The following is a 65,987-nucleotide window of genomic DNA, read 5'->3' on the forward strand; positions in this document are numbered from 1 at the left end:
TGCTTTGCACAAGATAGGTGCTCAAGAAATGTAGTGTAAATTGATTTATAAGAGCACACTAATTACAAGATGGATGTGATCATGCAAGGACCATCAGGGGAAATGAAGAAATAAGAGTCCAGGTGCTGTGGAGCCTTAAAACTTCTGGTAAATATCTGAAAACTGAAAAGCTGACAGGAGAGCCAAAGGTCCAAGAAGTCAAGCAGTATTTTGGGGCTTCGGGTGTTTTAAAATAGCACCTAGGAAGTCAGTTGAGTCAATGGCACTGACAGCCAAGACAGCAAAGGCACCACTGAATCTGCTTTCAAATTTCTTTTAAGCAGGTCGTCTTTAGAGCAAGGGTGTCTTGTGGTTGACTGAAAACAATTTGACCACAGAAATTTAGTCAACTAGGAAATTTAGTCCAACGTAGAAGATTTATTCATTCATTCACCTAGTCCCACAATAGAATGTCTTTTAAAATATCATTTATTGGGGTTTTTTCAAATTTCAAAATCAATGCATTCTCATTAAACTAACAAGGATATCAAATTCAAAATGTCCAAAACTGAGGTCCAGGTCTTGCCTCCCAAACTCCATCTTCCTGCAGATCTCCCCATCTCATTAATGCAGTTCTACTCTAGCTGCCCAGGCCAAAAAATTGGATTCACTCATGGCTATTCCCTCACCCCACCACCCACACTCCGACACTCAAGTCCTGATCCCCAGGCAGGCCTTTTGAGTTCACTGCTCCTTCTGCTATCATGTGTTTGCCCCAGATAGATTTCTGGTTCACACCCTCATCTCCTTGAGCTCTTTACTCAAAAGCTACTTTGACAGTAAAACTTTCCCTGATACCTTATTTAAAATTGAAATCCTCCCCAACACTCTGTCCCCCTTCCTGGCTTCATTTTTTTCCCATGGTACTTTTCACTATCAACCCTATGATATATATATTTGACTTAATTCTTTTGTCTTGAAAGCAAAATTTTTTTGCTTTTCTTCTTTATTGCATTAGCCCCAACATAGAGAGTATGGCTGACATTTAGAAGAGCTTAATAAAAATTTTGTTGAATGGATTAATAGAATACAAGTAAGCAAAACAATTCCACTCACACAAACATTACTCTGACTCTGATATACAGTTGTCCAAATACTTATCTATACATTATTGTTATCTTATGAATATAATATAAGATCACATATAATATTGAACCTGTATGTTTATTTTATCAGACTTAGAATTATTGGATATTTTGGATGTTTCATCTAAATCCCAAATTTCCACCTTAAGACCAAAGAATAGGAATAATAAGCTGGAAACAAATTTGAAATATAATGATAAATATATAGAGAAATACTGAAAGTTAAATTTTAGATGGGCAAAAGTCTTTAAAGATAAATAAAGGATACAAAGCAATCACAATCATGGACCAAAATTACAAGGAATAGTGTCTGAAGAACATTCATTTTATCTTGTTTTCTTTTACCAAATAGTTATACTGATAACTTATTTTTGACTAAATTATTTTCAGTAGAATAACCTGAAGCTTGTGTTGGCAAAAGTCAACAGAGACATGAGAAGAGCTAAAAGCTCTCAGGAGCATCCAGATTCTGTCAGACATGGGATCAGAGGGCCTAGAATCATGAGAAGATAGTCATTAATATTTTCTTTGAAAGACTTGAGGGCCTCAGACCATGGAAATTACCCTACACTTCAATTTAACCATCTATCACATCAACACAGAAACACCCCTCACCTCTTACTCCTCAAGAATGGACAAATGAAGATAAGCCAGACATCTCTGAAATTTCAAACAGAAGTCTTGGCACAGCTCAGTGGGCTTTTCCAGAATGAAAAGCCAATGGGATTGGTTTTTGGAGTCCAGTGACCCTCATATCTTTTTCCATGGAGATTCTTATGGAGAAACTGAGAGGATCATTGTATTTGTTCCACATCCATCATCTTTGCTGACCAGTTTGGTTCCTTGACTATTATGTATCCCTTTGAAAACCATTCAGTTAGTGGAAATTTTGAGTTTAGGCTGACTTCCAATTATCTGAATAAAGTGGATGACATGATTTTTCGGTTGTTTCTTTTCTAAGAAAATGGGAATCAGACCCTCTGTTTTGTATCATCAGCTCAACTACTGAATTGAGGTGTCACCAGCAGCAGTACTGGGCTTTAACCACATATAAAATGGGACTGCTGAGAGGGTTAGCATCGACAAAAGACTCAGTTTTAACATAAAGAGAGGAGAGAGACCAGTCATCCTTCAGCAGTTCAAATCAGGGCCCATCTTGAAGAGAAATAAAAAGATGAAGAAAATAATATTCTGAACCTACTATGTGACATACCCTGTGCTGGTGCTTTCACATACATCATCTTAATAAATCCTCAAAACCACCACATTAATAATAACTATTTGTGATATGGCTGTCATTATGCCAATTATACAGATGAAGAAAATGTGGCTCAAAGAAATTACATAATTTCTAAGAATCAATGTCAAATTTTGGACTGTTCTGTAAACTTCCAATTTCTAGTTCATTGCCCCAGTCTAGACCCTCCACCACCCTGTATTTTTGGTCTTCAAATTTAAATGAAATAGTGATATCTAGAGTTAGGGAAGATAGAAGAATAAGAGGTGACTGCTGATGAATATAAAACTTCTTTTTGGGGTGAGGAAAATGTTCTAAAATTAGTTGTGGTAATATTTGCTCAACTCTGTGAATATACTTAAATCTATTGAATTATACACTTTAAGTGGGTGAGTTTTAGGATATGTGAATTATATCAAAATAAAGCTGTTAACAAAAAATAATTTTTAATGGAAGGCTTTCCCTGCTGTACCAATGAAGTCACAAATTTTTAATAATCAATATATTCTGAGGTTCAAAGGCTGTGCTTTATATCTCTTCATAAATTTATATGGTAGGCAGTAAATCAGTGGTTCTTGATAGACATGATAAAAAAGATCTGATCTTCTCCACTTCAGTTGGTGAGGGAAATGCCCAGTTAAATGCAGATGAATGGAGGTCAAAACCATAATCACAAGTAGAAAGAAGACAGTAGAATTTTCTCTAGCGTAGTGTCTCTCCCATTTCAACAACCTGTCCCTACTTTTCTCACATTTCCTCCTCTTTCATCATAATCTTGTGGTTGAGTCAAAATTAGAAATTAAAGAAGCTATTGTATTCTCCTGATTCTAAGATGTTATCCTTTTAAGATGTATCATCAATCTAATAAAAACTTCCCAAGAAATAAAAATGTAATATCACATGACACTCAGTTATTGTATACTAACTGAGCATTTCAGAAGTGTTCAAATGTGGGAGAAAATGTACCTTAGAATCAAAGAAATGAAGTCATTCCCACAAAAGTGGTAATCCAGTTAAGGTATGAGTTCTCCATATTTGAAGAAAAACAAGATTCCTTTTTAGAATCAGAGTGATGATGTATTTTTAACGATAGAAATATAGACCTGAGGGGGCACCTGGGTTGATTCACTTCATTGAACATCCAAATATTGATTTCAGCTCAGGTCATGATACCAGGGTCGTGAGATTAAGCCCCAAGTCAGGTTCTGTGCTGAGCATGGAAACTGCTTAAGATTCTCTCTCTCTCCCTCTGCCCCCTTCCCCACTCTCACTCTCTCTCTATATATATACATAAAAGAGAAAAAGGAAAAGAAAAGAAATATGGGCCTGAGACTACAGAAAAAAAAAAAACAGTCATTTATTTATTGCTGGGTTAAGTGGGCAGCTTCCCAGAATCCATCAAATGCTCAAAAGCCTTGCCCTACTCATTCATTTTGGCTGGGACCAGCCTTCATCCTCATTTTGCAAGGGTAATAGAGGAAGTGGAAGTGTGTGTGGCTTTGGGCATGCACATTGAAATCTACATGTTCTCAGAAGCCTGGCGAAGTATGCGTACTTGCTGAGACTTCGTGGCCACTGCCAGCATACTGCAGAACTTTTAACAAAGAATTAGTAATTGGACCACCCAAGCTCTGAAGAACTATAAAGCCTGGTTTCTCATTATCCACAAAAATAAATAAATAAAATTTTAACATATTAAAAATTTTCAAAATTAAGGAAGACTACTTAAGAGAGAGGAGAGGGAACGAAATCCTGCCCATAAATGAATGCTTTGGCTCTATAGTATTGGTTAACCCCTTGCAAGGATGACTTGAGTTGGATCTCTGCCACGGGCTGAATCATGGGAAAGATTTTTCCAGCCTAGCACCCCTTGATTCCCTTCTGCCTGCAGAAATAAGGCCTGAGACATCACCCACCACCTTAGTGAAAGGAATTAGGAAGTGCAGAGTATAAATCTCTGTTGTGTTGCTCTTGCCAACAACTTGGATTTCTTGAATTCTCAACTACCTATACTCCCTGCTTACTTCGTCCCCTAATGAATTTGAGCCTGCTAACACCTCAGGTATTTGCTTGGTTGGAAACCCAGGAAAACTCCCAAACCATCCATATATCCACATGATGAAATTTCCTCATGACTTCAAAGGCAATGCAAAACTCCATCCACCTAGTGTTAATATAAGACAAGATTTTCAATAGTGGGTTCCATAAAATCAGAAACTATCATACCTGCTAGAAGAGAGGTTGCATATATATTTTGCATAGAGATTTTCTAAGGGAAACAATTTAATCATATTATTACATATGAATTAAAAGTAAGTCTAAACTGTAATTGCAAAAGATAAAATTACTTTGTTTTATAAATAGAGCATATTATATACTGGAATTCAGTAGGAAGGTATATATTCTGGATTTCCAGTAATATGCTGTTTGCTTTGAGAAAACTATAATTCAAATGACTAGAAAATTGATATCAGTAAATATAGGCACACAGCAGAACTATGGTAAAGAGGTCCTCACAGTCATATGATTAAGACTGGTAGCTGACCAAACAATTTTTTAAGTAAATTAGTAGTAAATTATTACACATAACAGTACTTACATAATAATTTTTTTGTTTATTTTGAGAGAGAGAGAGAGAGAGAGAGCATGAGAAGGGGAGAGCAGAAAGAGAAGGAGACATAGAATCTGAAGCAGGGTCCAGGCTCTAAGCTATCAGCACAGAGCCTGACGACAAGGGGCTCGAACCCATGAACAAGATCATGGCCAGAGCCAAAGTTGGATGCTCAAACGACTGAGCCACTCAGGCACCGATTTTGTTTTAACTTTGGACATATAAATGTGCATTTGTTCCCTGATTCATAAATTCTTATTCATTGAGGATAGGTATGGTGATTGAAATTGAGTCATTTTCTTTTTTGCATACACTAAACTCATAATGCTATGTCTATAATGTTCAGCTTAGGTTTCCTTAAAGAGTGATGAAGTTTTAAAGACACTTATGAAGAAATCAAATGGATACAGAATCATCCATGGTTTTTACATTTTTATGCCAATCCTTTGTATTCAAATGTATACTTACATGTACACTAACTTTATTTTTATACATTTATCTTATTGGATTTCTCACTAGCAAACATGGATAATTTTCTGCATTCCAGGAAACAGTGCATTATAGTAGGAAAAGAAAGGGCATTTATGTGTCAATTATGTCTCAATAAAAATGGTAAAGACAAACAAACAGGCAAACATACAAACAGTACCTTTGTAGTCCTTCCTTATAATGGGAGGGAAGTATAATTAAACTGATATGTGTGGTTTCCCAAAAACAAACAGGAAAGCATGTATGGATTTATTTGTTAAAATAGACATAACAGGTGGAACAAAACAAAAGAGCAGAGTGCCCAGAAATATAAGACCTACTTCGATTCTGTTCATCCTCTTTCTAGTAGTGTGACCTTGAATAAGTCACGGCAGCTTTCTGGAACTTGGGTTCTTTCTCAATAAAATGATAGGGTGGCCCAAAATTTAGAATTTTCAAACTACAAATCTAAGAGCTTTGTATATCCATTACCAGACTGATAGATATTCTGTCCTAACAGAGGAAGGTGAGGCAAACATGCGCCCACATTCACACACACTCTTTCATACTTGTACCCACATGTACGCATCTTCCATACCTAGTGGCTCAAGGCTCGCTGCTTTACATATCAGGCTTCTGGGTAATAACTTACTTGTTTCTGGCCTTAAAAAAATCAGAAACCATTGGGGTAGATGACATCAGAGTCCATGCCATCTCTAACTTTCTCTGATTCTTTCCATACTGCCATTTGTGTGGAAGCACTCAAACAAATAAGAGTTACTGATGGCGTCGTGAGTATTGCAAAACTGAACACCGACTGTCAGAGGGGCTGGAATTAAGCTTCTCTCTACATGCAAGATCCCTCACAACTCTGCACATGTTTAAGATTTAAAATGTGCCGCCTAATTAGCAGGGAGAGAAAAAAAGTTAAAAACCTAGCTGGTTAATTCTGGCATGGCCTTCAAATTATATTCACATTTACAAATTTTACCATTGGATTTTTTTCACATGTATTTGATATTTTATTTCCTTGTTAAGGCTAAATTCAAGGGGGAAGAAAGGGAGGAGGAGGAAAAGAAAAAGAAACAACCAAACAAACAGTCATGGAGGAGGCTAGAAGAGAACAGCTTGATAAAGATCACCGGAAGATTGCTGCCTCTAGAAAGTTCAAGAGTCTTGTAATAAATAACCCTGTGTAATTCTAAAGAGGTCTGAAATGTTTAACTAGTTTTTAAATGGGAACAAATACACCTACACCCAGCATTCTAATATGCTTTAGCTTCATGTCCTAAACACTGTAAAATAGTCCTATTATTGGCATTCACAACACTTTAACAGCTTGGATGATTATGTTCCTTAGGGAAGAAGGTGGCTACAAGGTAATGTTCAAATTCCTAATGTTCAGATAGTTTTAGGACATTAAAAAAAACTTTCCATAGGAAGAATTAATTTCTCTCAAGCAAAAAGCAAGGAATGGGAATTTTTTCAATTAATCCCATGTTTTGGACAAAGCCAGTGGAAATTATCAGTCTCATAGGTGACTTTTGCAGAAAAGCTTAAACCAGCATTCTTCCAGGAGGCTACATCCAGCTCTGTTAGAAGTATATAAGCATGAAAATATGGAGGAGATTTGCATATTCATTGCACAAAGTTTACATAAACTGACAAAGTTTGAACAATAGATTCTCAGACACTTTTCAAGTTCACATTTTATTGCTGCTATGTCTAAGTCAGTTGGAAAGTTCACTCATCTATATTTCCTCTCACTCAGCTAATATTACTGTCTTGAGTCTCATGAAGGGAGGTACATTACTTAATTCATAAAATTGGAGGTAGGATTATGAGATTTGACCGTTGAAAGGGTTTTGCTCCCCAACTCTCTGATATACAGAATTAGGGAAATAAGGTAAAGTCATCTGAAATTTTCCTATGGCCCTCAAAGTTGATGAACCACAGTTTGGAAAGCATTGAGCAAAAGGGGGAAAAAACAGAGAAACCCGCCCAAGAGTGAGCATGGACTATGGACTTCAGAGTCAAATAATAACGGGTCTTTATCCCAGCACACTTTTCACTAACTGAAATTTGGCAAGTTATTAAACCTTTCAGAGGCTTTATTTTCTCATCTATAAAATGGGATTTATATTAAAAACTGTTTCATAGGGTTGTGCAAACTTACAAAGATGCCTGTATTTACTATAATGCCTAGACTTAATTCATTATTGTTTTTAAAATTATTGACTCTGGCCTTTGTTGCATAACTTTGATGTTTAATAGCATCAAAAGGGCCCTCCAGATAGAGAAGTTCTCTTGAGTAAACTTCTATAACTAAACCTTTTATATTCCACATTAGCACAAGAGCTAAGCTTATTCATGGAATAGAATTCATATATCCTAAAAAAAAAAAACTTTTTTTAGTAAACTAAGATTATAGGTCATTAATCCAGTTGCCACATCACCAGCTCCACCACTCATAATTCTTCAACAGGGAACTAAGGTCACCTTGCCCTTCTGTACCACTTCAAAGCCCCCTAATACTTTTCATGGTCATTACCCTTGTTTGTATCCACTTTTTAAAAACAGCCATGTCTGAACCATTTTAGGAACAAGGGTACAATTAAACATTGATTGTTTTGCCCCCTTTCAGTTCTTCCATGTTAAAAAGAGGGGATAAAGAAACAAAACTCAGCAACTCATAGGAAAGAGGATGTTAGACCCAGCCCTTGACTGAATTTAATTTGAGACATTTCAGTATGGCTATTTCTCAGAGTCATTGAGGGCTAATGGTGCAATCCGATTTTGCCCAGATGAATTTCCCATGACAAACGATATTGGCTCATCATTTGTGGTCGTGACTGAATGCCAGTATTTTTCTTCCTCCAAAGCTTGGGTAGGACAGCATGGAGCTCTTATGTTCCTTGGGACATTTGTTTCCAATTTTGCAAACACTATGAATGTGGTTATTTTTGTAGCTCTGTTAGAAAAGTGCATGGCATTTGGTTTTTCTTGTTGGAGTTAATTATAAATCATTTGGGCTCCAGTGCCCACAACAAAGTCCTTGGACCTTGAAGCTCAATCACTGGTGATTGCAATAGTCCTGCCCACAGCCCCCTACCTCTTGCTAAATTCTCCATTTCTCATTATAGAGAAGAAGGGAGGAGGGGGCGTTATTTTAAGATGTTTTTATTGGCTTCTAAATGTGAAGCTTTGGTTTCCAAGGTCTTCTTTTTTCCCAGAGCAAGATAAACTTTTTTGGGTTGTAAATCATGGGACTTTTGCATCACTTGACAGGGTCCATGTTTAAAAGCCATTCCAATTGCCTTGCTGATGACTTAAGAAGCAGAGAGAGTTGCCCACGCATCATGAAAAGGACCCTTTCAGTAGCACTGGGCCTACACCCAAAGCTGTTGCTTTAGGATGATAAATCATTCTATTTTCACCCACTCCCCGTCCCCATCTCCCATTTATAAAAAAAAAAAAAAAAAAAAAAAAAGCCATTGTGACCTGACCAATAGTTTTAGTACAAGCCACTAGCTAAATTGTGAGGTTCCGAGATGGAAAAGCTCAAGATTAGGCTCCTCTTCGACCTCTGGACTGACCGCTTTTCCTGTCCACAGCAAGGCACCCACATCACTGGGCTCTCCCAAGCTCCCTATAATTACGACCAGGATAGCACCCATAGTCCCAAATTTTTTCCATTAAAACATCCCTGCTCCAAATGTCATTTCCCCATAAGACTTTGTTTCCTGGTAGAGAGTAAATGGGTAAACTAATTTAAAAAAAAAAGCTGCATTCATGTATCAATAGGTGCCAAATAGATGATGAAAAGAGAAGACTTGTTTTCTTTTTTTTTTAAGCTCCAAATTCTTCATTCAAGGCCTTCTTTGATTGAATCAGAGGGGGCAGTTAACACTCTCTTGTTTACCTCTACTTCCAACATCTGGAAGAGTACCTGGCACCCAGTAAGCTTATAGAAACACTTGATAAATGAATGAGGGCCCATCCTATCTCTCCTTACTTTCTACACCCCTGGCAGACCCTGGGCTTTGAGCAGAGCCTACACACCATGGAATTAATGAAATATATCCAAAGAGCACACCAGGTGGCCCTGAAGACCACTAATCCTACCTTGCCACTTCATAGATGAGGAAACCAAGGCCCAAAGAGACGAAGTTTCCCTCCCAAGGTCATATAGTGATTAATTGTAACAAAATCTGATTCAGATCCCTTGCTCCCAGATCAGGGCTCATCCCCCACCATGATCTGCTTCCATGTTCTTTACTTTTTAATATAAGCCTTCTGGAGAAGAATAACTTGAGACAGATGTTTTCAACAGTTTCCTAATGAGGATTTACTTTTAATCTCTCTCTCTCTCCCTCTCTCTCTCTCTCTCTCTCTCTCTCTCTCTCTCTCTCACACACACACACACACACACACACACACACCAAGCTTCTGATTATGAAAGGAGCAGAAGCTTCTGATCCAAAATGTCCTCGTCTTCCTTTCCACCTGCAGGAATCCCTACAAACCATAAATACAATCATGACAATCAACTTGAAAGCAAAGATGAAGAGCTTGGAGATCATCTTAGTGTGGCTTCCCCTCAAAAGCAGACCCCAAGATAGAAATCCTAGGAAGCATTGTGAGGAAATGAGGGAGGAGGTAGGCAGAGAAAAAAGAAAAGCCCATTAAGGACTCCTTTTAAAAAAATTTTTTTAATATTTATTTTTGAGAGAGCAAAAGACAGAGTGTGAGCAGGGGAGGGTCAGAGAGAAAAGAAGACACAGACTCTGAAGCAGGTTCCAGGCTCTGAGTCGTCAGCACAGGGCCCCAGTGCAGGGCTCAAACCCACAAGCTGTGAGATTGTGACCTGGGCCAAAGTCAGCCACTTAACTGACTGAGCCACTGGGCACCCTTATTAAGAACTTCTTGAGGCGCAGATCACACATAGCCACTGACGGCTACTGGGGCCTCTGTCTTATCCAGAATCCTCTTAAAGGCTGTGTAAATACACCTCAGAATAGTCCACTAAAGGGTGAGAAAGCTTTAACTCCCTGTCCCATATTAGTAGAAAACCAGTAAGAAGCATTAAATCTCTGGTGCTGCTGGCTTCCTCCACAAGACCCCCACAGTCTCTGCAGCCAGACAGTCCATGCAGGTGAGGGCAGGACCTCAGCCTGCAAGGCAGCTGTCTACACATGTCCCCTGTGCAGGCACCAAGAGCATCTACTGCAAAGAACAAACAGGTGATCAAAAACTACCACTATTTCCACCCCCCCCCAAAAAAATTGACCTACTCTTGAGAAAGCCCTGTACAGGATTACAGGTGGAGTTTTAGCAGCAGAAAGAAATTATATGGCACCCAGTGGGAGGCTGACCTCTTCTGCAAATAATATCCTTATCTCTAAAAGGCTTTTCCTCTTGCTCATTCTTCAGGTATCAGCTTCAAAATAATAAAGTTCACTGGAGAGGCTTTCCCTGCCTTGTTCTCATGCCCTTCCCTTTGGTATTTATACTCTGTCTTATAAATATGTATTCAGTATCCATCTTCCCCCATAAATTCTATGTACTGAATGAAGGAAAAAAATCTTTCTTACTTACTTCTATGCTGCCAGGACCTAACACAAAGCCTGAACACAGAAGGGGTTGAATAAACATGTAATGTGTGTCATTTGCAGCTTCTATTTAATGCAGCTTTGTTGTGGGTCATATTTCCTTAGCATGGATGGATTGAATTAAGCATCCTGACTTGTTTTTGCCTCTTTGTACTTAGTTAACTGAGCTTCTTCTGTGGATGGTAGGTGAAGCTATTTCCTCAAAGAAGCTTAGGTCAGTAAAAATTCAGGTGAGAGGATCTCATTAAGTTTCATTAAAGGAAACATGCTAAAACTTCCTCTAACCTCTTTACTGTCAGGACCCATTTATAAAGCAAAGGGTTACAACTATAAGGGATTTAATCAGACTTACTCTCTTCTTGAGAAGATGAAAATTTAACTTCCTTATAGAGTAAGCAGTATGATGTTCTCACTACCTGTTTTGGGAAAGACAACTCTACTGCAATTAATGACTAGCATTTTCTTCAGATTTTATATTCTTGGAGACTTTCACAGCAGTGGGCAACTGTGAATTGGCAAAATAACTGTCCTCAGAGAGTGGAAGGGGAAATGCATGAATCATTCTTAAGGGATCATCCTTCAGTTTTCTGCCAATATGTTTTTGGTCAAGACAAATAACAGTAACTCACTCATAGAACTCAGGTAAAAGGTGGAGGTAGTTATTGTAAGACTCAGGAAAGAAAAGAAACAAGGCATCTTTGGAGTTAGGCCTCTAACTCTCTTTCTTTCTCTCTCTTCCCCCCACCCTTTCATCCTCCATATTTCTCTCTCTAACAACCAACTTTCATGATTTCTGCTTGAAAGTAGCTATCATGTCCTTTTTTTCATACATTAATATTTTAATTCTAGCTCCTACCACTAACCGGCAACTGTTTCTCAATTCCATATTCCCAAAGGAGGAATGTGACCTGCCCTACTATTTTGAATGGAAACAAACTCCAGTAGCAAGTCACAGGCTATTGACAATCCCATAGCACTGCTAACTTTGAGAAAAGTTTGGGTCCTGGTCCAACCAGTGCAGTAGGAAGGAGAGTGGGAAGAGAGAGTTCCAACGTAAAGAATGAAGACATGCCCAGTCAAAGTGAAGGTAAAATTTCCTAAGAAAGGAGCATAGATGGGGCACCTGGGTGGCTCAGTCAGTTGAGCCTCCGACTTCGGCTCAGGTCAGATCTCACGTTCTTGGGTTCGAGCCCCGCGTCGGGCTCTGTGCTGACAGCTAGCTCAGGGCCTGGAGCCTGGTTCTGGTTCTGTGTCTCCTTCTCTCTCTGCCTCTCATGCTCTGTCTCTCTCTGTAAAAAAAAAAAAAAAAAAAAAAAAAAAAAGAAAGGAGCATAGATGGTACAAACCATCCAAAGTATTAACTACTCTAATCCTGTTTCAACATGGGTGGGTATCTGGTGGCTAAGGCTGCAGAAAGTAAAACATTTAAAGACAGTTGTATCAGAGCCTCTCCTCCACTGGTCCTCTGCAGGCTAACCACTTCTAACTACAAGCATCTTTGACTCCGCCTGGGACTTCTCTTAGTCATAGGTGCACATTCAAAGAAGATAGAGGTGCCTGAGTTGATGGCACCAGAAGCAGCATTTACTCAATGACAAATGGAACTTGGTAAATACCCCCAGACACTTCAACTCTTGTGTGGGACATCTCTGAGGCATATTCTGCATTTTCTCCCAGAGGTCCAGACTATACATGAGCCCACAATGATAAGCTGCTCAATACCTTGGAATTTTCCAAATTAAGAGTTGAATCAACAGTTTCTCCAGATCTGTCTTCCAGATCTTCTCCTCCCCCTGTGTCATGGTCTCCTTGCTCCTATTCTATGAAGCAATCGCCAAAAAACACTTAGAGACAGCAAGGCAATGATAAAATCCACAAATGTATCATTTACTACAGTAAGGTATGTTTGCTCTGTGTGTTTGTTCATTATAACACATATCTTCTCAATTTGTGGAACAGGTTATGTCTCAGGAATTAAAAACAATAATTAACATACCAGCTTAAGAAATGAACCCAGTGGCCCAGTCTCAGAAAGATTTTCACGGTCAGAAAAATTCAGTCAACAATAAAAAGTAATTTAAAAACAACATAAGTTCTTCAAATGGAAAGGTATATTATGCCCATGCCTAAGAATTCAACATCAACTTGATAAAGATATAAATCTCACCATGTTAATACATAAATTTATAAATGCAATGCAAATAAAAATTATCAGCAGTATTTTTGAACTATTTTCAAGTGGAAAAATAAACAAGTAAAACTAGCCAAAAAAATCCTATTAAAAAAAAGTAATAAGGTCAAAGTCACCCTGCCAGATATTAAAATATGATATTCAGCTATATTAATTAAAGCAGCATAATAGTGACCCATAAATAGACATGTCAGTGGGATATTCCAGTAATAGACCCAAAAACAAAAGAAATTAATATATGATAAAACTGTATTATTAAAGAAATGGTACTCACACAATGGGTAGCCATTTAGAAAACAGAAAATCGAATCCATTCCTCTAACCTCAAAACAAAATAAATTACAGATGGAGCAAACATTCAAATGTAAAAACTGAAAACCACAAAATTATTAGAAAAAAAGGCAGAAATTGTTGTGCAATCTCAGAGTAGGGTAGGCTTTCTAAGCATGACATGTAAATCAGAAGTCTTGGAAGAGAAAACTGATAAATTTGGCTACACAAAAATTTTAAAAATTTATACAGCTAAAACCTCCATATGTAAAGTCAAAAGAATGTCTTTTAGAAATGAGATAGGTTTGTGCAATTCATATCATACAGAGCTCAGTTCCCTAGCATATAAAAAGGTCCTAAAAATTACTATGCAAAATCAACAACTCAATATTTGCTGACTGATGTGCCAAGATTGCCAGCAGACGGTCCATAGAATAAGTACAAATACTCTAAAAACATGGCGAGTTTCAGTTGCAATAAATCTAAAAGAAAAATACACTCTTCTATGTCTCTCCTTTACTGTCATACTCCTTCACTTCTAAAACCAAAGGCGTGGATCTTCCACACATCAAGCAACCCCAGCTGGGTGTCCAATGATTTAACTCAATCCTGCCACTATCTACCTGAAGATAGCATCAGATCCCACAGGTTAAGGGCTCAGTCCTACAAGACAGCCCTCACTTCAGAGGTGAATCATGAGTCCAGATTGTTATCTGTGCTTCTGATCCACTGGCTCTAAATGGGAGGTTCCCAAGATCCCCTCCTACAGATCATTTCATTTGCTAGAGCAGCTTACAGAACTCAGAAAAGCAGTTTACTTGTTAGATAACCAGTTTATTATAAAAGGATATAACTCATGAACAACATGATGGAAGAGAAGCATAGAGCAAGCTATGGGGAAAGGGGCACAAAGCTTCCGTGCTTTCTCCAAGTGGGCGCTCTCCCAACCCCTCCACATGTTCCCCAACCAAGAAGCTCTCCAAACCCGGATCTTTTGGGGGATTTGTTGAGGCTTCATTATTTCATTATGTAGGCATGATTGATTGATCCAACCTCCACCTCCCCTCCCCTCCAAGATGGAGGGGAGGAGGATGGTAAATTCCAACCTAATAATCCTGGTTGGTTCCCCTAGCAACCAGACCCATCCACTGGGGCTTTCCCAAAGCCAACTCACTAACATAAACTCAGGTGTGGCTGAAAGGGGTTTGTTATTAATAACAAACAATATTCTTATCATTTAGCAAATTCCAAGGATCTTTACAAGATTTGTATCAGGAATCAGGGACAAAGACCAAATATGTTTCTTATTATAACTAATACCTAAAACTAAATGTTACTAGTAATAAGTGCAATTAAAACAATAGTGAAATACTATTTTTCACACTTCAAATTGGCCCCAGGGAAGCTTGATTTCACTCGGTGCTGGTGAGGATGCTGGGGAATAGGCAATCTTGTACATTGCTAGTGCAAGGATATAGGGCAAAATCTACCGAAATTTATTTTTTTAATTTTTTTAATGTTTATTTTATATTTGAGAGAGACACACAGAGACAGACAGAAAGCGAGCAAGGGAGGGGCAGAGGAGGGAGGGGCAGAGAAGGGAGGGGCAGAGAGCCTGAGACAGAATCTGAAGCAGACTCCAGGCTGTGAGCTGTTAGTACAGAGCCCGATGCAGGGCTCAAACCTGCAGGCAGTGAGATCATGACCTGAGCTGAAGTCAGAGGCTTAACCGGCTGAACCACCCAGGTGCCCCTACCAAAATGTAAACACACATATACTTTGATTCAGCAGTTGGATTTCTGTGGCCAATTCAGAACCCTGTCTAAAACAGTGCAGAAGGCACTTTTAGGCAACAGGTTTGAGCAATGGAAACTTGAGCAAAGCAAAAGGGCCCACAATGACCAATAGGCTGACATAAATAGGCTCATTAAGCGACCCACCTCAAAGTAGCCACAGACCCTGACTGACCAATTTCAGTCAGGCTCAGTTTCTACCAAAAAAGAGGAAATTCCATATGTCCCCATACTTTCACAGCACCCTGTAACTATGGCCCCTCACTACCACTTCATGGCAGACAGTTTCTCCTTTGCTGCCCTGCCCACTGCTTCCTTGCAATGTATTCAATAAACTTACGTTTATTTATTGTTTTTGAGAGAGTGAGCACATGTGCAAGCTAATATGTTCATGAGCAAGGGAGGAGCAGAGAGAGAAGCTGAGAGAGAGAATCCCAAGCAGGCTCTATGCTGTCAGTGCAGAGTGCCAGTGTGGGGCTCAATCCCACAAACCATGAGATCATGATCCGAGTGGAAATCAAGAGTTGGACACTTAACCAACTGAGCCACCCAGGTACCTTCAATACGCTTTTATCTGACTTTTCTGCCTTCAGTGAATTCTTTCACAACCATCTAGCCGGCCCCCACACAATCAGGACTCCCCACTTACAGTCAGCAAACTTTTTTCTATTTTGGGCCAATTAATAAATACATTAGGTTTTGGGCCATGTAGTCCCTGTCTCAACTCTTCAACTCTGTTGTTGTAGTATGAAATCAGCCATAAATGAATGAATGAGCATGGCTGTGTTCCAATAAAGCTTTATTTACAAAGTAACTGTGGATGGGATTTGGTCTCTGGGCCATCCATAGTTTGCCAACCCTTGCTCCAAAACACAGTAGAATCTGAAAGGCGAGGCACACCCTCACTGTGGCTGAGACCACTGCTGTCCCCAAACTCCATTTCTTCCCATAGTAAAAGATCTGCAGCTAGGACCTGAATGGCCTGTCAGGGACTGCATTTCTCAGCCCCCTTTGCAAGTTGATGACTATAAAACTAAGTTCTCAGTGATATATAAGCAGAAGTTCTATGTCCAACCTCTGGTTCATTCACTTAAGACAAAATCTCCGCTCTGACATGGACCAAAATGACATTAAATAGCAGAGCTGTCATCATCCTGGGTTCCTTAATGACTGGATGGGACAGAGTGGCCCACAGTCCCACATAAGAAAAATTGTTTCAAACCTGGTCGGAGGACAGAAGCATTTTGCCCCACAATCTCTTTTTGAGAAGTTAGCATTCCTGATAAAATGCTTAAACAATTTCCTGTGAATTTGAATGGGATTAAGGTTTGCTCTGGGAAACCAATTACCCACATGCCCAATTACCTACACACTCAGTTGCCAACTGTCAATCAAAGATCTAGTGACCTTTAACCAGACTTTGTTTTCTTTCTGTGTCTATTTTAACAGTGATTATCTAACTAAACCCTTTTCCTACCAAGGTTCTCTGCCAAAAGTGAATTTGGGAAGCAGCCTTCTGGGGTGAATTTCTTTCATGTGCATGATCATAATAAAACTCTGATACATGCTTACAGTTAAATTGCCTAAAAAGTTTTCTTTAACAGTTGGAACAGTCACCTGGTACTGTAACAAAAGTGAGAAATAATTTTTTTTCTTTGAGCCATTAAATTTTGTTCTCTATTACAGCCACATAATATACCTTAATACAGTCACACTTTACAAGTTAAATTTACTAAATGCTTACTATATGTCAGAGACTACACTAAACCATTGACATGCATTATGTGTTACCAAACTCCATTTCTTCCCCCATTGCAAATATCTGCAGCTAGGATTGGATATCCACTAGCTGTGCCCTGGGATGTAGCTGTGCCCATGAACATAGGCAAGGGCTCAGACTTGCAGTCTTGAGCCAGAGCTCTGTACACCCACTCACCCTGGCCCTGAAAAAGTGGAAGGTTCTTCTTAGAGAGCCCCTATGGGTCCTTCAGATGAACCAGCCTCTTGGGACTGTGAAGAATTCAGCTTCACCAGCAGTCTGGCACAAAGAAAGAAACAGAGGACTAGCTGCCCCACTCATCATTTGAGACTAAGAAAAAATCCTGCAATTCATTGAAATATTCAGGTCATGGAAGCCTCAGGAGAGATATTTGGAGTTCTTGTATATGAGGAAGAGTTTAAACAATCTATTGCAAAATCAGCCATCTATTTATCCATTCCTTCATTACACAAATTAAACACTTACTATGTGCCAGGACACAAAACAATGGACAGGGGTGGGAAAGGGTGTTAAACAGGGAGTTGTTGGTCAAGAATACAAAATTTCAGTTATGCGAGATTAGTAAGTCCTAGAGATCTATTACATCTGTAGTTAACAAACTGTATACTTAAAATTTTGGAAAAAGAGTAGATCTAAAGTTGAGTGTTCTTATCACTAAATAAGTAGGATGGGAAGAAACTCTTAGAGGTGGCAGATACATTTATGGCATTGATTTATGGTGATAGTTTCATGGGTGTATACCCATTTCCAAACTCATTAAGTGGTATATATTAAATATATGCAGCTTTTTATATGTTGACAATACCTCAATAAAGAGATTTTCAGGGGCATCCACGTGGCCCAGTTGGTTAAGCATCCAACTCTTGATTTTGGCTCAGGTCGTGATCTCACAGTTCATGAGTTCGAGCCCTACATTAGGCTCTGCACTGAGCTGACAGCAGAGAGCATGCTTGGGATTCTCTCTGTGTGTCTCCCTCTGCCCATCTCTGCTTATGTGCACTCTCTTTCTCTCTCTCTCAAAATAAGTAAAGAGAAAAAAGAGATTTTAAAAAAACACTAGCAATTACAACAGTGAACAAGTCAATCAAAGATACATCACTACATTTGTACCCTGTAATTGTGGGGCAGTTCAAATAAGCCATCAAATATAGAATTATTTTGTAATGTTAAATGTGTTCTTTTCGGTTGATACTTGCATTCCCCCACCCATCTCATGCAGTGCATCTAGTCCTCACCCAGTGGTAGGGGCATCCATGTATAATGATGGTTATATACAGCCAAATGCTTGCCTCATTGTCCTGCCCTAAGACTGTAATTCTCCTCAAGGAGTCATTTCTCAGGGTTCAGACTGTGCAAATGTAAATGTCCCCATTTAAATGCAAATAGTCCTGCAACCACGACACATTACATCATTGTCATTCATTAACACCTTTCAAGTGTAACAGCAACCAGGAGGTCTAAGAAATCCTGGAGAGGGAGAGAATCTGAGAGTGCTTCCAGGAAGAACAAGGCTAGCTGGCCAGCTTCAGCAGGGGGATTGGAAGGGAGTTACCAAGAGATTGAAAAAAAGTGAAGTAAGGACAAAAAAATCCACTTGAAGTGGTTGAAGGACTCTTTTGAAGGAGAGACCAGGGGCAACAGAAAAAATAGGAACAAAGTGAATGATGTCTGGCATTGGACTATGTAATTGATTACTCAGTATATTTTTACATATATCTGAATCCCTTAATGGTTTACAGTAATTTTTAGAAGTAGGCAGGATACATCTTAATCACAATATGAAGAAAAATCTTTACTGAGCAGGAGAAGCCACCCACCCAAATAATTTTAGTTGGACGAATACCTAAATTGAAAGCTTTGATGAGGGAGGAAGCCTCCAAGAGGCGCTAGGTGACTACTGTGGAGCTAATTCTGGGGTTTAGTCTTGCTGAAGAGGCTCTATAAACTGGGAACATACACTGAGTAGCTTGCATAATAAAGGAGTCTTCAAATGATATGTGGAATATGAGATGGGCAATGACAAGTTTGCTAGCAGAGGACAGAAGAGGGATGAGATCTTCATTAACCCTCCACTACATTGTCTATGGTGGAAATCATCTTCCCTGTTTCTTTCTGAAAGCTTCAGCAAAAAATGCATTTTTGTTTATGTGTCCTAAAATAGGGGGTTCACCAAAGCCTCTAGAGAACAGCAGGAGCACTTTCCTCAGGAAGTCTGCCACATCCGGATTCCAATTAAATTATTATTTTTTTAAATTTAAGTTTATTTTTGAGAGACAGAGACAGAGCACAAGTGGGGGAGGGGCAGAAAGAGAGGGAGACACAAAATTCAAAGCAGGTTCCAGGCTCTGAGCTGTCAGCACAGAGCCCAATGCAGGGCTCGAACTCGTGAACTGCAAGATCCTGACCTGAACCAAAGTTGGACACCAAACCAACTGAGCCACCAAGTGCTCTTCCAATTACAATTATTTAAACACCTCAAGTTGCACAGGACCCATTGTATGGAGCCTTCTGCTTAAACAGGGTTATAGATTTGAGGATAGCCTTTTGAAATAGTGGTGAAAAGGTCTGGGTATTCAAAATACAGTGCTTTTAATAGGACTACACCAAACATTGTTTCATATTCAAAAGCAGTTCCCTACTTTTTAAAAATGGAGATGCCTAATTCTCAAAGCCAGGAGAACATCGTAAGGTATAATTTTCCTATTTTTAGGAGAGATGTGACTTTTACTGGACAGGACTAGAGAATTCCACCAAGGTTACTTTCCCCAATGATGACAAGAATCAAAGAACCTGGCTCTCCACTGAGAGACAGACATAATTCATGGCGCCTGGGAGCCACGTTTGAGCATAGAGCTTCATGAAGCTCATCTCCTCAAAGTAAATTCTATTTTCCTCTCCATCAGAAGGCTGCTTAGCCACCATTGGATGGCACTATTGCTTACACTTTAAAATTCCAGATAGTCAAGAAAAGTCATATTTCAAACCCAGCAGCATAAAAAAATAGCAGAACATTTTCCCAAGAGCCTAGAACACATCATCCCACCAAGGTGTATTACCAAGACAGTTCAACTACAGAAGATTCAAGGTAAGTAAAATATGTCTTAGAAAATAACCCAACTCATATAAAAGACACGATCTACAGATTCAATGAGCGTTAGCAATCTCATTACAATTTCCATGTAATTTGACATCCTAAAGAGCTCTACTCTTGGTTCGAGATGGATTGCCAGCAATTGCCACTCACTTCTGTTTAGGGCTAATGGGGGAAGGCATACTGTTTTGTGGCTTTTGCTTTCCACAAACATGCTTAAGTCTTCGTTAGTCAATTACCCCCATGACTCCTATATCCATTTACAGTAATCTCTATTAAGAAAAGTTCCACCTCTTGCACTAATGGGACCTTTGATGATCAACTCAAGGTCCCTAGCTACTATGTTTAGCTACTATTCCTGCATGCACTTCCAAGACCTTTCTCTGAATTATAGAAAAATGGATCTTTGAGAAGTGTCATGATTCTGATTACTCCTCCTCTAACACCCACCTCACTAGCAGACAGAAATCAGCATGGGTGACAGCCAGATAATCAACACTAGAAACAATTGTTACAGTTGTCATTGTCTGGAATAACACACACAAGCATATATGTGCCACACACAATGGGATTTTATTCAACAGAGCAATCTTGTATTAATTATATGTTAATACTCCTTCACTAATGTAAATAACTCTTTCCATGTTGCTTTCCGGGAGTAAAACCAGACATGTCCACTGCTAATTGCATTACAACGAAAGATTCCACTATCACCATGAATTACATGTGCCACCTTTTTTCAGTGGCACATTCCTAGCTCATGGCAGCCAGCAGAGCAACAGGGGAGAAGGAAAAACCAAAAACATAAGTCATATATAAAATAGGAGAAAAAAGACAATAGAGAATTAAACCAAAGTTTGATGCAATGACTATGACTAGGGTTGGGGACCCTTCCTGGTTTCTACAAAACTAAAAAGAAAAAGCTCCAAAGCAGTGATTTTAAGCAGAGTCCTCTCCTTTCTACTCAAAGTGTGTTCCACAGGGTAGCAGCAGTGGCATTGCCCGAGGGCTTGATAGAAATGCAGAAGCTCAGGCCTTCCTTAGACCTACTGAATCAGATTCTTCATTTTCATAAACATACAGGTGATACGCATGCAGATTAAAGTTTGAAAAGTACTGCCATTGTCAACAGTCATGACATAGAATCAAATGTCCCCACTCCAACTCCATGACACCACATGAATCAGTACTTAGATATATTCTAGAGATAAGGAAAGAGAGTAGAAAATACTGACTTGACTGACTATGGCGAGAAGAAACTAGTATTATGTTTCCAAGCATCAAGCAGAATGAAATTTCAAAAATGAGACCAATTTAAGCTATCAAAAATTTTTTTTGCACAGCTAAATGTTAAATCTACACCTTTACTATTGCCAGCCTTCAAGCATCAGTTCACATTTTTTAATAGGTCAGTTATTTAATTAGGTTCTTTGTAAAACAGTTCACATTTTTATATCTTCCATGAAGCCCTTCCTGATAGGCCCACCAGACTGCATTATTCATTCAATACTTAGTACACATTGTCTTGCATTGTCAGGATTTTTTTTTTATTTATACACCTTATGTCCCCAACTAGATTGTTACCTTTTTGAATTCATTAATACTTGAATTCATTAATGCAAGCCTGTTTTTAGAACACTGTATTGGCTTAGAATTGCTTTCACCACAAGTAGCAATGCATACCTAATAGGTGATTCAAGTCCCTTTCTGTTAAGTTTCAGGACTGATGCAGAAGGTTTGCAATGTCACCTAGCACTTAGACTCTGTTTACCTTTTGCTCTTCAGTCTTTACTTTTTATATTTGGACTTCTTGCTTCAGCAATATGACTGCCTCAACCCCAAACGTCATATCTCCACACAACCACATTTAAGACAAGAAAAAAGGTAATATACTCACCTATCTCATTTTACTCAGAAGAAGCACAATCCCTCCCAGAAGATATATTACGTGTCACTGGCCACAAGTTGGTCACATGGCCACCCCAAAATCTCTGGAGCAGATCAGCAATGTGATTACTATACTAGGTTTAGACTCTATACTCAGGGGAATGGTCCACATTTCCAGATAATATTGCAGCCAGAACAAAATTGGGAAGACTACAAACTTAGGAAGAAATGAGGAACAGCTGCTATATAAGCAGCCAATAGTGTCTGATGCAACCTCTACATCCAATGCATCCTTCTAGTCACAGTTTAGAATACAAAAATGAGAGTGCCTGGCTGGCTCAATCAGTAGAGCATGTGACCCTTGATCTCAGGGTTGTGAGTTCAAGTCCCACATTGGGCATGAATCGTACTTAAAAACATAAATGAAATAATAGAATACAAAAATAAATCAGGGAACTATAGGCCTAACTCACAACATTGATTGTTTACACTTCACAGACACTGGGTGCTCTTAACAAGCACTGGGACCCACGCCAGGTATGGGTTCTGCCCTCCTCAAATCCCCCTTTCTCCATCCCCAAGCACATGCCTCAGAGCTAACCACTCTTCACAGTTGGATGTATTTCTTTGTGTGTGGATACCTCCACATTTATTTTATTAAAATGTTATCATAGTCTTACCAAACACTTACAACATGCCAAGGTCTGTTCTAGATACTTGAAATAAAACAGTGAATAAGACAGATTCGTCAAAAGTGCATGCTTAAGTTCACATTAAAATCTGCTTTTTTCTCATGGGCCTCTTGAAGGTCTACTTATTTCTTTGTAATGGGTTTCTGTATCACATTCTATGCTTCTACCAAAACATATTTAACTCTTCCCTTTATAACAGACATGATGGTTCTAATTTCCTACCACTGACGACATACAAGATCTTGATGAACTTCCTTTAAATGTATCCTATGAACACATACAGGAGTTTTTCTGTTGAATAGCTTCCTGAAGTAGCTTGCTATAACATACTTTTCTCCTTTGTCTCCTAAACACTAGGCACAGTATTTTACACACAATGGGTATTTCAACAACATTTACTGAATGACCAGTCTCTACACCATCTCTGCCCAATCAAGAACCCCTTGAACTTTCAACAGGACCTTTTTTAACATTTCAATAAGAAACTGAATTCTTGCATATAAAGTACATAAATAAAAAATTTAAACCCTAATTCTATTTTGTAGATTTAAGCTATAATTCACTCCAGTTTATTAAAGTCTGCTTTTGGACTTTCCCAGAAACAACTTGGCATTTTTAATATGTTCTCATTATTAATAAAAATCTGTGTTTTAAGGAACACGTTTTCAAACTGGCTTTTGAAAGGGTCCCTAGAGAACTGCTGTGGATAGCTACTGACGTGAAGAAAACCCAACATTTACCAAGTGAAATTATTATCTGCATCTCCACAGGGTCCCTTCCCAGAGGCTGTCTGGGGACTAGCGCTCCACACTGCATTTGCACTGTGTGACAAACAGCAGGGAAGATGTCTTCTTCCGCATCTCGCCCATCTGATGTGGGTGCCAGTAAGTGACAAATGAGCGCAATTGTTGTTTGTGTTGAATGGAATCGATGTGGGCTATCACCTATTAAAGTGCTTATTAAATGTGCACATTTTTTGTCAGTTAATAACCAAGGCAAACTATGTACTTGCGGATTGTGAACAGAACTTCAAAAGCACCAAATTTGGCATTCACCAGACAAATCTTAAAGGGGCATATAGGGTAAGTCAAGAAGCAAAGTCAGGAAGGCTGTGAGGAAGAAAAAAATGTACTTCAGGGAATTTGTGATTTGTGAACTTGGAGAATGAGAGGAACTTCTCCATATTTAAGAATGCGGAAACTAACAAGAACCATTTAGGCACATAAAAGTTAAAACATAAAGGGTTCAAAATGAACCTGTGAGTAGCTTAGTGTAGCATTTTTCAAGAACTTTCGACTGCAACCCACAATAAGAAACACATTTTACATCATGACACAGGGCAGACACACCTATATGTGCCACACACATAACTGAAAGGAGAGTTTCACAAAGTAATACTCTTACTACATGACATTTTCCATTCCATTTCAGTTTTTAATGAGGTTTGTGACCCACTAAATTGATTTCAGAACTCACTGATTAGTGGTTTATTATCACTGATGGTCAGCAGGTATCCACTGCAATTTTTTTTAAATCATCTTCCTGGAAGACAGGGAACTCAGGCACATAATCATCACATACTGGCAGTTTTTGAATCACTGAGAACTGGGTTTTAGTCCCAGCTCTATCACTAGTATATAACTTGGGAAAAGCGCTTAAATTTTATAAACTTCAGTCTCTCTATCTGTAAAATGGAGAAATAACACTATTAATCATATACTGTACTCTCAACTGACAGCTACTATCACCAATAGTAGGAGGATGATGACCATGGTGACTTACTAGCCCATCCTGAAAAATGTCCCAGAAATGGGAACCTAATCCAGGGAGAGCAAGCCCTACAAAATGCAAGAACCTTCTGTGGAGGTGCCATTCCATTTATGAACCAAAATCACTCAAATAAAGGTTTCTAAAAAAAATAGTGATCACATTTTTCAAATTCCTAAAAGGCACAGTTGATAAGATATTGCTAAAACAAGGACATATACATGCATGTCCACAGCAGCTCTAGTCACAATAGCCAAAAGATGAAAACATCACAAGTCATCATCAATAGATGAATGGAAAGACACAACAGAATATTATTTATCCGTAAAAAAAGGAATAAAGTACTGATACACGCTACAACATGGATGAACCTTCAAACCATCCTAACCAAAAGGACCCAGACGCAAAAGTCACACACAGATTTTCCTTTATATGAAATATCCAAAATAAAGAAAACCATAGAAACAGAATGCAGAACGGTGGTTGCCAGGGGCTGAGAGGCGGGGAGAGAGGGAGAATATGTTTAATGGGTAAAAGGTTTTACTTTGGGGTGAGGGAAGTGTTTTGGAAATAGAATGGTGGTTGAACAACATTTTGAATATACTTAATACCACTGAACTGTTCACTTTATTTTTTTAAATTTTTTATTTTTTAATTTACATCCAAATTAGTGAGCATATAGTGCAATAATGATTTCAGGAGTAGATTCCAGTGATTCACCTCCAGGTATAACACCCAGTGTTCATCCCAACAAGTGTCTTCCTTAATGCCCCTTACCCATTTAGCCCATCCCCTCACCCATCTCCCCTCCAGCCACCCTCAGTTTTGAACTGTCCATTTTAAAGTGGCTAATTTTCTGATATGTGACTTTACCTCAATAAAATATTTCTTAAATGAGCAGGCACAGTACATAAAAAGAAACCCAATAATTATTAGTAAGTTTTATTATCTTACCAATAAGTTATTTTTAGCCCCTCAACAAAATATAAAATGACTCTTACATTATTAATACATATGTTTATTGATATGATAATTAATGTTTGCTAGACTTTCATCTAAATTTTCCTTGTTCCAACCCACAGACATACTGTATGAGACTCTGAAAACTGAAAAGTTTGAAGAAGGAGCTTGGTCAGCTACTTTCTGTCTTTCTAAATTGACATTTTCTATGGTGACCCCACTGATCAGCTTCACTCTCTGACCCTCGGGCAACTTTCTAGAGAGGTCAGGTTCTAAAGCCACAGATAAATACAAGCTGGTGAGAAGGGACTGTCTTGATGTTGATACTTAATAGCTACAGGCCTCAACCACCTCTTATATAAAATGGAGAAAATAACATGCCCCGCCTCTCAGGGTCGTGCTGAACAAAGGAGCTAATATCAGTGAGAACTGCCCGAAGGACACATGCTGGCCCCTTGCACGTGCTCAACAATGGCAGCTACATTCACTGTTATTTTTTTTCTTTTTCAAGTGCAAGCTCTATTGTGTGAAAAGAGATCTAGTGAATCCTGTGGTGAATTCTGTAAGGGATTTTAAGTGAATTCTTACTTAAAATAATAAGTCAGCAATTAAAGCAATGCACAAGTGGTCCAGTATGCTTTGCAAAACAGAGTGCCCCTTTCATAGGCATGTGTTAAGTAAAAGCTGTGTTCATCTGTCAGTGATGCCATAGGATGTTTGCTGCCATCTGAATCGGGGAATAACACCTACCTCAGAGGGTTATTTTAAAGATCAAGAAAATCACAAAGGAAAAAGGCATGGCCCAGTGTGACACAACGACGTGTTTGGGGTGTTATTACTATTCTAATTACTGACGTTACTAAGTCATTATTAGAGATGATTCTAGCCCAAAGTAGATCAGCCAGAAGACTCCCTTCCAACTCTTGGTGGCACAACTTCATAGGAAGACTCACTACTGAGTATATTTTTCTGTTTACTTAATAAGAATATCTGCCTCATTAATATTTCAGGAAGAAATACAGTCCAGGGGTCCTAAGGGCTGAGATTTTTGAGGACTCATAAAAATGTTTACCCTGAGCTATTCCTGGAAGCATTGTTTATAAAATGTTAAGACTGAGAAATAACTAAAACATACAAATTTAGAGAACTGGATACAAACAATGGTGCATGATTAAGAGCACAGACTCTGGAGTCAGCCAGCCAGGTTTAAAGGTCCACTCAGCCTTTGGCAAGTTAACCTCACCCAGACATGCTTTCCTCTTATTTATACATAGAGTAGTTTTGAGAATGAAAGCAAGTAAAGCATTTAGCACACTGCCTGACATAACAAGCCTGCAGTGATGCCAATGACGATAATGACGGTGGTGGTGATGATGCCGCCACCATGAAAAATAATGCTGTGGGTCTATCTTTTCCTGCTTCATAAATAAATTAATATATGTGGCTAAATTTTTACACCAGGTCATGCAATAAAGAAATCACAATATCTTAATCCAATCCCGATTGCTATCTCCTTTATATCTTTCTTTAGTGTCTGCAGTTTTCTTTTACAGTGACTTTAGAATCTAAGACAAAAATTTTTTTCCTATTTTAGCAAAATAAAAAAAAAAAGAAGAAAGGAAAGAGAGGTGGAGATTGGAAGGAGGAAGAAATGAAGAGAAGCAGGTGAAGATTTGCTCTATGGGGCTAATTCCAGTTTCCCCTACAGCTGAACTCAGTGCCTTCCCTGGACCATTAAAATTGCTAATATTTGAAGACTCAAGAACTTTTCCCCCTGAAAAATGAAAAATTCTTTTGTAATGCAAATGGTCTTTCTCCAGTATATTTGTCCTATAATTTAGAGATTGGAAGTTTCTTAAAGGCAGAGCAAACATAAGTGCCCATCCAGATAATGATAATCTCTTTTCTTTCCTGAAGTTAAATTTTGATCATTTTCAAGCATACAAAAGTCGAAAGAATAGTATGAACACCTCTGTAGCCACCACTTAATTTCAGTAATGATTAGCATTTTGCTGTTTGCTTTCTTTTCTCTAACATACACAGATATACTTTTCTCTTTTTTCTTTTATTTACTTACTTTTTAATTTATATATACATATACATATACATATACATATACGTGTATACATATATAAAAGTGCAGGCATCATCCCACTTAGCTCCTAAACACTTCACCTGAGTATAACTTGCTGATGAACAGGGCATTCCGCTACACAATCACAATAGTTTTGGTTAAGGGTGATTAGGTTCTCACACCAGTAAAGATTGCCATGTAACTATCTATTCATTCCACAAATATTTATTGAAAACTTACTATCAACCAGTGAGCTAGAGTGATGAGCAAATAAATATGATCCTGTTCACAGAGAGACTGACATTTTAAAATATCACACCAATCACTATATGGTATATAATCCCCAATGTGGTGAGGGTCATAAAGTGCCCCAGTGTGTTTACTTCAAACGTACTTTGATTACCTACTACTGTTTTGATGATAACAATGGCCAGTACTGATTGTATTAATTAGGAAATTTGTAGTTGCAAGTGACAAAAACCCTACTAAAACTAGCTTAAGGGTAAAAAGGAAATTAATTGGTTCACTGTAGGCACACCCAGAAGCAGGAACAGAAATGATAACTCCCTTTGAATTTCCAGACCTCCACCATCTTCTTCCTCAGTGTTGATTTAATCCTCAATCAGTGGTCAAAGGAATGGCTACTGCCAATCCAGGTATAATTATAAAATTCTAGATCCAGGAGAGTGAGCCTTCTCTCCCAGGGTCCCTGTACCAACTCCTAGAGAAGACCTGATTTGCCCAGTTTCTGTCATGTGCTCTTTCCAGACCAATTCCTGAGGCCAAAGGAATGGCGTGCTCCCATTGGTCAGGATGTGTCCTGCACTCATACTTGGGCTACATGCAGGATTGATTCCATCCACACTCTAAAGAATGGTTCTTGTACCAAAGTAAGAGGTATTGGATGGTCAAAAGCCATCCAGCCACCCCACAGCAGTGTCTAAAATTATGCCTCTCCGCAGGTCCTGGAGGGCTTCATAACACTGTGTAGTGCACACTCCAAGCCCAATACCAGCAGGTGGGGATAGGAGACAAAGGCTTCCAGTTTCGAGCCTGATCTGTGTCTTAACAGGCCGAGTCCACCAGAGGTCAGGGCAGAGCACAAAGCAGGAATCGTCCTGGGGCCGGCTCAAATCAGCAACTCACGCCAGAGGTCCCTGAACAAGAGCAGGCTGCAGCCGCCAGGAAGAAAACGCAGGCTGAAGCAAAGTGACCACATTTCCTTCAGAACTGCCCTCCTAAAATACGGGCCCTGACTTCAAAGCAGGGGCATAGTGGGTTAGGAAAGTGATTTTTAAAATACTGTATTTTGCAACTCCCTATGTTCTGCTGAAGAAACACAGATACCAGGGCCTCAGAATCATGCAGAGTAAGACACAAGTGTACCAATGTGAAATCAGCCAGAAAAACTGGATTCTAATCTCTGCCCCTCCCTGCCTTCCTAGACTCACCTTCCACCATGGTTCTGCCTGTTCACAGTCAGCCACACTGACGGTCCTTCTGCGACTTGATCATGCTAAGCTGAATTCCACCGCAGAGCCTTTGCACTTGTACCCTCTGCTTGGAAAATCCTTTTCCTAGATCTTCCCTTATTGAGCTTTTTCTTGGTGCAGGAGTCTCTGAGGAAATGTTAGTGCCCAACCCAGTAGCCCTAACACATCACCCTGTTTATTCTCTTCATATCATTTATCACCTCTCAATTTATCTGTTCATTTGCTCATTTGTTTCTCCCACCCCACAACAAAACACAACCAACTCAGGGACTTTATTCTACAGTTTATCACAGAACCTAGAATAGTGCCTCCTCAGACCACGTGGGCTCAGGAAATGTGATGAATGAACAAACAAATGACTGAGTCCCAGTTTCCCACACCTAAAATGAGATGGTTAGATTATGTAATATTAACAATGGTAAAATACATTGAAGATGTAATGCATATTGGGCACAGCGCTAAGGCCTGTGGATAGTAGTGTAGATGGCTGCCTTTATATTTTTTCAGCCCTAACACGATCTCAAATATTCTCAGAACCTCAAGTATACAAGATGTTTTTGATGCCCAAATTCCTCACTTACCCATTTATTCCTTTGATTTAGCTCAGAACCTTTCAAAACACTTTTTTGTTACAGAAACATTTGTTGAAGTGAAATTTCACCTGGAAGTCTTACATATAAAAACCTGAGGGGGGGGGGAAATGTATGTGTATTAGACCATCAAAAACACCTCCAACAAATTTCAATAGGAATCAAAGACCACCAGCTCTGACCACAAGGTAATTGGGTTAGAAATGTATAACAATAGATGAAGAGACATTTCTCTTTGTATTATCCATTCAGCTAATAATTGAATGGATAATAGAGTATTTTGCTACTTGTCATGATTTAATGGATATAGACAATAAGAATGGAAGCCAGCTAACATGACAAAGAGACCATCAGACAACACACAACTCCTGATCAAAGAACATACCACCCATGAAGGAATCTCACCAAAAAGATCACATAAAATCTGAAAAACCTCAAGACCAAACTATCAATTTATAAGAAATACAGAGGAACCTGTTAATCTACACCACAGGAACACAATCAGCAAATCCAAACAGAAGAACACTAGAAAACTGAATTCCTCAAAAATAAATAAATTATGAGAGAAAAAAGGAGATGGAGCAAAAACCAATTAAAAGAGGCTTAAAGAAACCTACCAAACAATCACAATTCATGGACCTGCTCCGGATCCTGATTCAAGTGTGCAATCTGAAAAACAAAAGATTTCAAAATATATGAGAAAAATTTTAACACTGAGTAGATATTGAGGAATCATCATTTTTACAATGGCATTTTAATTATAGTTTACAAACTGAAATATGAATAGAATGAAAAAGGTTAACAAAAAGAGAAATTAAAAATTCCCACCCATTTGGACATTTAAAAATACTCTAAGCCAAAAAAATTATTACAGTTTTTCAAACTAGGAATGAAAAAGCCACTGAAGCATCATACAGATTTCCAATTCTAATAAATATCAATACATATAATCTACATAAACAGAAAGCTACTGGGAGTTCTCAGCAATTCTTTTTTAAGACAAACAGATCTTTGAAACCAAACAAAAATGAGAAAAACACTATGGATGGTCACCAGCCAGGATTGGTCCCTTTCATGCTGTAACCTCACAGCAGCCATTATTATAGAATTCCAAGCACCTATATAAGTCCCTGGTTGGGCTGATTTCAATGACCTGAAGGATATTTGACTAAAGTTAGCTTGTTTTCTCCTTGGCCTTGTGGGGTTTTGTAGATTTCACATGTTACTTTTTTTCCTCATTTTTCCATTTTCTTTATTTTTTCTCATTTTCCATTTTTCTGATTTTTCTTTTTTACTTTTTTTCTTTATTTTTTCTTTCATTTTTAAAAGTTATTCCTTTTTCTCATTTTTTTACAGTTTATTAATATTTTTGTGTTCATTTTTAGTCTTCCATTGTGTTTTGATTCCTTTATAAAAATCACCTCATTTGGTGGTCTTTGGAAGTGATTTTCTTTAGAGGTGACCTGGACCAAGCCTCTAACCAGCTTCTCCCAAGCTTAAATTCCCAAGCTTGCTTTCAAGCCCAGCCATTAATCTAACATGTTGCAAGGCTTCTCAGTCATCTCTGCTGAGGAGAACCATGTTGGCAACAGCCAGCTTTTCAAGACCATCAGCAAGTGTACCTATGGCCTGACATATCCTGACTAGGAAAAAGCAGCCATAAAGATCACTGGTAAGACTCAACAAAATGCCTTCAGAGACTATCCCGAAAAGTGAAAATCATGAAGGCTTTCAGTTCTTCTCACAATAGTGAGATTATGTGCAGTGATAGAGACTAGGACAAGCGCCTGTCATAGAATATACTAGTGGAGGGGAGTACCTAGTGGCTCATGAAAGTCTGCCAGAAAAAGAGATCAAAGTCAAATTCTGCCAAATAGTGTTTGCTATACAGTAGTAGCACCACAGGTTTGTTGTTCCAAAGAGACTTAAAGACAGAAAACTAGCTCTTGGATGCTGACATTGAACATTAAGATTTCAGACTTTGGTTTCAACAACTAATTCATCTTTGTCAACAAGTTAGATAGCCTTTGGAACAGTCCCCCTTAATGCTTCCCTGGAACTCTCCCAGGGTCCAAAGTATGAAGGACTTGCCATGGCTATGTGGAGCATGGCAATCATTCTCTATACACTGGTCAGTGGACCCCTACCTTTGATGGACAGGACTTCAAGGAGCTGCTGCAGGGAGAAGTGAGCAGAATATACCATATTTCCTTTGACTTGTGCATGAAATGTGAAAACCTGCTCAAGAAATTTCTCATTCTCAATGTCCCAGCAAGAGAAGCACTTTAAAACAAATCATGAGGAATCCATGGATGAATATGGGTCATAAAGATGAGGAGCTAGAGACTTATGTAGAGCCAGGCTCTTAAGTACAAAGACCTCACAGACTGAGCTGATTGTGTCCATGGGTTACTCCATGAGGAAATCCAGGACTCACTGACAGGCCAGAGGTACAAAGAAGTGATAATCAGCTATCTGCTTCTGGGATACCAGAGATCCAAGCTGCAGATTCACAACCTCACTGAAATCCCTGCCTTCATCAGATCTGACCAACAGCATCACTCTCTCCCCATCCTACAAGGGTCTCTGTCAATTCCAAGCACTGAGTTTCAGTGAACCTGTCATGCTTATCTTTGCTATATTCGTCAACAAGGATGGCCATAACAAAATGCCACAGACTGGGTGCCTTAAACAACAGAAGTTTATTTTCTCACTGTTCTGAAGTCTCCAAGTTCACGATCAAGGTGCTATAAGGGCTGGTTTCTAAGTGAGAGGTCTCTTCCTGGCTTCCTCTCTATGTCTGCACATGGCCTTTCCTCTGCACCTGTGCATCCCTAGTGTCTCCTCTTCATATAAGGACATCAGTCATATTAAAATAGGGCCCCAGCCTTATGCCCTAATTTAACTTTTATCACCTCTTTAAGGCCTTATGTCCAAATAACATTGGAGATTGAACTTTGTTACATGCCTTGTGGGGAGAGGGGAGTTACACAATTCAAATCACAACAATCGTTCCTCTAGGAATACTCAGAGGAGCAAGGCAGATTTTGAGAGGACCAGGAGAGAAGGCAGAACACAAGCAGCAAAGCCATCATGCCTACCAGCCCCCTATCCTGCCTAGAGAGGAAGGAGAGCACCCCTCACCCCTCGGCAAACAGCAATCTGTCTACCAGCACAAATGAGAGTAGGAATTCCCCACTTTGGGAAATAGCCAGCCTTGGCCAGACCTCCAAGCAGAAGCGTAAGACAACCTAATGATGCCAGGGCTCCAGGGTTTCCAGTGCTTCTGTTTCCCCTGCAGTCTCCCTGGCCTTTTCTTGCCAATGCCAAGCATCCAGACAACCTGGGTAACTCATTCAGGCCTCTGGGCCTCACCCCATGGTGGGTAACTGTAAAGCACTACAGCCCAGCACAGCCCTCCAGTGTGTCCCTGTGTCCTCCCCTTCATCCCACAGCATCAAAAGTAGTACTGGGACCCCAGATAATACCAATTTCCCCAGGTTGAATCCAAACTAAACTCTATACACATTGGGTGGTTCCAGTAGGCATGGAACCAGCAGATTTTGCCCCAGTGTGCCCCCAGCCTCTCCCTCCTACAACAGATACAGCCAACAGTGGGCCACTGAGGGTTCCTTCAGCAAGTGCTCCTTCAAGTATATGTGGAGGCATCTTTGTTTCTGATTTGCTGGAATGAATCTGAATGAACTTAAAGCAAAAATCAAGTGGAGATGCTCAAACCTGGAAAGGCCAAGCAACACTCACTGCACTTGTGGACTATGACTATCACAAGCTCCATGGAGCCCAAGAAGATGATGCGAGAATTCAGCAAGGTGCTTGACACAAATAGCTGCCAGTACAAACTGAGCAGGAAAATGGTGCTGTGCATGCGTGGCACCCCAGGGCCAAGAAGACTTCCTGCAGTGGAAGGTGGAGGTGTGCAAACTCCCACAGTGGTCTCCCAACAGGGTTCATTTAAATGCATACCCAGTATCTCCATGCCCCACAAAAGCAAAATAACCAAAGCAGTTAAGCTTTAAAAGGCTGCCAGATTTTTAGAGCAGTGAAATTACTCTACATGATACTCTAATAATAGGTACATGTCATTTTACATTTGTCCAGACTCACAGAATGTCCAACATCAAGAGTGAATCCTAATGTAAACTAAGGGTCTTGGGTGATAATGATATAGCAATATAGGTTTATCAGTTGTAACAAATGTACCCCTCTGATGGAAGACGTTAATAGTGGAGGAGGCTGTGCATGAGTAGGAGTAGGGGATATATGGGAAATCTCTGTACTTTCTTCTCAATTTTTCTGTGAACCTAAAATTCCTCTATTAAAAATAGTCTTTAAGAAAAAATATTTAAAAAGGCTTCCAGAACCACCTGGGAGACAAGAGGAGGGGTCAGCTGGCTCCATCTGCTAGCTTGCCACTCAGCCCTACCTCAAAGGCAGAGACTGGACTGGCTTGTTTCCCCTGGGATGTTTCTCCCCTCCCCTATCCTTCTATGTCTTTTCTTCAGGGTTTGTAAGAGAAGGGAAGTGGTTCTGTATAATAAAGACAAAAAACCAAAACTCTTCCTCCTTTCTCCTTCCTTTTCTTTCCTTTCCCTGCAATTCCCCCACTTCTTGTGTTTTTGGCCTACACAGCAAGAATTTGGTTACATACAGGGGGAACTGAGCAAATAATTAAATACATCAAGATCAAAAATAATGAAAACAGGGTTTTCACTGAAACAACAAAGTTACAAATATGGAAAAGGTGGAGACACCTGGATGGTTCAGTTGGTTAAGCGTCTGACCCCAGATCATGACCCCATGGTTCATGGGCTCAAACCCCACATCAGGCTATGCTGACAGCTCAGAGCCTGGAGCCTACTTCAGATACTGTGTGTGTGTCACTCTCTGCCCCTCCCCTACTCACACTCTGTCTCTCCTCTTTCAAAAATAAGTAAATATTAAAAATTTTTAAAAATACAGATATGGAAAAGGGGAAATTAGGAATAAGCCTTATGGTGTTGGACTGGAATTGGAGGTATTACTGTGAATTCAATGGTTTTATATATGTGTATATGTTTTATCTATAGATATATATGTGTGTGTTTATGTCCACTCTGTTCACTAAGACTAGGAGCATAATATACCAATAATACTGAGAACCCCTAGATCTTGGTTTCTGTATATCACCATCCACTTAAGCAAACCAAGTCTCTTTGGAAAAATGACTGATTCCAGGGCTGGGTAGGAAAAACACAAGATAAACCTGCAACATCTTTTTGCTCCAGAAAGCAAGGAAGAACTCAAAGAATGATGCGGACATACCAAAAAGACACAGAAGTATCTATAAAGTAGAGCAATCATTCTAAATGGGAATATGCTAGAATCTTTCTTTTTAAAGAAAGGGATGGATCCCACTAATACCACTTCTACTCACATGGAAAAGGTCTAAGCCAGAATGATAAGATAAAAACAAATGAGTCCTAAGAATTAAAAGAGAATAGAGGCACCTGGGTATCTCAGTCGGTTGAGTGCTTGACTTCAGCTCAGGTCATGATCTCAAGGTTCGTGGGTTTGAGCCCCACATCAAGCTCTGTGCTGACTGTTTGCTCAGAGCCTGGAACCTGTTTTAGATTCTGTGTCTCCTTCTCTCTTTGCCCCTGTTTTTCTGGTGTTCTGTCTCACTCTGTCTCTCAAAAATAAATAACTGTAAAAAATAAATAATAAATGTAGAAAATATTTTTGAAAAATTGGAAAAGAATATAAATCCATAGTTTAAATTTTATTATTATTATATTATTTAAAACAAAACTCAAGGGACACCTGGATGGCTCAGTTGGTTAAGCAACCAACTTTGGCTCAGGTCATGAGTTAGATTTGTGAGAGCTACATGTCAGGTTCTATGCTGACAGCTCAGAGCCTGGAGCCTGCTTTGGATTCTGTGTCTCCCTCTCTCTCTGCCCCTCCCCTGTTCGCACTCTGTCTTTCTCTTTCTCTCAAACATAAACATTAAAAAAATTTTTTAATAAAAAAATAAATAAAACTCAAAATACTACTTTTAGATAAATTATTAAAATAAAGTTTAGAGATGCCTGGGTGGTTCAGTCAGTTAAGTGTCCAACTTCAGCTCAGGTCAAGTTCTCACAGTTTGTGAGTTCAAGCCCTACATTGGGCTTTGTGCTGACAGTGCAGAGCTTGTTAGGTATTCTCTCTCTCTCTCTCAGTCTTTATGCCCCTTCCCCACTTGTGCTTGCATGCCCTCTCTCTCAAAATAAACTTTTTATATATAACATTTAAAAAGATAAAAGTTTAGCAAGTAAGCTGGCTACAGAATTTTTTTACGGTGGAAAAATTTAGATTTTGCTAGCTGGAATGTTTAGATCTTAATTTTGTTGGCAATATACAAAGCATCATAGTCAGGATCCAGTCAAATTATTCCTTCTAACTAAGCCCGATGAGGGTGTTGACCTTAGCCATGTCATGTCACAGGGCTTCTTCATAGTCATGCTGATTTGGTGCTCATTGGCCTTGACATCCACAAGGAACACAAGTGTGTCGTTATATTCTATCTTCTTCATGACTAACTTGGTGGGCAGTGAGAACTTCATGACATAGTAGTCAAGCTTGTTTCTCCTAGGGCTACCTTCTGAGCTGCTCCTGGAAGGTGGATGATATGTACATACTTTTTCTGTGGCTGTGGATATCTTTCAGCACTGCCTCTTGGCCTTAAAAACCTTTGCTCAGCAACCAACAATTAGAAAACTTAGTTTAAAAAAAAAATCCATTTTCAGTGGTATCTGGCTCTCTCAGCTGGTAAAACATGAGACTCTCAATCTCAGCATTGTAAGTTCAAGTCTCATGCTGAATAGGGAGATTACTTAAAAACAAAATCTTTAAAAATAAATAACCATTTCCATAATTCAGAGAACATCAAGCAAGAAAACCAACTAAAGGTGTAAGAACAGCAGTGGAAATCATAAGAAAACCAACTAAAGGTGTAAGAACAGCAGTGGAAATCATAAGACTTTGTTAAAATATTAAGACCAAAATAAAAGAAATATCTAAGATGGCTATGAGTAGAAAGACAATAAGGTGGAGATATCCATTCTCTCCAAATTTATAGATTTCAACATAAGATCTCAACAAGGTTTTACATGGAACTTGATAAATCAATTCTAAAATGTATATGGAAGAGTAAAGCCTAGGATATCCAAAGAAGAGCAGAGCAGGGGTCTGGCCCTACAAACTATCAAAAATATTATGAAACTGCAATAATTAAGACAGCTATATTTGTGCAAGGTCAGATAAATGAATAAGCAGAGTGGAATGGAATGCAATGCAATGGAATAGAATGGACTATATTATGGTAGGATAGAATAGGATAAGATAGAATAGGAGTTGACAGTACAACAGAGAGCTCAGAAATAATCCCACACATTTATGTAATGTTTTGATAGATGACAGAAGTGGCACATCAGTAGGGAAAGAAGTAACTTTTCAATAAATATAGCTGTCAACAAAAATGCAATCTATATAGAAAAAAATGGATCCCTGTCTAATTCTATCTCCAAAAATCAACTTCAGATATGTAAAAACATAAGGGTAAAAAACAAAACTTGTATTTTTAAATAGAAAACATTAAATGGATTTTTTTTTACTTTGAGCGAGAAAATGATTTCTAAACAATATAAAAAGCATTGACTGTGAAAAACAAAATTAAGAACTTGTTTATCATCAAAACACACCTTAAGGAAAGTCAAATAAGACATTAGCTAGATGTCTTACAATTTAACTCATTTCTGATGCAGAGTTAGCCTGATCCCACAATATAAGGGCTATTATGAATTATAAAGAATATTAAGGATGCAAATGAACAGCCACATAAAGACTATAGGTGATGAAAGGAGAGATAAAGGTGAGGTTTGGAAAGAGCTAAACACAGTACTTTCTGTTCCCAAGGAGTTTGGGATAAACCACCCCCCCCCAGCACTCTCTTGTTCACCAACCTGGAAGCTTCCTGAACCCCGGTTTTATGGAAACTTCATTAGTAGGCATGACGGAGGAAATCAGTGGTCTTTGGTAATGGAACTCAGTCCCCAGGGGTGGGACTGAATGTTGGAACCCTCTAATCAAAAGGTTGATTCCCATGGCAACTAACATCCTTAAGGGAGGTCCAAAAGTCACCTCATTAACATAAACTTGGGTGTGGTTGAAAGAGGCTTGTTATGAATAACAAAACACACCTTTATTGTTCACCCTACTTAAGAAATTGCAAGGATCTTAAGAGCTCTTGTAGGGAATTGAGGACCACCAAATACACAATTATTATAAACCACAACATCACAAGACCCCGGAGAGCTCCTTCGCCCATTCCACCTGTGAAGACAGAGCAAAAACACAGGCGTCTATTAACCAGGTTCTCATCAGATACTGAACCTGTTAGCTTCTTAATCTTAGACCTCCCAGCCTTTAAGACTGTGAGAAATACCCATTTCTTATAAGCTACCCAATCACTGGTGTTTTGTTATAGCAACCCAAAGATAGGGTGGCTTCATTCACATGCCAGGCAGAACAGATGGTATAGGGGCCTCCCCTGGGCCCCTTGTCTTTACTTCCTCTGTTTTCTCATCTTCCAGCAGGCTGTTCTGGGCTTCCTCACGCAGTGACAAAAGGGATCCAGTAGCAAGATATGGCAAGCCTAATGTTTTTGTTTGTCAAGCGTCTGGCTGCATCATATTTCTTAATGCGCCTTTGACCAAAGCAGGTCACATGGCCAAACCCAAATTTAAGAGGTAGAGAAAAAGACTCTATCTCTTGATGGAAGGACCAGAAAATCACATGGCAAAGAGGAGTGCAATCTGAGATGGGAAGAATTTGCAGCCATTTTAAAATCTACCGAACTGTAAACATTTAAACAACAAGGATGCGAATTCATATTCTGAGTAGTCAGTGACCTAAATTACTAACCTCTCAACCTAGCCCTCTGTGGTTTGATTCCTCAAGGAAATCTTTTCCACCAAGTTTATAGAACAGTCCACATTTTTGCTTTCCACAGAGCTCTCCTGTGCAGATCTCTTGTCCAAATGGGTTGAATGAAATATTTCTATAAAAATACTATATATATCAATGATTCCCCCCCTCCCCTACCCAAACCCCACCCAGAGAGACTTACCAGACACAGTGTGGGGGCATATCATTTGAAAACACTCGAATAAATGACACAATTTTATAGTTAGAAAATAAAATATGCACAGCTATTTTTATAATACAAATTACAGAATGCGTCACATTCCTAAAATGGAAGCATGGATTTTAAGATTTGAGAAATGCCAACCAGATACTAGAGAGATCCCAGTTTACAGGTATTGCCTGAGCTAAGTAGAAGCCATTTCTCTTCAAAAGAGATCCTGTGGTCATAGGGTCCAGTTAAAAAGCGAGCATCCCTGGAAAAGTCACAGGAATATTTTTCTCCTGGCTGAATCCACCCCTGGCTAGTTGGCACTTGGCAACCTGACAAGTGTTTTACATTCAAAAGGTCAGGCGCTCAGTGAATCTGCCCAGAGACTCTGGTACCACTCACGCCTGGATGCCCAGGCCCAGTGTCCGTCCCCTGCCTCTGCCATTCTGACAGCTTTGGAGGGAGGGACCCAGGTCCTTGGTTTGGGCTGTCAGCACAGTGACGGCAGCCCTTTTACTGAAGGTCAAGCTCTAATTCTCACTCCAGGGAGCTTTCCTTTTCTTTCTCTCTTTCAGCTTGTCTATCTTCATAATTGTTGGTATTTCTCTACTACTTTACAGTCTTCAAAACATTTTCCCTTTCACACTCTCATTTGATCCTCTCCACTAGGAAGGGGTATCAGAGCAAGCAGTTTCCCCTTTGTAAAAACATACTGAGACCCAGAGAGGCCAGGCAATTGAGGATTGGGAGAAAGTAGAAAGTGGTGAGGAAGAACAAAGACTCTAGAGTTAGAAACCAGCCAGTTACCAACCAAGTAGCCCTGGACAAACTACATAAGCTCTCTCTGACTCAGTGTTTTTCCTATTTCATAAGGTTTTTGCAAGAATGAAGCATCCTAAGTAAAATGCCTGGCATATGACAAGAGCACCATAAGCCATCAGTATATTTCTATTATTTGTATTGCTTCTGTGGTTATCACATAAAGAGCGAATGGCAAAGAAAGAACTAGAACACATATCCATGGGCCTGAAAGCCATACTAGCTGTCTCCATCTTTCAATAAAGAGAGTGGAGATTCTGTTCTGCTTTCCCAAATGAGAAGTAAGCTATCCCATGATGGAGTACTCTAGTGGCCTCCTTTAAATCCATCTTTTTATTTACTTTTTAAATAATTTTTTAATGCTTATTTATTTTTGAGAGAGAGAGAGAGAGATCATGAGCAGGGGAGGGGCAGAGAGAGAAAGGGGGACAACACATAATCTTAATCAGCTCCAGGCTCTGAGCTGTCAGCACAGAGCCTGATGTGAGGCTCTAACCCATGAGCCGCAAGATCATGATCCATCTTTAAAAAATGTTTTTGGGGCGCCTGGGTGGTTCAGTCAGGTAAGCATCCAACTTCGGCTCAGGTTATGATCTCACTCACAGTTTACAAATTCAAGTCATGCATCAGGCTCTGTGCTGACACTTCAGAGCCTGGAGCCTGCTTTAGATTCTGTGTCTACCTCTCTCTGCCTCTCTCCTGCTCACAATCTCTCTCTCTCTCTCTCTCTCTCTCTCTCTCTCTCTCTCTCTCAAAAATAAATGAACATTAAAAAAATTACAAAGAAAATGTTTTTTTGCAGCTTGCTAAGACATCAGAAAAGAACCCCAGCTCTACTGATAATCAAAGTTCTTGCTTCTAGCCAGAAGTTTAAAATTCTTCCCAACAAAACTTTCATCAGATTTGCTCAAAAATCACTAAATTTTAATTGTTTTAGTTCTTTTTCCTCCTTCATATCAGGGTTATTATTAATAAATATGTTGGTGAGCAGGAAAAAGATATAAAATTGGCAAGAGGAAGAAGGTAAAAAAATAAAAGAGTCACATTACCTAGTAATTGGGCTGCCATTCCCTGAATTACCCACAATTTGACTTTGCCCACCATAAAGAAAATTAGAAATGTGTAGTTACAGGATGCAAAACCAAACAAGTGAAAGCTTAGAAACAGAAAAGAATTAAATTTCAAGTGTAATAGTGATGACATTTAAAAATCAAATGGGAAAGAAAATGAAGAGAGTCTGAATCCCCAGGAAATACATTAAACCATGGCTGTGAAAGACAAAGAGAATGGAAAGAGAGAGAAAAATAGCATAGAAATCTACCTTCATTGCACTGTGTCCAACCAAAGTACAGGATAATGAATCTCCCACTACCATTAAATTAAACACAAATTGCTTTTGTTTCTAATTAACATCTGCCTGGCCAAATGTGGTGTATGAAAGTCTCCTTTTTAATGCTTTTCCCATGCCACAAAAATATTACTACCAGAATGAAAGCTTATGGATATTATTCAATAGCTTCCTCTAAAAGGACAGGCCAAACCTTGTAGAAGGTATATGTGAGAGTCATTTGAATTCCAAATGCACTTATAAGGACCGGCTCTATTACAGTGCATAGCAAATGAATACATAATGAGGAGATATTCCAGACCAATTGTTCCAAATTATGCTTTAGATTATCTTCCTTTCTCTTTTGAAAATATGTCTTATTATTTTTTGCATAAGAAATTCTTGACTTTTCTGGCATCAAATCTCACCTCCAATTTCTATAATTGCTCATTCTTATGCCTTTACACACCAGCCTGACCTCATTGGACTTAGATTATCATTTCTCATAAACTCCTACCATCCTTCAAAGCCCAGTTAAAACTTCCCGACCCCCCACCCCATGAGAAACCCTTCACCAACACACATAGAGAGATGAATCCCTCCTCAGTGCTCCCACCACCTATGTCCATGCTTCCATTATTCTCCAGGAAGCCTTCAGCAAGAATCTTCTCTTTCAATATCTGAACTCGCCAGGTAAGGGGCGAAGCCACAGTGCCCATATAAATGGATTGTATTAATAATTGAGTAGCGGAGGGGCACCTGGCTGGTTCAGCCAGAAGAGCATGCAACTCCTAATCTCAGGGTTGTGAGTTCACAACTGAGATTAGAGATTATTTAAAAATAAAACCTTTTTAGAAATTGAGTAACAGAGATCTATAGGAGCTAGCTTAAATTTAAAAGGATGAGGAGGTGGGGCACAAGTGATAACTATACATGGAAAGCACACAAAATCCAAGCTAAGACCCAGGAAGACAGATAAAAGAAATGGAAAGCCATCTGGAATCCAAAGTCACACTCTCCCTATTGCATCACCGATTCACCCTTGCATCTGCATATACTACAGACTGACTTTTCTGTTATCAGATTACACAGCGAAAGGGGAGAATGGTGGTAGAGGGACTCGGTTCCACCAAGGAGTCCAGTCATGCAAAAGAATCCCATGTTGTCTCCTCTTTGGTGTCAGTTCCAAATTCCAGGGAAGGAATCAGAATGCCCAGTTTGAGTCTGATATACACAGAGGTTCAATTTACTAACTTCAGTTGGTCAGAGCTATACGATTTAAACGCAATTACTAAGGACGTTGGAAAGGGGGCAAAAGAGAAGAAAGAATCAATGTGAGCTACACAGACAGCCCAAAAGGTGACTTCTACACAGGTGTTTTGTTGAATAGAAAGGAGGGAGGGAAAGGAGGAAGGAAAGAAGGGAGAAGAGGAGGGAGGGACAAATCCAAATAGATTTGGAAGGCTTTCCCATATTGATAAGAGTCAAACCAGAAGGTTAGGAATTTAGTGTCTTACTGGAGATATTCATGAAATTCAATGACAGTGACATGCTCAATGTCCATATCCATGTAATGAGTATCCACAAGTAAGTAGCCCCTGATAGGGACTCTTACCTTTGACAACATATATGCCAATCAAAAGCAGGGATCTACTTAGGAAAATAACAAGTTGGCAAAGAGTCCACTAAAAAGCCCAAAACAAAAAAGCTATATGTCTGTCAATGGCATCTGCTCCAAACAACACAGGAGTCTATGGTCTTCACATCTAATGCATTAAATACTATGCATTAAATACTAGTGGAAGGCAAAAAAGAAACCCATACTTACACTGATGTATAAGTGTGTGCTTGCATCAGACAATTAGCTGCCTTTTGGCCATTAGATTGCCAATAAGATTAAAGCCTTGGTATGACCAAGATTCCCCAAAATGTGGTCAACATCAGAATCTCAAACAAGAAATCTGCAAATTTAACCAGCTCCCAAGAACCTTCTTGTGCACAGCATCACTATGTAGTAGTGGGGTAGGCAGCCTCTAAAATACTCAGCCTCAGTAATACCCAAGCTACACCATTTCATAGCTGCCCCCCCCCTCCAACATTGTACCAGGTTTGGTTCATATGACCAATAGCATATAGCAGAAGTGACAGTATATCACTTCCAAGATTAGGTTATAAAAAATTGCATTTCAGACTTGATTTCTCTCTCTGTCTCTCTCTCTCTCTCTCTCTCTCTCTCTCTCTCTCTCTCTTTCTCTCTCCATATCCTTTCTCTCCCTTTATTTCTCCCTCTTCTTTTCCCTTTCCCTCTCCCTCTCTTTATCTTTTCTTAAACTACTCTTACTGGGGAAAACGAGCAGCCCTATGGGGAGAATCATGTGGTGAGAAACTGAAGCCTCCTGCCAACAGCTGCATGAATGAGCTTAGAAGGGGATACTCCAGCTCCTCCAGAAACTGCAGCACCAGCTGACGGTTTGACTGCAACATCATAAGAGACTCTGAAATCTGAACCACATAGCTCAGTCATTCCCAAATCCTGAGCCTCAGAAACCATGTGAGATAATAATGTCCATTGTTTCAAGCTGCTATATTTTGGGGTAATTTGTTACACAGCAATAGATTATTAATACAGATATCCAGTCTCCCCACTGTGTGCCCTTCCTACTCCTGATTACTGCTCCTCATCCATGAAGAGATGAAGTTTTTCCTCCACTTATAGCTGAGCTGGCCCTGTGACTGATTTGAGCAATAGAAGGCTGAAAGAATGACATTCTAGAATTTCCTAGCAGCTTCCACTTACCACCACTTGGAACTCAGATACATGCAATGAGCAACCAAAGCCACATGGAAAGGATGTGTAGAGGAGAACCAAGGTGCTCCGTTTGGCATTTCCAGTTGAGCTTCCAGCCAACAGCCAGCGCTGACTCTGCACCATATCTTGGACATCCCACCCAGCTGAGTCCTCCAGATGACTGTAGACTCCCCCAATGCCATGTGAAACAAAATTGTCCAGTCAACTGAAAGAATTGTGAAAAATAATAAATCATTCTTGTTATTTTAAGTTACTAATTTTAGGGACAGCTTTTATGCAGCAGTAGATAACCAGAACACATTGTCTTAGGCCATTAAATTTTTTCTTTAATGACTGAGCATCAGTCCATAAGTGAGATATAGATATCTGTCCAAAGAATCTATTTAGGCAAAGAATTCAGGCCATGTAAGATAGTCCTGCACCTTGTATCTCCTTCACATCCCTCATGATGTGGGTACTCACCAGAAGCTGACTTAGGCGTTTTACACTGGCTCTCCCAATTTCATTCCAGCTTCAAGTAACTACCAGAATAACTACCATTTCCTGAGCTCTGTTAGGCCCCAGTACTTTCCTTCCTACTTTACTTCTCTTAATTTATTAAATTATTATGGCAACTCTAAGACCTAGGTCCTGTTGTTAGCTCCATTCTCTGTATGGAGAAACTGGGGCCTCAAGAGGTAAAGAGCTTGCCCAAGCTCACACAGAGATAATACACAGTGAACCAGCAGTGAGACCTGGACAGTCCACCTCCATGTCCACACTCCTCACCACTATCCCATAGCACCATCAATTCTTGAGGTGAGGTAGATGCTGTTATTACCTCTATTTTAGGGATGAGGCTTGAGGGCAGTGAGTCCCCAGCACAAAGTTCACACAGTTAATAAAGGGAAGAGCTAGAAGGAAAACTTCCTCTAACACCTGCGTTCTTAAACATAACCCGATTCTGCACTCCTACATTTAGAGATTGTGCGAATTATAACAAGGTCTGTTCCAGTCACATAATCTTAATTCTTAGAGACTCTACCTTATCAGGTGTTTTAAGAACAAGGGTTAATGAATCACATATCTGTGGAGTAAACTTGGTAGCTCCTTAAGCCTCCCTACCTTCCTTTTGGAGGACATTCTCAGAACTTAGAAACATTCCCTTGAGTTCTTTAAATACTCTGCAAACAACTGGCTCATTTTCAGGAACTCAGAAGAAACTCACCATATTTAGAAGTTCTGAGAGAAAAAAAAGAGCAAACTCACATGTCTGCAAAGAAGTATTCTCCCTGTTACTCCTCTCATCCTGAAAACACTTTTGCTCTCTCTTCATTTTAAATATGAACATTCTGAAATCCCTTTTGCCTGTTCTTGTTGTAACTGTGAACATTACCTCCATCCAGGAAATTTTCCACATCTATACCCTATGAATAGTGAGGAAATTTTTGAAAAAAACAAAATTTCCCCTACAATATTTCATCTGAGTTTCATAAGCCTCTTTTAATAGCTAAAAGTATTTTAACATGTGTATCCTGCTGATTTCATGAGAATTTACTGCAGAATGATAATCTGCTGGGATATTTCTGTGTCCATTTCTTCTTTGTCTATCAGGAAGGAATGAGTAATATTTACTCCTCCCCAAAGGGCCTTTGTCCCAAGACCAAAAAGGAAAGCTGCTTGAGCAGAGTGGAAGGGGGAGGACCCTGATTACAACCCCAAATCAGACTTGTAAGTCCTGAAGGCGAGGCGTGTTCAGGATCAGGAGAGATGGAGTCTTTCTAACAGAACTGTAAATACTCAGCTGGCTGCCCAGAGGAGATTTAGGCAAAACGTTCTAAGAGCAAGTACTTTGTAACTAACTAGGTTGATCCAGACTGGCGAGCATGTGGTTGGTCACTTGATCCTTCGATGCTCTGAGGGTAATCTGAGGTAAGATTCCTCAGGCCTGTGGATGGAGGGTAAAGAAGAGTTGACCCTCCCCATACCTAAGGTCTGTGAGGTACAGGATTGACATGGCCTCAGGGACCTCAGCAGCAACCCCTCCCTCCGTCTTTGGGTGATACTTTAATAGAGGTCAATGCACAGTGTCCTGGGGAGCTCCATTAGATTTTAAAAGGTCTTGTATACATGGTTTATCACTGCCATCTATATGAAGTTGAGGCTTCCTATTGCAAATAAAAGCTATTCAAGCTATATTTAATCAAAAATAAGAAATTTTTATAGAATAACACTATGTTGCTTTCTTCTCTATCAGTCAGAATTCAATCAGATAACAGAACAACCATCAATATTATAGAATGGGAAATATATTAGTATAGAAATGATATTTGCTCAATTGTGGGAGTTGCTAGGGAAGAAAAGGTCTGAAAAGGGCAACTAGAGGATCAGGAAGGTCACTGCCTTCCCTGAAGCCTAACCTGGGGGGACAAGCTGGAACAGTGGAGAAGCAATGAGGGTGCTGTAAAGCATATGCCTACTAATGTGTATGTTGACATTGCCTGTTATATCTCTTCTCCTCTTGTAAGGGTCCCAATTGTACTAATCCAAAAAAATAGAAATATACCTCAAAATTCTACCCTCTGGAGGAGTTATAATGCTATGGTTTACATTGGAGTGAAAAGGATCCTCATTCAAATTTCTCGTTTTCATGCCTATATTTAAGAAGTGACCATGCTAGTTTACTTCTCTGCAGGAGTCTTTGTCTCACTCAGGGTAAGTGTTCAAACCTCAACTTAATTGATTGTGACCTTTTTGATTTCATAAAACTCTCAGAACAGTGAATGGGTGAGTGATGGTTTTGAAACATGTTTGCAAGTTCTCCCACAAAACGTGTAATGGAATTCAACCTCCCCTTGATTATGGGTTGACCACAGTAACCTTTTCAAAGGGACACAATGTAGCAGAAGTGATGCCATGAGACTTGAGAGGTAAGATAATAAAAAGAAATACAGGGGTGCCTGTGTGGCTCAGTCAGTTAAGCGTCTGACTTTGGCTCAGGTCATGATCTCACAGTTTGTGGGCTCAAGTCCCACATCAGGCTCTGTGCTGACAGTGCAGAGCCTGGAGACTGCTTCAGATTCTGTGTCTCGCCCTCTTTCTGCCCCTCCCCTGCTCACACTCTGTCTCTCTCTGTCTCAAAAATAAATAAATATTTAAAAAAAAAACTTTTTAAAAAGGTAATACAACTTCTACTTGGCTTTTTCTCTCCCCTTAGAACACGTACCCTCGGGTCCCTGTACCATTGTGTATGATTTCCCATTACTGTGAAGCCACCATGCTAGAAAGATTACATAGACCTTGCAAAGCTTGAAAGAGATGTTGGAGGAACCCTGGTTTATCCAACCCCTAGCTGTTCGAGATTCCTAGCCTATGCAGGGAGCAGCTTTCAGATGATTCCCTCTCCAGCTGCCAAGCAGCTCCAGCCCACACCAAGGAGAGCAGAAATGAGCTTTCTTCACCATGCCCTGTTCAAAATGCACATGTGTGAGGAAAATAAATGTTGTTGAGAGGTAAGTCATGACTTTTGGGGTGGTTTGTTATTTGGCCATTTTCATTGAAAGAGGACACAAAGCAATTTTCAAAGTAAGCTACCACGTTCTCACTTAGAATAGCATCAAATAGAGCTGCCAAAGATAAAACTGCTTATATCCCAATATATCACTATGGAAGTTCATTCATCTGAGTCCCTAATCTCTCCATCCAACAAATGTGTATGATCTGTCTGTGTGCTAAGGATTCCACGGCAAAGACAGAAATGGTCTTTGCTTTGATGGAGTTTTCAGACTAATATGGATTAAAGAGACATTGAAGGAGTAATTTATGAGTGTCATAAAAGGGGAAATCCAGGAATCTCCGTCAGATAAGTCACATGTCTTTTCTGGAAACTTCTTAAAGATATGTCTCCATTAATTAGGAAGAGTCCTTTAGACACTGGCAATGTTCCAGACATACAGAGCAAAAGAAATCAATGTACAAGTTCAGCAAATGCAGGCCACCTGTGTTATAGAGGTTTATGATGGCTGCTTTTGACTATGTCAGGCAGTCAGCTGTCCTTTCTCTAAATCAAATATACATAAGCAAGATGCTAATTGCATGCTCTTTTCTGAGCCTACTTTGAAATTATTTACAATGATGAAACTCTAAGATCATCTTGTCTAAGAAACACTGCTATGCAGAGTGGCCATAGTTTGGTTGCAAATCGAAATCACGCACCAGACCTATATTAGAAGCTAAAAGCTTTCTCATCAGGCTGCTGATAATGAAGTTTGCTAACCATTCTAGTGCATAAAGTAGAATTATGAAAACTGATGCAGTCTAATTATCAAAGGGTCGGAGTTTTTGCACTCTTCTCCAAATGTAGCCATTGAAGCGGCTTGGAAATTCGTTGTCCAGAATTTAAATTGCTTATTGCCAAGGCTCACTGACTGTTCCAGGAATGAGCAAAAGTACTTAAAATCTCCGGACTGTTTGATTACAGGTACCTATCCGCCATTTGCTCGGTCATGTACAACTGTGCAATTAAAACAAATGGTGGCACATAAAAGGCTGACTGAGGTAGATTTGGCCTATGGGCAGAGTGCCAGTCTGTTAGAAGGAAATACCAAGCATAGTGGGGAAACAACGAATGGAAGAGACACAGGTCCCCATGCAACATACTCTCTTGGGGCTTACAGTCTAGTCAGGGAGAGTGACAAGCAAATGGCATCAATAAGACAGTGTCTAAGAGCTGTGTTGCAAAGGAGCAGTTAGCATCGTGAGGAATGAGAGAAAGCTAACTGAGGAAGCAATCTCTAAGCTGAAGGTTGTGTAGGGGTCAGCCAGGTGAAGGTATGGAGGAAAGGAAAAGAAGAAAGCATGGTTCAGGCTGAGTCAGGTACTAGCTATGACACTGGAAAGACTCAGAATGTTAGAGAAACTAAAAAAAAAAAAAAAAAAATCAGAATGGTTGGAAGATTAGGAAGCAAAGTGGTGAGAGATGAGGCTGCCCAGGTAGGGAAAGGGGCCAGCTGGGTTATGAAGGGCCTTGTAAGCCATTTTAAAGAGGTTCAACTTACTGTGCCTTAGATTTCATTTCTAACACGAAAAAGATAAGGTGGGCTGGCATCTCATAATTGTTCTTTAAAAAGAGATTCACTTTTATGAGGATCTCTAAAGATCAAGTAAATGGAAGAATCCATTCTTCTCTGGTCTTAAGTCAAGACTGCAGAAAACATGGAGTTCCCAATCTCATGCTCACATTTCTGTCTTCCCAAGACTGGTAGGTATTTACTCCTTTACCTACTCAGCCCTGACCTCTCTCTGCCCAGCAGATTAGAGAGGGAGGCTACAGAATGAAGTCTGAAAGATTGGAAAATATAATTTTCCATTCTTAAGAAAGAATCATGCAGCACAAAGAATAAAGATTACTGTTTCAGACAAGCGCAAGACTTAGTGAATATTGAGCGTTTAGAATTGTCAAAGATTTTATTTTCAGTATGAGGAAGACTCCTGCATAGAACATTTAAACCTTTTCTCTGGGTCCCAGAAAAATCATGTGTCTTACAGTTTAGTACACAGCACATGTGAATATACTACTAGCACTTGGTAATCAACCATTTTTCCTGTAGGCAAAGTGATTACACACTTCTAAATTTACTAGGTTATGGAATGACCACCTCTCCTGAATGCTGTCCTGTTGGCAGAAAGGGCCTAAGCCAAGGGTAAGATGCCTCCTAGGTTGAGTGCTAGACATCTAGTGTACCTAGCATGCCACTAGGGGGTAAGAAAATAAGAGATGAATTTGATACAAGTTACAGTCCATTGGAAGTCCAGACATGAGCCTGATGACATGGGGCAGGCAGGTCTCCTAGAGCAAACCAAAGTCTGTGTTCTGCAAAAACTTTACACTCTTCTGTTTCTTGAACCAGCCAGAGTAAACTCACAATAAAGAAACCCCTTAACACTGAGCATTAAGACAAGTGCATTAGTTCTGTATTGCTGCTATAATAAATTACAATATTAGCCATAACTTAGTGGTTTAAAACAACACAAAGATCAGAAGTCCAAAGTGAGTCTTATGGGCTGAAGCCAAGGTGTGAAGAAAGCTGTGTTCCTTCTGGAGGCTTTAGGAGAAGATCCATTCCTCTCCTTTTCCTCTTTCTAGAGATGCTCACATTCCTTGCTCATAGCCCCCTTCCCATCACTCTGTCCTGTTGGCTCATCTCCTTTTCTGACTCTGCTGCCTCCCTCTTTCCCTTATAAGAATCTTTCTAACTACACCAGGCACACCCAGATATTCCAGGATAACCTCCCCATTTCAAGATCATTATCCTACATCTATAATATTTTTCTTCTTCTTTTTGTTTTTAACCTCAATATAAATATAAAAGTGTGGGAGGAAGATCCTTAACTTAATCACATCTCAAAATCTCTCCTGTCATGTAAAGCAACATAGTCACAAGCTCCAGGGATTAGGACATGGACATCTTTAGAGGGCCATTATTCTGCCTACCACATCAAGAGAGAACAATCTGTAAGATCTGAAAGGGTGAGATCCTATCTGGTGTGTTCAACATCATCTCCAGCACAGTACTGGGCTGTTCATCAGTAATCAGTATATACCTGTTGAGCAACTGAATAAATGAATAAGAAAAAAGAAAGGATGTGTTACTTCCTGCATTAACTCCTCGTATGAATAAGGAATAGACAGTTCCAAAATCTATAACTTGCATCTCTTAAAAATTTTAAGGACTGAATGGGTACTTAGTGTCAGTTGGGGAAGATGAAACAGTTTTGGAGATGGATGGTGGTGACGGTTGTACAAGATGAATGTATTTAATGCCACTGGACTATATACTTTAAAATGGCTAAAATGGCCAATATTGTGTTATGTATATTTTACCACAATAAAAGAAAATGAAAAAATCAAGAAAAATATATACAATGGGCCTTAAGAAAACAGTAACTGACTTGGATATCTTTCTTATAATAATTTCCTAGAGAGAAAGGTATGAAATATCCTCGATCCTTGGGCCAAATCTCCTTCTCATCATTTTGTTTTCCTCCTAAAGCATTAGAATTTGTGACAGGTCATGTTCGTTATGCCAAAATGTTTTCCATTTGCTTTTTGACTTACACTAATGTAGGAGAGATCAGTCAAGCAAGCACATTTTTATTTGAACCTTTGGTTAGTTTATTTTCCTAAGTATCTTCATTTGTATACATCACAGTTTTAAACTCATACACATACACACACTTTCTCTCTCTGACACACAAACACAGTTACACACACATGCACGCACTCATAACAGATCTGCATAAGAAGTCAGGGTGTTGCTCCGACCCAACAAACCTGTGAAGTGAATTTTTCACTGATTTATCAGTTCATTTGCGCAAACTGCAGACACAGCCTCAGAAACACTATTCTCAGAATAGATGGTCAACTTTTATCCCAGAGCAACAACTAGGAACCAATTAGAGCCATTCTCTTCAATGGGGCTTATTATTGGTGCTAATCTGTGAATAGAAGAGTCCAATTGTGAGGAAGGTTAGCAACCCCAAATAACAAGCCCATAAGGTTTATTAGGCTTCTGCCAACACCTTTAGGCTGCCTTAATTGTTTCTTCAGGGCTGGTTTCACACAGAGAATGGAGTCATTTCCAGTGCTCCATCCTAGTTCTCTCAGCTTCAGGTGTAAAAGGCAGGGAAAACCCAGAAAACTTGGGTCTCTCTACTGAACCCATCAAAGAGGTATTTTAAGGAATGTACACCATGTTGCACATCTAAAATCAGTGGAATAGAGCATGGAGCCCAAATCTGTCTTACTTGAAGTCTATTACATTTCTACCACATCACACACTGAACCACTCCTGAAGAGTCAGTCCTCAGAAAAAGATCAAACCAATGTGTGCCTTCAACAACTATTCTTCAGTTCTTCCTATATCCTGTCCCCCTTTCAGTAGTCCTTTCTCTCATTCTCTTACAAGAGTCCAGTCCCCTGCATACACACCCATTAAGGAATAAAGCATTCGGTGAAACAAACTTTCAAGCCAACTACAGCTAAAACTAACTGGGTGCTTTACTCTGGGCCTGAACCTGTGTTAAATGTCTCACATGTGTTATGAGAAATATTTTGTAAAATCTTATTCTTAGATATGATTGGTGATGCTGAGGTCTGAGAAGTCATCAGCAAAACCAAAGCCTGAATTCATGACACCAGACCAAGTTCCAGGCCTTTCTGTTCTTCCACATTGCCCTTGGAGCCAAAACTTACAACTCCATCTTCTCTGCTACAGTGAATGTCAGTGAGTGGAGTACAATATTGACTTTGTCATAAAACAAAGCAGGCAAGGGAGAGAATGGAGATGGCAAAGGAACAAGGAGCCCTTAGCCAAGAGAAGAAAGGACTTTTCTATTAACAAAGCTCTCTTACATTTTGCTTTCAAAGAATTTCTTTATAGCAGTAAGGACTCTACGAAATACATTTGTGTTGGAAAGCACAAGAATGCATCAATATTTCTTCTGTGTTTTGTATGCCTTGGGTTGAAGGAGCTTGGCAAAAATTGTTCCTTCCAGCAGGAAGCTGACCCTGATCCCAACAGATAAATAAGGTGAGATGGATCCAGAGCCAGTCTTGATAGTGTCCCAAAGCCCTCTTGCTACTCTGACCGATATCTTAGAAAACTATATCAGACGTTTCCTAAGAGATTTGCTCACAAGAGGCTCATTATTCTTCAAATCAATCTGGAATAAAAATCGCTCTGTGAAAACAGCCTTCCCTTGGATAGCTTAATGTTATTTCCTGTCTCAGGATCACCAGGGCTGAAAGTGCTCACTCATGAACACCCCTTTGCAATGTTAGGGAGAGGGGCAGTGTGCAGGGAAAGACTTTTTATAGAGATTCAGGTCAAGGAGCAAGAGCAGATTCAAGCTGGATCTTGATTTTTCTTTTCTTTTCTTTTTCTCAGCCAATAAAACTATCCAAGAAATTGCTTCCACAGACAAAAAAACTGAAGGTTTGAAAGGAGGGAGTCGAAGCTCTTTTTTTTTTTTTTTAATGTTTCTTTTAAATTTATGTTTGAGAGACAGAGCGAGACAGCACAAGCAGGGGAGGGGCAGAGAGAGAGGGAGACACAGAATCTGAAGCAGGCTCCAGGCTCTGAACTAGCTGTCAGCACAGAGCCCGATGTGGGGCTCAAACCCACAAACCATGAGATCATGACCTGAGCCGAAGTTGGACACTTAACCAACTGAGCCACCCAGGCGCCCCGAGTCTAAGCTCTTACATGTTAGCCTTGTGAAAAGGAATCTTTTTCTCTGAAATTAAGCACAGAAGCAAGCTAATACCACTAAACCAGTGGTAAACAACTTTGATGGAAGCTAATCGGGGCAAATTAGTGTGGCAGGGATATCTGGTCTCTTTTGAAAGTGCCAGAAAATCATACAGTTGTCAGATGGTAAGTCTCTAGCCTGGAACTCAGGACAATGGAGGACACCTGTCATGGATGAAATTGATACACAGAAATGCCTCTGTGGGCAGCATGTACTTACCAGGGAAGTTGGTGCCTGAGCTTGGGAAGAATCAGAGTCAAACCAAGCAAACAGTTCCAAGACAGAGCTAAGCTGACCAACAATATGTGGAGGTTTTGTTTGTTTGTTTGTTTTGGTTTTGGTTTTGGTTGTTGCCCATCACTTGAGTTTGTAAAATTTAAAGAGTTGAAGAGTTAAATCTTCCACTGACAAGTCTCCTAGAGAGCTTGTTTATTCTCTTGCTGGTTAAGACATTTGAAAACCTCAAGCCAAGTGGTCCTAGTGGAATGTTCAAGGAAAATTCCACTTCATCTGACTGACACCACGCTAGGGTCAAATTGTAAAGCTAGCCGAAGCCTTGTGATATAACTGGAAAATAAAAGACCTTGGTTCCCATACTGGCCCTGCAACCATGTCTGTGGGAAATCAGTGCTAAACCTCATTTTTCTCCTCTGCAAAATGAGGTTTTTTATTAGATCATTTCTAGCATTCCTTAAAGCCTTCACAATCTAGATTTCTAAATCTGTCTCTGGCCCCTTTTACTTCCCTCTATTCCAAGCTCTTCTCCCCCAGTTTGGTCACTTGTCACATTGTCTACCACATTCCAAGGCAGAAGACAAACTCAGGCATTTCTGTAAATGATATCTGTAAATACTATCTCTTTTAAAAGACACACACACACACACACACACACACACACACACACACACAAAAGGATAAAGGTTTTGTGATCTTCGTTTGCAGATGCTTGCTGATTGCAGAAGCTGAGAGAAATTAAAGCACTTGCCCAAGACCAAAGATCAAGGAGAGGATTGTGTCTGAATTTGAATCCAGGACCATCAAACTCTGAAGTTCACATTCTCTTCGTTAAATGCTGCAGTCTCCTTCTGTGACCTGGGACCTCTTCTTAAGAGTCCCAGGGCAAATGGCTCTTTTTTTTCCCCTCAGCTTGAAACTCCTAAGGAACTAACCTCTGTTTTCCATCAAAGCTTATATGTCCTATCTCTCACTTCCTCAAATGCCTATCAGTTTTGCACACATTTTCTTTGTAACAAGAGAGGATAACCTATTCTGATAATTTATTCCAACCCATTTATAAAAAAAGAGGAAGAAACTGAAGCCCAGACAGGAAGCATTTTGCTCATACTCACGGAGTATTTACACATAAGGCCCAAATATAGCCTATCAAACCCAGCTGTCACATTTTAAACGTTTTAAAGCTTTAAGCTGTCACACAGCCATGACTACTAAAATGTCACTGAATTATCTTCAATTAATATATTAACTCTCATAGGTATTTTTTTATAAAAAATAAGATGTGTCCTCTTTCATAATAAAAAGAATACATGTTTATTTTTGACAATCTAGAAACTAAAGCAAAGCAGGACAAGAAAGAAATCCATGCATGAATCACCCAAAAAAAAAGGAAAGTTAATTTTATCAAATTTACTTCCAGTATTTTCTCTTTTTTTTTTCCCCCTCTCGGCATCATTTCAGTTTTATTTTTTATAAAACATCTTTTCTGATTTTAAAAATACATGGTCCAAAAAGAGATACCATGGCACACCCATCAGAATGACTAAAATTAAAAAAAAAAAAAAGAGAGAGAGACTAACACCATCAAACACTGGCAAGGATATGGAGCAACCAGAACTTGTTTATGTCATTGTCAAGAGTATAAAATGATATGACCACTTTGAGAATGGGCCTGGCAGTTCCTTACAAAACTAAATATATACCTACTCTATGACCCAGAACTACATCCAGGTACTTGCCCAAAGTGAAAACATATGCCCACAAAAAAACTATATAAATATTCATAAGAGCTTTATTTATAGTAGCCAAAAACTGAAAATAGCCTAGGTGTCCATCAGTAGGAAAATGAAAATACCAAAACTGGTACATTCGTGCCACCCCCACAACAGAGAAAATAAACTACTGGTACATGCAATAGCAGGGGCAAATCTCAAAAACATTACATTAAATAAAAAAGCTTTACATGAAAGACTATATACTGTAGGATTCCATCGCTTCTCGGCCTTTTGGCTAAGATCAAGTGTACTTTAGGATTCCATTTACGTGAACCTCTGTAACAAATGAAACTGATCTATGCTGGAAAAAATGAGAAAAGAATTGCTTTGGAGAAAGAGATTGACTGGAGATGAAGGAACTTTGCAAGATGATGTCAATGTTCTGTATCTTGCTGAGGATTTGTCAGGTGGATATATTTTCAGAACCCACTGAATGGTACGTAGAATCTGTGCATTTCATCACAAGTAAATCTTACCTCCTAAGAAAAAAAAGTACACAAACAAATACTGAATTTTAACAAATGCATAATGAAGTATTTGGGCAAAGGGCCAACAACTTATCCTGAAATGCATCAGAAAATAAAATGGATAAACAGAGAAATGGATAGATAAGTGATAAAGCAAATGTAGTAAAATGTTAATTATAGAATGTAGATGGTGAGTATATGGGTATATGAGAATTATCATAATAAAATGTCTGGGGAAAAACTTCAAAAAAAAAAGCAGAAGGTATGGGAAACTCAAAAAGTTCAAAGAAAATAAGACTCTCCCAAAATATTAATGCCCAATAACAATATTGAAAACAATGGTGAATTGCTTTCCATCCTTTTTTTCTGGATTCATGGGTGTGGGTGGGTGATTTTACAAAATTAATATCAAACAGATATAAACCTTCCTATTATGAAGTAGCATTTTATGATTGACACTTTCCCAGGTTGTTAAATACTGTTCAAAAATATTGCATTATAATTTATTTAAATTTATTTTGGGTATTTTAGGTTATTTTTCACTACTATAACACTTTCATGAACATGCATAAGGAAATATGCATTTTGTCTAGGGCCTTACGGCCACCTAATGTTATTACCAAAACGAAATACTTTTCAGAACAACAGCATTGTGGTTTAACAGGTGGAAACATGTCTACCTCCACCGTCTACAAAACTGTTACCTTGGGAAATGTTCTAAGTCTCTAGTTCTATTTCTCTTTCTGCGCTCCAGTGTAGTTATGCTGGAAGTGTCTAGCACTGTGCCTGGCACATAACTCTCAGTAAATGGTAGCTATTATATTTCACCAGTCACGTTACTTGTTCACTGTAACCACTAGTTGAGAATATTTCTGACAAAGGAAATATTCAGGGAGACACTGCAAGAATCATAGGCATAATAAAAACCTGTTTGATCTGACTTAGTATTGCCACATCTTAAACAATTTCAATCATGTAAGAGGTACTCAATAAATATAAGCTGAATAAATTAGTAATGAATGAATGTTTAAATAAAAGGGCAGCTACCTGACTTTAATTCACCTAGGCGTGATGGCAGCCTTGATCCCCTGTAAGCTTTTCCGCCTCTGTCCCTCTGGAACAAGCTGAACATATCTCTCTTTTGTTAGCTGAAATTGTATGATATGCCTCAACTGGAAGACCAAAGTTCAAAGTCTGGCTCTATCTCGAACTAGCCATGCATCTTTGGGCTGCTAAAAACATGCCTAGTATTCTATTTGATTACTACAATAGTATCTAATGAGGGAGGGGGACAGAGCATGCCATTAATTCTCTTGTTCAGATGTGGAAATTAAGGTTCAGAGAAGTGAAATGATTTATCCAAATTCCCTCCTCTCCTCCAGACCAGGAGGCAGTCAGGTAAACAATTTCCTCAGGCCTTTCTGGCTATAAGGGGCTTAGGCTGCACTGTTTCCTTTTGACCACTGCCTGGTTGCAAATAGATTCCCTCATCTACTATTCTTCAAGCTACATCCTCCTGTGTTCCCTCTCCTGCTCCCTTTCCAAAGCCAGCTCTGTCGGGGTGCACTAGGGATTTTTGACAACAGAGGGGGCTGCTGAGCCAAACTGGGCTTTCTCCAAATAAGGAAGAAGAGTTTGCCTGCCTGCTTAGATGCAGCCTCAGTTCCTCATTCCATCCTGAGTTCTGTGAAGCCTCTTAGGTCACCGTAGTACAAAATATCCTAGGGATTTGTGGTACAAAATATAATCCATGAGGAACATGTGCTCTGGTCTTCACTCTACTAGTAACAACTTGTCACCTCAGGAAAGTCCCTTCATAGAAATGTAAAAAAAAGTCCTAGCGCAGGGGTTCTCAAATCTTGCTGCACATCAGAATCTCCCAGGCTGCCTACTGAAAACACACAACCCTGGCAGTTGCCCACACTACCCAGCTATAGTTCTTCCCTTGCTGTTCTTAGACATCGCAATGATGGTGAAGCCTTGAACCCTATCTCCTTCAAGCTGTTTGCAAACAAAGTTCTAAAGACAGCAGAAAATGTTTATGCTCTGAGTACCAGGAAGAAAGAATTTAGAGAAAGAATTACAGGATTATTCTGGGATTTATATGCTAGAATGGTGACTTCACATGTCCTATTGGCACTGGTGGCAAGTCCTTTTATGGGGAAAAATCTAACGGTGAGATTTTTCATCCTGAAGCATGTGGTCTTCACATCTTGTCCATGGCAAATGCTGGACCCAACACAAAGAGTTCCCAGTTTTTCATCTGCACTGTGAAGACTGGATGGTTGGATGGCAAGCATGTGGTCTTTGGCAAGGTAAAAGAGGGCATGACTATTGTGGAAGCCATGGGGCACTTTGGGTCCAGGAACAGCAAGACAAGCAAGAAGATCACCATTGTTGACAATGAGCAAATCTAATAAATTTGATTTGTGTTTTATCTTAACCATCAGACCATTCCTTCTGTAGCTTACAAAAGCACTCCTTCACCCTCATCTGCTCAAAATAACCTGTAATCTTTGTGTTCTCTGTGCAAAGAACACAGAATATGGGTTCCATATTTTTCTTCTTCCACTCGAAGTCTAGCTGGATTGCAGAGTTAAGTTTATTATTATGAAATTAAAACTAAACAAAAGAAAAAGAAGTAAATACACAATCCAGGCTCCCACACCAGACCTATTAAACCAGGATCTCTAAGACTGTAACGTGGAAATCTCTAATTTTGCAATTTTAGATGTCAGGACTTTCTGATACAGAGACATGTTTGGGAACCACTAAATTAGATAAGCTCAAGGTTTGTTTTGTTTTTTTCATTCTGAGATGTAAACTCAAAATGTCAACCTCTCTTCTCCTCCCATAAAATACAGCTCCTTTTTCTGGTTTTGGTCTTTGCCTAAAGAACTGTCTTAATAGTGACTTGAAGGCAGCATTGTGCAGTAGAAATAGAAGATGAGCCACAAATGTGAGCCTCATTTATAATTTTACATTTTCTAGCAGCCATCCAAAAGAAAGTTAAAAGAAACAGGTAAAATTAAGTTAAATGGCATATTTTAATTAATAATTACAAAATGTTATCATTTCAAATTGTAACGATATAAAATTATTGAGATATTTTACATTTTTTTTCTTTTGTGAGGTTTTTATGATCTTTATGTATTTTACTTGTACAGCATTCATCCATTTGGACTAGCCACATTTCAGATGCTCTGTAGCCACATGTAACCAATGGTTACCCATTGTCGAGCTGTTAAGCCACATCAATAGGAGATATGGCAATAATCAATTAGCAGTGAGCATGATGAGCAGGGTATGGGGTGGGGGAAGGCATATTTGTCCTATAGTTTTCATCACTCGGTAGTAAACACCAAATGACCTAATTTCCAGTTCTCTAGAGATCAGGTAAAAGGGCAAAGGTCAAAGAAAACTCAGCCTACAACTCATTCATGATGAGGAGACAGGAAATCCACACTAGTGGTTAGTGGTTAGAAGCAATGCAATAGAGTATAACAAATATTAAAATAAATAAGACAAAGATTTAGCCAGGAGTGGGTAGAATGGCCCAAGCACCAGCACCTGAGAATATATGATCTTCCTAACTCAGGATCAGTATAATGGGCCTATTGAAGGGCTCTTGATTGGTTTATAAGGAACACTCACAGCATGGTTGAATATCCACTATGAGAGATAGCTAGCTGATACACTGCAGAACAAGGAGGGGAGGAAGCTACCTAGGCCACAAAAATAATAACATAATCAGTAATAAAAATAGATCACATTTAAAAATTATAATTTTAAAAAGTACTTTACTATCCATTTTCATGTGTTCTTTTTTTTTTTTCTCCCTGTCCTCCACCCACCTCATGTGTTCTTTATGACGTGGGCAGGCAGATGATCTGTGTGCACCCATTTTAGACTGGGGAACTGAGGTTCAGAGAGGTATGTGTTTGCCTAAGTATCAATAGACAGGGTAAATAGCATAGTTTCTCCACCTGAAGTTCTCTGGTCCATATGGGAATTCACTCCTGGCCTCATTATCAGTGAACTCCAGCCAACTACTTACCTGATGCAGCTATTAATATCATCAATTCACTTTTCAAAGGCCTTTCCTCTTCTAATAGATTAAGTCCCTGTTAGCTTCCTATCCACTCCCTCCTCTGTGTCTGCGTCTGCCCCTCTCCTGTCTCTAATCAGAAGTCTCCCTGGAAGGTGTAAATGCCTTTGCCTGGAGCAAGGATGCCTTTTCACAGCCCCACGTGGAGCTGACAGCCAGCTGGTAATACAGAAAGCAGCACTTTTCTCTGCTGGCTGAGCCCAGATAACAACTTGCAAAGTCACTCACGGAGGCATGGAAGGGTTTCGAGCATGTGATGAAATGAGCTGGTGTGTACAGCAGATGAACAGTTGAAGTGGAAAGAAGAAGAACCAGAAATAAAAAGAGGAAGAAGGGAAGCATAGTAATAGTCAATATTGGCTCTTCTCGTTCAGCTCTTGGCTTCTGTTAGTTCCTCAGAGAGGCCTGACCTGGACTGGCTACGTATAGCAGCCATCCCGGCACTCTCTAACAGATGATCATCCTCTGGTTCTGCACAGCATCGGTCACTCTCAGGTGTCTTTGGTTGTTGTTACCCGTCCCCACCCCAGGTTGACTATAAAGTCCATGAATGCACAAACCTTATCTGTTTTATTCACTGTTCTATCTGCAGATATTAAAACCATGCCTGGCCCATAGTAAACACTCATTAAATATTATTTTAATGAATGAATGAGAGGCTGGGCTAAGTCCTTAACACCATTAACAAGTCATATCACTGAACCCTCACATTAATCCAAGGAATCAAGTCTTACTATCTGCAGTTTCATGTTACAATAATCTAAGCATGAGGTGATAAGAGTTTATAACTTGCATACTGTAAAGTCACTAGTAATTTCCTAATCCCCCAAATCAAACTTTTCTTATTCATTCCAGCCTTGTTTTAACATTGGGAGACTACTGACCTTGGGTTCCTCCCAGAAAATCTCTTTTGGACTCCACACATTCAGTCGTTAACAAAAGTTTGTTAAACACTGACTATGTGCCAATCACTATTACAAGGGTTGAGGGTGCAAAGTTGTGGCCAAGCAGAAATCAGGAAGGGACCTAATACAATAATGCTGGTTTTCTATCCATCATTTCTTCTCAACTTCCTCCACTTGTAGGTCCCCATTTTTCCTCAGTCTCTCAAATGTGAGTATCCCCAAGATCCACTGTAGGCCTCTTTCTATGCACATTCCCACCTAAATGCTGATTTCAATCTACCATTGCCTCCTAAGCAGTCACCTGTATGCAAATGTCTTCTAAATCAATAATCTCCAATGCAAACCTTTCTCCTAAACTCCAAATCTGCATCTTTTTTTCTTCCAGGACATCCCATCATTCTCAACTCTACAACCTACAAATGGAATCCATCAGGTATCCTTCCCTCCCAAACCTGCCTAAATTCCTGGCATCTGCTCCTACAGAGAAGTCACAAGGGGGAAGCCAAAAAAGACCCAACAATTTTTAGCTTCAATTAAGTTTCTTATCAACAATAGAAGCATCTGCTCCCTACCAAGCCTCTAAACCTGTACTCTACCTCTCCAAATGTCATGGCAACCAAAAAAACAAAACAAAAACAAAAACAAAAATAAAAACAAAAACAGTAAGTTTTCTATGGCTCAGCATGAAGAAGAGTATCCATAATGCACTGGGTCAGTCCATTGGTCTGAAATGACTGAAATAGCAAACTAGTAGTAGGAGAACGGGTCTCATAAGGTGATATACAGATTGAGAGAGTGGCTGAGTGCACTAGAAGTCAGGGCTGTAAGTACAATGGACACATTCTCAGCTGTACTGTAGAGTCAGCAAAGGGCCCAAGGCCTTAGGCTTCAAGGTAGGAGGTGGGAACAGGGGCTCCTACAAGAATTTAAAAATCTTTGCAATTAAGTCATTATGTACTATTTAAAGGCTCTATTACACAGAGTCCACTTTGACCTTCATGCAGGGATGGGCTAGAGTCAAAAGTGCCCATACAATTTAAGTTGCAAAACAAATGGAAAATCCTTGGCCTAGCAGATTCTGGTGTGAGGAATGAAAAGTTGACAGACCTTAGCATTAGAAAGTTAACTCAAGCTCTTGATCACTGGTGGGGGAATTCCTTCTACTGCAGGAAAGGAAAAATGAGTTTGAGGACCGCTGTAATAAACAGCATTACATAAATAGGACCGCTGCTAAAAAGTAATAAATAAGTAGTATCTATGTATACATTCTCTGAGAAAGAATGGCATGATTGACGATCTGTGCCATAATGAGGAGTGAGAGGTAAGGTAATAACAGGATTATCCCACATATTTGCCATCCCAAATAGTCAGGCATTTTTAGATGTATTCTACTAATCATAGTCAACAAACATCAACATTTTATTTTTGTACTACACAAAAATGTGGATTTAACTTGACCAAATACATTTTATTTGAGTCAAGCTAAGGAACAGTTGCTAACATTCCACAGTGCTCAGGACAAAGCCCTGGAGTCAGTCTCTGTGGGCCAGTTAACTTTGCTCTGTTGAACAACTCTTGATTTCATCCCTTGAAAAGTCATAGATTTGCGTATAAATATATGTACTATTCCATTACATGAAAAACAGATCAAAATGAAATGCATTGTCAATATTAAGATGTCAACTTTCCCCAAATTCGTCTATAGTTTCAATGCAATCTCAATCCAAAATCCAAGTGAAAGACATTTATAATCTAAATTTCTATTCAATTATAGAAGTTGACAAGCTGATTTTAAAATGTGTGTTAAAATGCAAATAGGCCAAATAATTTTTTTAAGGAACAGAGTAAGGGAACTCACACTACCTGATTTCAAGAGTTATTATAAAGTTATTATAAACAAGAAAATGTGATATTGATGAGAAGACATACTTAGAGATCAATGGGACAAAATAGAAGGTCCAGAAACAGATCCAAATACAAGTTCAACTCATTTGTAACAAAGATGTCAAGTCACTTCAATGAGAGAAAAGATAATTTTTAAACAAATGGTATACCAAAATTAACCTCACCCTTACGTTATACTACACACACAAAAATAACTCAAAATGAATCATAGAGCCAAATGAAAAAATCCAAACAATAAAACTTCTAGCAGAAAACATAGAGACTTTGGAGTAGGCAAACATTTCTTAAATCAGACACATGAATTTAATAAATTAGACATCAAAATTAAAAATTTTTGCTCTATAAAAACCACTATTAAGAAAATGAAGGCAAGCAAGCCCCAGAGTAGGAGAGAATATCAGCAAAACAGATACCAGAAGAAGGATTGTAAACACTTATAAATAACCCTTGCAACTCAGTAATTATTAGTAAAAAAAACCAATTAGAACCTAAACTAAATATTTGAAAAATCACAACCCCAAAAGAAACGCACACAGACACACACACACAAACACACACACACACAGATGGCAAATAGGCACACAAAAAATGTGCTGATCATTATTAATAATTAGAGAAATGCAAATTAAACCACAATGAAGTATGATTGTAATTCTTAAAATGGTTAAATAAAAAGACTCACTATACCAAGGGTTGATGAACACATAACTGAAACTTTTGTCACTACTAGTGGAAATGCATAACGGTAGAACCACTTTGAACAGCTTCGCAGTTTCTTAAAAGTTTAAAAATACACTTGCCAACCCATTCAGGCATTTTTCTCCTAGGTATATATCCAAAGGAAAAGAAAGCGTAGATACATACAAAGACTTGTATGTGAATGTTCATATTGGCTTTACTTGTAATCACCCCAAAGTAGAAAAACCCAAATGTCCATCAATAAGTCAAAAAATAAACAAACCAGAAATCCATACAATAGAATATGACTCAACATAGAAATGAACAGATTATTAATACATACAACATGGCTAAACCTCAAAATAATTACACTGAATGAAAGAAATCAAACAAAAAACACTATATATATGTTTGATTCCATTTATATGTAATTTTAGAAATGCAAAAATAGTCTATAGTAAAAGAAATTAGATCAATGGCTGTTGAGGAATATAGTAGGGGAGAGTAGAAGGAATTAGAAAAAAGAATTTTAAGTTTATTTATTTATTTTGAGACAGAGAGAGAGGGAGAGAGAGAATCCCAAGCAGGCTCCATGCTGTCCGCACAGTGCCTGAGGCGAGACCTGAACTCAAGAAGCAGGAGATCATGATCTGAGCCCAAATCAAGAATTGGACACTTAACCAACTGAGCCTCCCAGGCACCCTGAGAAGAAGGAATTATAATGGAACATAAAGAAACTTTTGAAAGGTATGTGTTCATTACATTGATTTTTGTGATGGTTCATAAGTGTAAACATATATCTACACTCATCAAATTGAACACTTTACACACATGCAGTTTATTTTATGGCATTTATACTGAACAAAGCAGTTTTTAAAAACATGAGCAAAGAGTAGAAATTTAAATTGAAATGTTTAAGAAATTATTTTATTATTGAAGTACAGATATGTATTTTATACATATTTCCTTTGCTGTATTTGTATTTTCCAAAATTGTAAACCAAATTTATTCTCTTATATTAAAAAAATTTTTTAATGTTTATTTATTTTTGAGAGACAGAGTGTGAGCAGGGAAAGGGCAGAGAGAGAGGGAGACACAATCCAAAGCAAGCCCCAGGCTCTGAGCTGTTAGCACAGAGCCCAAGGTGGGGCTCGAACTCATGGACTGTGAGATCATGCTCTGGGCTAAAGTTGGGCACTTACCCACAGTATTTATTTTTAAGTGTTTTTCTTTCTTCTCACATATGCCTTGTTATTTGCTCTTTTTTAAAAAAATTTTTAATGTTCATTTATTTTCACAGAGAGAGTTAGAGCATGAAAGGGAAAAGGGCAAAGAAAGAGGAAGGCACAGAATCTGAAGAGGGCTCCAGACTCCAAGCTGTCAACACAGAGCCCGATGAGGCTCAAGAGCTGTGAGATCACGCCTGAACCGAAGTGGATACTTAACCGACTGAGCCACCCAGGTGCTCCTATATTTGCTTTTTATAACAAGGATAAACAACAAAAAAGTTTAAAAGGAAAAAGCTACTTACCATACTCGTCACCACTGTCAAATCTTAAATCCAAATTAACCACCATTAACAATTTGGTGTAGGGCTTTCCAGGCCTTTTTCCATGAATATAAACTGACAGAAATTGTGTGTGTGTGTGTGTGTGTGTGTGTGTGTGTGTGTGCATGTGTGTGTGTATGTGTCTGTGTGTTAATTTGGAAGTGGGATTTGATGGTGGTGGTGAGTAATGGCCCCTCTTCATTTCAACCTTCCCAATCTCACAAAGCTCCTCTCTCTTTTTTTTAATGCTTATTTATTTTTGAGAGAAAAGAGAGTGACAGACTGTGAGCTTGGGAGGAGCAGAGAGAAGGAGACACAGAATCCAAAGCAGGCTCGAGGCTCTGAGTTGTCAGCACAGAGCCCGTTGTAGGGTTCAAACTCACAAACTCCGAAATCATGACCTGAGCTGAAGTCTGATGCTTAATTGACTGACCCACCCAGCTACCCTGAAAGGTCCTCTTTTGGCCAGTTTTAACATAGGATCATACAGGGAAGGGAACTCTGGGAAACAATTCCAGCTGAACCAAGTGGATCCAACATAATCTAACACATATATAGAGTATATCATGCTTTATTTCTTCATTCCTTTATTAATGATATGTATTTAAGTTGATTATATGTATTTGCTGTTCAAAAGTGCTATTGGGGAGCTTGATTGGCTCAGAAGAGCATGCAGCTTTTGATCTGGGGGTTGTGCGTTCAAGCCCCACGATGGGTGTAGCAATTACTAAGTTAATTCATTAATTAACTAACTCAAATAAAATAATCTTGCTACAATAAATGTCCTTGACTATATGTATCTTTGTACTAGCATTTTTTGTAAGATAAATTCCTAGATGTGAAATTGCTAGGACAAAGGATATGCACACATAAAGTACTTATAGATAAGTCCAAATTGTTCTCCAAAATGGTTGTGCTAGTTTACTTCCTTTTCTACATTGCTTCTTTGTTAACACTTTGTTAACACTGTTAACTTACCAATATGATATGATAGAAAAACAGTACCCAGTTTCATTTTGCATTGCTTAGTATGGTTTTTTTTTTTTTGGATAGTTTATTGTCAAATTGGTTTCCATACAACACCCAGTGCTCTTCCCTACAAGTGCCCTCCTCCATCACCACCACCTCTTTTCCCCCTCCCCCTCCCCGTTCAACCCTCAGTTCATTTTCAGTTTTCAATAGTCTCTCAGGTTTTGCGTCCCTCTCTCTCCCCAACTCTCTTTCCCCCTTCCCCTCCCCATGGTCCTCCATTAGGTTTCTCCTGTTCTTCTGTTAGACCTATGAGTGCAAACATATGGTATCTGT

The 65,987-nt window shown here is 39.2% G+C and overlaps 1 long non-coding RNA gene and 2 pseudogenes across 1 annotated transcript; all 3 read left to right on the forward strand.

The window, feature by feature from the left end:
- The first annotated feature begins 31,164 nt into the window (after window positions 1-31,164).
- LOC115293504 lies at window positions 31,165-33,478 on the forward strand (annotated as a pseudogene).
- Window positions 33,479-42,232: 8,754 nt separating this feature from the next.
- On the forward strand, window positions 42,233-44,023 carry LOC115293250. The gene is made up of 2 exons (XR_003909444.1): window positions 42,233-42,320; window positions 43,319-44,023. It is a non-coding gene; the product is annotated as an uncharacterized LOC115293250 (long non-coding RNA).
- Window positions 44,024-56,608: 12,585 nt separating this feature from the next.
- On the forward strand, window positions 56,609-57,954 carry LOC115293505 (annotated as a pseudogene).
- The last annotated feature ends 8,033 nt before the right edge of the window (window positions 57,955-65,987 follow it).

Source organism: Suricata suricatta, chromosome 6 (genome assembly GCF_006229205.1).
Source record: "Suricata suricatta isolate VVHF042 chromosome 6, meerkat_22Aug2017_6uvM2_HiC, whole genome shotgun sequence".
NCBI classification, from domain to species: domain Eukaryota; kingdom Metazoa; phylum Chordata; class Mammalia; order Carnivora; family Herpestidae; genus Suricata; species Suricata suricatta.